General features: G+C 44.3%; 2 protein-coding genes across 3 annotated transcripts; both read left to right on the top strand.

Annotated features, from left to right (window-relative positions):
* Window positions 1-25,526: 25,526 nt before the first annotated feature.
* Window positions 25,527-27,515, top strand: ANKRD34C (ankyrin repeat domain 34C). Its single transcript, XM_086365007.1, has one exon. The coding sequence runs from the start codon at window positions 25,744-25,746 to the stop codon at window positions 27,349-27,351; it is 1,608 nt and encodes a 535-aa protein (XP_086221133.1). The 5' UTR covers window positions 25,527-25,743; the 3' UTR covers window positions 27,352-27,515.
* Window positions 27,516-42,842: 15,327 nt separating this feature from the next.
* TMED3 (transmembrane p24 trafficking protein 3) lies at window positions 42,843-53,729 on the top strand. Of its 2 annotated transcripts, XM_086365327.1 has the most exons (3): window positions 42,843-43,147; window positions 45,343-45,591; window positions 52,888-53,729. In XM_086365327.1, exons 1-3 carry the CDS (start codon window positions 42,977-42,979, stop codon window positions 53,122-53,124), a joined length of 657 nt encoding a protein of 218 aa, XP_086221453.1. In that variant the 5' UTR covers window positions 42,843-42,976; the 3' UTR covers window positions 53,125-53,729. The 2 variants fall into 2 exon arrangements, with proteins under 2 accessions (XP_086221453.1, XP_086221454.1); XM_086365328.1 differs by lacking the exon at window positions 45,343-45,591.
* The last annotated feature ends 18,108 nt before the right edge of the window (window positions 53,730-71,837 follow it).

The raw sequence follows: 71,837 nt of genomic DNA, 5'->3' as shown, positions 1-71,837 counted from the left end.
ACATATATTTGTCCTTTATCACAGGTTCTTGAGTGATAGGAGTGTTTTTTTGTCCATAATAATCTCTTCTGATCACACTGGAGTTTATACTAATTAGTTGACTTAGGGTGGGCCTCCTTCAAAGTCTCAGGATGGGGCTGATCCCCAGAAAGACCAAGTGATTAGAAGTGGGAACTTTCAGCCCTGCCCTCCAACCTGAGGGCCTGGAGAGTGAGCTCTATAAAAGCCTTCAAACAATGAGATTCAAAGCGTTTCTGGGTTGGTGAACACACAGAAGTGCTGGGAGGTGGGGCATGGATGCCCCCTGCCCTCTCCCATACCTTACCTCTTCCACTTGGCTCTTCCTGAGCTGCATCTTTTACAACAAACATAAAGAAAGTTGGTTCCAGAGTTTGGTGAGTCATTCTGGCCAATTATCAAATGTGAGAAGAACTTTCTGGCAAACTCCCCATTTTCCACTGATTGGTCAGAAGTCCCGGTGGCGATGGACTGGTAACAAGCATCTGAAATTGTGGTGTCATCTTCTGAGACTGAGCCCCAAAACTGTAAAGTCTATGCTGACTCTGGGAGTGAGCATCAGAATGGAATGTGGTCTTCTGACATCCAGTTGGTGTCTGGAGAATCAGAGAATGAATTGTTAATACTGGGGAAAATAACCCACAATGTGCGTTCATTCTTTTTGTTCTTTCTTCTTCTTCTTGTTCAGTTGCTAAGTCGTGTTCAACTCTTTGTGACCCCATGGACTGCAGCATATCAGGCTTCCCTGCCCTTCACTATCTCCCGGGGTTTGGTCAAACTCATGTCTGTTGAGTTGGTGATGCTATGTAACCACTTCATCCTCTGCCACCCCCTTCTCCTTTTGTCTTCAGTCTTTCCCAGCATCAGGGTTTCTTCTAATGAGTTGGTTCTTTGCATCAGGTGGCTAAAGTATTGGAGAGTTTTAGGATCAATTCTTCCAATGAATATTCAGAGTTGATGTCCTCTAGGATTGACTGGTTTGACCTCCTAATATCTAGCTAAATAAAAATGCATATATCCTCTGACTCAGAAATAATTTCACTCCTAAATATACACTTTATATCATTGTACATTTAAATGAAATATATCAAAGGTCATTATGTATTTTAACACAGATTGTAATAGCAAAAGATTGGAAACAAAAACTTAAATGTCTATCAACAAGGGAATTGCTAAAAATAATATTGCATATGTTACATGTATTCAAACAAGGGAAAGCTATGAAAATTATGCAACCATATGAAGAATGACAATGTTCTTTCCTTTAATAAGAAAATAAATTAAATATTAAATATAATATTAATATATGAAAATATTACAAGACATCTGGTTAAGTGAAAAAGACATGGTAGAAAATTGTGTGCATATCATGCTAAAATTTTATGGGGGAGAAAAAGAAAACATAAAAGTATAGGGACTTCCCTGGTGGTCCAGTAGTTAAGATTCTGTGCTTCCACTGCAGCGAGCATGGGTTGGATCCTTGGTTGGAGAAACTAAGATTCCATACGCTATGTGATGCAGCCAGGAAAAAAAAAAAGTGTAGATGGCTTCTGGAAGGATATATGAACAACTTGTAAAACAGGATGGATTTGGGGAGAAGGATTTGGGCAGCTAGGAGGAGGAAAGGGGAATATACTTAATTTGTATTCTATACCCTCTTGTAATTTCTTTACATTTATAATAAAGCATTACTTCTTTTAAATTTAGATTTTCTAAGAATATTTAATGACATGGGGAAGCATTTTTCTCAACACCATCCCTGATTCTTCCACTTGAATAGCTCAGAACAATCCAAAACTCAACATGTCAAAATCTACACTCCAGATTCTGCCCAGAATCTGCTACAGCCACTGTCTGCCTCACGTCAGTTGACGGCAACTCTATTCCTGAAGCTGTTCAGGCTGGAAGTCACAGATTTATCTATGGCTTCTCTCTCTCACATCCTGCATCAGATTCTGGCCACACTGATTTCTTGCTAGTTCTAGGAAATGCCAAGCGCAATCCAGTCTTTGGGCTGTTGCCCTGGCTGTGCTGCCCGCCCTGGAACGGTCCTCCCTGAAACTTGCATGCTTCACCCCATCTCTTTGCTCAAGTCTGTGTCCATAAATCCATAAATGTGTGTTCCTCCCTGAGAAGGAACTAGATCTCTACCCAGCACTCCTGACCCCCTTTGCATAAAAAAAAATTACATGGGGAAATCCCTGGTGGTCTAGTACTTAGGACTCTGTGCTTTTACTGCTGAGGGCCCGAGTTCCAACTGTGATTGAGGAACTAAGATCCTGCCAAGCACGTGGTGTGGCCAAAAAATTTTAAAAAGCTGGTTTTAAGACAAAAACATACAGGTTATCCATGACTTTTTAGCATAATGTCAAATGTCCTTTTTATATTTGTTGTCTATCTCTTCCTACCTGACTAAGCTTCTTGAGGGCATTAACTTTGGCTCATTTTGTTCATTGATGTTGCCTTCATGACAATGTCTAGCATATAATAAGCCCACAATACTCTTTGGCTGAATGAATGAATTTATTAATCTAAAGTTTACAGAGCACAATATAAATTGCACCTATAGTATAATAAGAGTTTTGTAACAAAAATATATTTAAAATATTTAAAGTTTTTTTAAAAGATGTTGCATTGTAGATATTTGCATATTTTGCAGGATATTTTCCTCTTTTTGCCCATAAAAGACTATTCTGTCATTGATCGCTCAGCTTCTTCTCCTTCTCCAACTTCTCAGGGAAAGAATGTATCTGCTTAGTTCAGATTTTTCCAGGAAGAACTGGGAAATGGGCAAAAAGAAAAGATGAACTGAAGGAAGTAAAACAAGTCTAATTAATTTAACACTGTGGGGACTTCCTTGGTGGTCCAGTGGTTAAGACTTCACCTTCCAATGCAGGGGGTGTGGGTTCGACCCCTGATCAGGGAGCTACGATCTCACATGTCCATGGTCAAAACCCCAAAATGGAAAATAGTAGCAATACTGTAACAAATTCAATAAAGACTTTAAAAATGGTCCACATCAAAAAAAATCTTTTAAAAAATTAATATTGAGAATGGAAGCAGAGTCTCTGAGAGGAAGAAGAGAAACTTGAAAAAGGTGAGGAAGAGAAAGAGGGAAGAGAAACACCTTGACTTTGGGCTTTACGAGAGACTTTTGGTGGTAGTTTGGTGGTAGTTTTGGTGGAGAGATTTTCATGGTAGAAGTTTTGGGGAAGTTGCAGGGAGTGGAAGGTGATGAGAGGATAGGAATGGGAAAGAAAATTTTAAGAAGTCTTTTTTACTGATTATGAATGAGATTCCCCTTTGATTTTCTTTAAGAATCTCTGGTGAAGTTCTTAATGGCTTTTGATTACTCACTGGACTGGACCAAATGAATTCTTGGTATTTTTAGGAAGAACAAAATGTATGGCAATATTACAAATGGCTTGTTCAGGGTGATGAGTTTCTGTGTTATTTTAATTGCTTTCTTTTTTAAATTTATATTTTATTTTCACTGTTGGCTATACCATGCGGCATGCAGGATGGTAGTTCCTCGATCAGGGATGGAACCCTTGTATTGGGAGCACAGTCTTAACCACTGTGGATCTCCAGGGAAGTCCACCAATTGTCTCCTTTATAGGTGTCTGTACTTTTCACATTTTTCTCCATTATGAATGCATTCCTTTTATAGTAAGGAAGGACATGCTTTAACATTTTCCTTTACCCTTCACCCTTCAAAGCATCTCCCTGAAGCAGTCAGTAGCTGCCTGAGGCACCTGTCCTTTGCCTCCCTATTTTAGGCAGCCTCCTGGACCAGGAAAGTGAGCCTGGAGTGCTGCAGCCCAGGTCTTCTGACCACTGCTCGGGATCTCTTCCCTCAGACTCTCACTCTGGCTGGCTCTGCTCTGTGCTCACCTCAACTCCCAGCTTCCTCAGCAGCTGGCTGCTTGGGGTGGGGTCTCTTGTTTCACCTCGGCCCTTTGGATTGGAAACCAAAGTTGATCTACCTTGGTGCGTGCGTGCTAAGATGCTTCAGTGGTGTCGAACTCTTTGCGACCCTGTGGACTATAGCCTGCCAGGCTTCTCTGTCCATCCAAGGCAGGAATACTCGAGTGGGTTGCCATGCTCTCCTCCAGGGTATCTTCCCGACCCAGAGATCAGACTCATGTCTCTTATGTCTCCTGCATTTTCAGGCAGGTTCTTTACCACCAGCACCACCTGGGAAGCCCAGTCTACCTTCATCTCCCCCTAAAGCGGGGGTTTGGTGAATAGCTATACCCATCTGACTCTTGTACATGAAATCTTTATTTTTTTAATTTAATCTTTTCCATGTATGTGTGTTTATTGACTTCTGTAGAGAGCTTTTTCTACAATACACAATCACTTTAAAAATATTATTCCTTATGGTTAAACACCCAGAAGATTTTTGTTTCATATGAAATGGAAAACAAAACAAAACCTCAATGTTACTGGGCATTATTACCATGCTTTCAAATCGTTACTCTTACTTAATACTAAATAACTCATAACTAATCCCTTTGTGGAAAAGAGCAAGTTTTGAAATGCTTACTTAAATTTTGTTGAGAAGATTGTTTTTATGTTATGGAAATATATTTTTATTCAGTGATTGGTTGGTTCAAGCTAAAATTTAATATTTCTGCTGTATAGAGACAGATAACTATCATGAATATAACACTGACAAGGGTCTTGATAACAGACTATAAATCAGGATAGTTTGAATTTTATTTTTTATTGTTCTAATAATTTTATTTATTTATTTATGACTGCGCTGGGTCTTCATTGCTGCATTAAGGCTTTCTCTAGTTTCAGCAGTTGGGGGGTTACTCTCTAGCTGTGGTGTGAGGGCTTCTCAGTGTGGTGTCTTCTCTTGTTACGGAGCCCAGGCTCTGGAGCACAAGCTCATTAGTTGCGGTGCATGGGCTTGGTTGCCTGGTGGCATGTGGGATCTTCCTGGACCAGAGATTGAAACTGTGTCCCCTGCATTGGCAGGTGGATTCTCAACCACTGGACCACCAGGGAAGACCTGTCCTATGTATAATTTCAAATTTTATAAAATTTCATCATGATACCCAGCAGGGGTTACTGCTCCAGATCCTAAGAGTGGTGGCTTTGGGCTGCTATCCAGGGTCACCAGTTGTTCTGTTTGCCTAGGACTGAGTGGGTTCTTGGGACGTTGGTGTTTTTAGGGCTGAAACCAGGCAAGTCCTGGACAAATCAGGATAAGCTGGTCACTCCTGTCATCACAGGCACCAATAAGCTTTATGGCCACTGTCTTAGTCAAATTTTGAGTTTAGCCATGTCCTCCCTCTGACATAAGTATGTTCTATCCATAACAGGTGATGAGCACACCCACTTCTCTCCTCAGTCATTGCAGGAATCAGATTAAAATGCAGGAATTCTCCTCCACATCTGATGCTCTAAAGGGACTGACAAAGATATCAGAGCAGGTAGTGCCCACACCACCAGCAGAGAAACACAGCCCAAAGGAAACATGATAGAGGAGATCCAAAGGGTCTTCTGCTTAAATATGGTTCCTGGTACAAACCATACAGTGCTATCCTAGGGGTCTGCAAACGAGAGCGGTATCTCCACAAACAGGTCAGCTCCACGCTCCCAGTTCTGGGAAATTTGCATATCAAGAATCTCCTTTGAGAGATGAAAAGGGTTTTTAGACAAAATTATTTTAAAAACACAAGGCTCTCACAGGACCCAAAAGCACAAGCTCACAGCTTCTAACTAGGTTAGCTAAACAAGGACACTCCTTGGAGGGAACTGCTAGCACGGACTCTATTTTGGGCATTTCAGAGGAACACTGGTGATCATGACTTATACTGGATAGAGTGGCTATTTGGGGACATTTATTTTTGCTAAAATATTTGCTTGAGTATTTTTATAAAGTACTTCAAATCTGAAAAGATAAAAACAATTTCCGTAGGAGCCTTTAGAAGAGGGTGGGAAAGAAGACAGTGATCATGATACTGTAGCATTTATGTTGCCACGACACTTTCTGATATATTCTATACCATCTCTTTAGAGAGAAGTTATAAAAGAACTGAGGCAGAGATAACAGCACACATTTGGTGTGAAACAAACATTGTGAGCTGGTTGCCCCTGCTGGTTTCCCTACAACTTTCATTTCCCCGAAAGGACAGGATAATAACTAAAGAAGTTTCATGGGGCAATGACTCTTTCTATAGGGAGAAACAGAGAAATTCCAGATGTTCAAGCTGAATTTAGAAAAGGCAGAGGAACCAGAGATCAAATAGCCAACATCCGTTGGGTCATTGAAAAAGCAAGAGAGTTCCAGAAAAACATCTACTTCTGCTTTACTGAACATGCCAAAGCCTTTGACTGTGTGGATCACAACAAACTGTGGAAAATTATTAGAGATGGGAATACCAGACCACCTTGCCTGTCTCCTGAGAAATCTGTATGCAGGTCAAGAAGCAACAGTTAGAACCGGACATGGAACAATGGACTGGTTCAAATTGGGAAAGGAGTATGTCAAGGCTGTATATAGTCACCCTGCTTATTTAACTTACATGCAGAGTACATCATGTGAAACGCCAGGCTGGATGAAGCACAAGCTGGAATCAAGATCGCTGGAAGAAATATTAATAACCTCAGATATACAGATGACACCACCCTTCTTGCAGAAAGTGAAGAGGAACTGAAGAGCCTCTTGATAAAATTGAAAGAAGAGAGTGAAAAAGCTGGCTTAAAACTCAACATTCAAAAAACTAAAATCACGGCATCCAGTCACATCATTTCATGGCAAATAGATGTGGAAACCATGGAAACAGTGACAGACTTTATTTTCTTGGGCTCCAAAATCACTTCAGATGGTGAGTGCAGCCATAAAATTAAAAGACGCTTGCTCCTTGGAAGAAAAGCTATGGCTAACCCCGACAGCATATTAAAAAGCAGAGACATTACTTTGCTGACAAAGGTCTGTCTAGTTAAAGCTATGGTTTTTCCAGTGGTCATGTATGGACATGAGAGTTGGACCATAAAGAAATCTAAGTGCTAAAGAACTGATGCTTTTGAACTGTGGTGTTGGAGAAGACTCTTGAGAGTCCCTTGGACTACAAAGAGATCAAACCAGTCAATCCTGAAGGAAATCAACCTTGGATATTCACTGGAAGGACTGATGGTGAAGCTGAAGCTCCAATACTTTGGCCAACTGACTCAATGGAAAAGACCCTGATGCTGGGAAAGATTGAAGGCAGAAGGAGAAAGGGACAACAGAAGATGAGATGGTTGGATGGCATCACTGGCTCAATGGACATGAGTTTGAGCAAGCTCTGGGAGTTGGTGATAGACAAGGAATCCTGGCGTGCTGCAGTTCATGGGGTCACAAAGAGTCAGGCACGACTGAGCTACTGAACTAAACTGAACTGACTGGGAGGAAAAGGGTGTTTGGGAATTGTGGATGCATTCAGTTTTGCAGGCAGCTTGCTGGGGGCAGGTTCCAGTCACCCTAACCATTGTCACTGTGCCACCCCTGGGTGCAGTCACTTTCACCCCTGCTTCTCAGAAACAGTAGGTCTCAGCATCATCGGGCATCGACAGGGACATCCTGATTAGGGAGTCTGGGACAAAATAAGGTACATCTGAGAGCCTTGGCCCTGCCTCCACATTACTATCTTTTGGAGATCTTCCAAAATCATCCATGCATGGGATCTCCTCCATTCAAGGAGAATCAACTACTTTTTTTTTTTTAATATATCAAGTAATTTCTAATGGACTGTCTGCATCAGAATAGCTGCTGAAATTCAATGATATTCAAACTTTGATGAAATAATCACAAGATAGGTAGGTGGACAGATAGATTGAATGAGAAATAGTTGGATAGATAGGAGATGAAAGAGGGAGAGAGAGAAATAAATAGATAACCCATATGAAAAATAGATGAACAATAGTGATTATCTGTAAAGTGAAGTTGCTCAGTCGTGTCCGACTCTTTGTGACCCCATGGGCAGTAGCCTGCACCAGGCTCCTCCGTCCATGGGATTTTCTAGGCAAGAGTACTGGAGTGGGTTGCCATTTCCTTCTCCAGGGAATCTTCCTGACCCAAGGATCGAACCCAGGTCTCCTGCATTGTAGACAGATGCTTTACCATCTGAGCCACTGGGGAAGTCCTGTGATTATCTGTGGATCAGGAAATTATGAACAATTTTATTTACTTTATGCCTATTTTCTAATCAACTCTGAATCACCGGCACCAACAGAAAAGTGACTAGAAGATATAATCAGTAATTATACAGAAAGATAGGCAATAAACATTAAAAAACTCAACCTGACTGTGGGACTTCCCTGGCGGTCCAATGGTTAAGACTCTGTACTTCCAATGCAGGGGTTTGATCCCTGGTTGAGGAAAATCTCAGATGCCACATGGCATGGCCAAAAAAAAAAAAAAAAAAATCAACCTGACTAGTAATACAAAAAAAAAAAAAAATTGAAACAATGACCTGATACATTTTTAAAAGATCATACTGGTGCATTTCTTTAATAATGAGGTCCAGTGTGATTGAGGATGCATTTTATAATGAGCAAGGGGTAATGAAAACTGGTACAATCTTTCTGGAAGACACATTTAAAATCTGTATCAAAAATATTAAAATTTTGCATACTGTTTTGTCTAAAACCTCAAATATTTTGCTCTAAGGAAATAATTCTGAAATCTGAAAAAGACTAACTAAAAGATCTTCCTTGCAATGTTATTTACAACAGAGAAAAACTACGTAAAACCTTCACATCCTTAGCAGAATTGTGTAAAGAAATTATGGTTCATGTCTGCACTAAAATACAATGTAACCATTGACAATGAGAAAAATAGCATGCAATTATGTGAAGATAAGCTCTCAGAGTTTTTTATGTATAGCTTTATAGCCTGAATTTTGAGGAAGAAAAGAAAGGACACGGTATAAATACAATATACTCAATTGTTGAACTCTCATTTTGTAAAATTATACTTATATTACATATTTAAATGTATATGGCCTCTTTTTCCTGCTCACCTGCATTTTGCAAGTTTTCAGTGACAAACACTGTGGTAGCCACATTATGCGTTTCCTATTTATTTTCTTAGTAACAGAATTCTATTTTCACTGCGGTAGCATTAAACCAAACCAAGGAAAGGAGTCATTTCTTGCTGTAATACAAACCATAACAATCTTGCTTTCTGTATCCCCAACATCTCTTGCATATGACTGATATCTTCTAAAATTTATTTTAATTTATTTTTATTTTTGACTGAGCTGGGTCTTTGTTGCTGTGCGAGGGCTTTCTCTAGTTGTAACAAGTGGGGGCAATTCTCTAGTTTCGGTGCATGGGCTTTTCATTGCCATGGTTTCTCCTGCTGTGGGGCATGGGTTCTACAGTGTGTGGGCTCAGTAGTTGTGGCATACGGACTTGGTTGCCCCACCACATGTGGGATCTTTCTGGACCAGGGACTGAACCCATTTCCCTTGCATCAGCAGGTGGATTCCCAACCACAGGGAATTCCTGCATATGACTGATTTCTAACGCAAAGTATCAAGGAGAAGGCAGCTGTGAGATGTACTACTGGGGAAGGTGTGTTCTTCTGATAAAAGGGACGCATGTGTCCGGCTCTACGACATTGCAGTTTTCCTGTCTGGAATGTGCATGTTCTGGAGCTATATAATGAGCAAGGGATAATGAACACTGGTACAATCTTTCTGGAGGACACATTTAAAATCTGCGTTAAATTTCTTTTCTTTCTCAAAATTCAGGCTCTAAAGCTATTGATTTAAATTATGTATTTTTTCCTGTCTGGAATGTAAATGTCCTGTCTGCAGCTGCCAGCAGCCTTCTAGTGCACTGCTGGTCCTGAGAGTTTTGAGCCTCTGAACCAACAGTAGCAACTGCCCATCTTCAGACATTCTGTTATATAAGAAAACAAGTCCCTCTGTTTAGATGGAGCTTTCTATTATTTGCATCAAAAAGCATCTCTTGCTGATTTAAGGGTGCCATAAAAACACTTGAAACAATTTTTTTTTTTTTTAGAATTAAGAGGTGTAACAAAAAGACTAGGAGAACAAGTCTGTATCTTATCTAGAATATACCTGCAACACATTTGTAATGTAATGTATTTTATGTGTACATTATATTTGTGTACATGTGTTACAATTTACTATAACACAACCCAGTAAAAGCTATTTCAAATTTTATAACAGTCTAGAACACATCCAGTCTGCCAGTACTGGTCTCCTAAGACCTGGTAGTCCCGGTGTTAATTTGCTGTAAGATCTTGGGAAAGCACCTCATCATTCTATAACTCAGATTCCCAAATGGTATAAGACACTGAATCAAATGATTCTTAAGGCTCCTTGCTAAGAGCTTCAGCTAAAGAGCTCTGTGCTCATCTCTGAGTCTGTCATTCTCTTCCCTGTGGACAATGACTTAACCAAAAAGATACTCTGTGTAGGGAAACTGCTCAAGAATGGGAAATAAATACTATTGTTCCTTGGCTTAAAAACAGAGGCATACTCATGGATACAGAGACCAGACTGGTGGTTACCAGAGGTGGGGAGGTCATCGGGGTGGGTGAAATGGGAGAAGGGGGTTAAAGAGTCCAAACTTCCAGCTATAAAATAAATAAGTCCTGGAGGTGTAATGTACAGCATGGAAATCATAGTTAATAATACTAGGGACTTCCCTGGTGGCCCAGGGGCTAAGGCTCCTTGCTCCCAATACAGGGGATCTGGGTTCAGTCCCTGGTCAGGGAACTAGATCCCACATGCTACATCTAAGAGTTGGCATGCTGGAACTAAAAAAATGAAAAAAAAAGAAAGAAAAAGATCCCATATGCTGCCAAGAGATCTTAGTTGGGCATCCTGAGTGCCCCCAACTAAGATCCTGGTGCAGGCAAATAAATAATTTAAATAATACCAATACCATGCTGTATACTTGAAAGCTGCTAAGAAAGTAAATCTTAAAAGTTTTCACCACATACACAGAAAATTTTGTAACTATGTATGGTGATGATGTTAACCAGATTCATTATGGTGATTATTTCACAATTTAAACAAATATTGAACCATTATGTTATAAACTTGAAACTAATATAATGCTATATGTCAATTATATCTCAATGAAAAACAAACAACACCAAACACAGAGGGCATAGGGAGCCAAGGCACCAAGGATCACTTTATAATTTTCTTTGTGGTGTCAGAATACCATCTAATGTGATTTTCTTCTGTTAAGAACAGAGTGAACTCTCCCCAAATCTCCCAACCAAGTCAAAATCCTAGAACACATTCTTTCTAACACCTTTCTACTGAGATGCTCCATGCTTCCCCATGGTGTGCATGGCCCCTTGCTGCACAAGTAATAAATCCAACATATTCAACTACAGGTGTGTTCCTGGAGGACTTTGACTAGAGAACATTGACAATAGTAAGCATTCAAAAATGTTTGTTGCTACTATTAGCAATGATTATTTTTTAAAATAATTATTGTTGCTATTAAACAAGTGGCTCCAACATAAAAGATGCATCTCTGGGGAAGCAGCTGATATTCTACCCAGAAGGCAGATTTGGGATAGGTTGCAAAAGGCTTTTGTCTCATATTCTCTTGTATGAAACAGCAGCAACTGAAACACACACATGCAAACACACACACACACATACACACACACACACACACACACACAAATGCTGACAAATCTTAATCTTCAGAAAGTTCCTCCACAAAGGGAGAAAACATGTCTTTCTTGATCACAGCCGAATCTCTAGCAATAAAGGAACGCAGATCACATCACATAGCCCCAGTTCAGGAAGTTTTTTCTGAATGAATGAATTTGAGCATACTGGGAGACTTCAACAGTTTAATTTAAACATTAACAGATCAGGTACACAAATGTGGTGAAGACATATATACTTACACCCTACCAGAAACTGCACTAAACATTTAACATGGATTAACTCAGCTGCCTCTGATCGCCAGCCTATGAAGTAGATCCTATTATGAACTCAGTTTTATGGAGGTGGAAACTGAAGCACAGGGTGGTTTAGTGCTTCACCAGGGATCCCATGGCTGGTAGGTGGCTGAGTTAGGATTTAAATCCAGGTAGTCTGATTTCAAAGTCTGTGCTCTTAACCAATACGCTCCACTGACTTGCAGTACAAAATAAAGTTCTAAAGAGTGATAGTGTGCAACCAACTTTACAGGCAGATTTGTTATGACCAACCTGTTGCTGCTGCTGCTGCTAAGCCGCTTCAGTCGTGTCCGACTCTGTGTGACCCCATAGACTGCAGCCCACCAGGCTCCCCCGTCCCTGGGATTCTCCAGGCAAGAACACTGGAATGGGTTGCCATTTCCTTCCCCAATGCATGAAAGTGAAAAGTGAAAGTGAAGTCGCTCAGTCGTGTCCGACTCCCAGCGACCCCATGGACTGCAGCCTACTAGGCTCCTCTGTCCATGGGATTTTCCAGGCAAGAGTACTGGAGTGGGGTGCCATTGCCTTCTCCATATGACCAACCTAGACAGCATATTAAGAAGCAGAGATATTACTTTGCCAACAAAGCTCTGTCTAGTCAAACTATGATTTTTCCAGTAGTCATGTATGGATATGAGAGTTGGACTATAAAGAAAGCTGAACACTGAAGAATTGATGCTTTTGAACTGTGGTGTTGGAGAAGACCCTTGAGAGTCCCTTGGACTGCAAGGAGATCCAACCAGTCCATCCTAAAGGAAATCAGTCCTGAATATTCATTTGAAGGACTGATGCTGAAGCTGAAGCTCCAATATTTTGGCCACCTGATGCAAAGAGCTGACTCTTTTGAAAAGACCCTGATGCTGGGAAAGACTGAAGGTGGGAGGAGAAAGGGACAGCAGAGGATGAGATGGTTGGATGGGATCACAAACTCAATGGATATGAGTTTGAGTAAACTCCAGGAGTAGGTGATGGACAGGGAGGCCTGGTGTGCTGCAGTCCATGGGGTCGAAAAGAGTTGGACACGACTGAGGAACTGAACTGAACGTGTGTTGTTTGTATCAAAAAACACGGAAAGTAGATTATTTTCTCCATTGAGGAAAAATGCTCTTTGAGTATTTTTAAATTGGTCATTTAATAAGCCACAAAGTGGAAATTACATAGATCCTACAATTTGACCACAGCAAAATAATATTCGCTATAGACACCAAGAATAATAGGGGGAAAGCAGGGATGAAATATCAGGAATGAAAAAAGGAATATCAGTACAGATTCAGGGACTTTCCTGGTAGTCCAGTTGTTAGGACTTTGCCTTCCAATGCAGGGGGTGCAGGTTTGAACCCTGGTTGGGGATAAGATCCCACATGCCTTGAGGCCAAAACACCAAAACATAAAACCAAAGCAATATTGTAACAAATTCAATAGGGACTTCAAAAATGGTCCACATCAAAAGAATTTTTAATCAAAAATAAATAAATGTTGATACTTTAAAGAAGAACAGATTCAGAGGAGATGAAAAATTCTGAGGTTGTCTATTAGTTCATGCCAATAAATTTGAAAATGTAAATGAGATGGACTTTTCTAAGCAAATATAAATCACCCAAAATTGACTCAAGAGGAATCAGAAAATGAATACTCTATTACTTACCAATAAGTTTGGAAAGAATAATTAAAGATCTACCCTTCCAATCCATCAAGCCCAGCTTGATTTATAGATGCATTCTTTAAATCAGCAATGAGCAGATAGATATAATTTAAAAACACCAATGTGTAGGAAAAACCAGTATGCTTTCAAAATCATCCTAGAAAGTTAGCATAATCTAGTGTCAAATCTGATGAGAACCCTACCATTGCCTGAAAAGGAAAAAAATAATTTTATTTATCAGTATAGATGCCCCATAAAAGCCCTAAGAAAAATTAGTAATTTTAATTCAACTGTATTTTTATAAAAGAACATATATCGACCAGATAAATTTGTTGGGGAAATATATGCATGGTATAATTAAGGATGGCATTTTGAATCAGTAAGCAGAGGATGGACTAATCAGGTTTGGTGTTAGGACAGTTGACTTCCAGCCTTCATCAAATCCTTGCCCTACCCTATATATAGGTACAATTTCCAGATGAAGAGATAACCTAAGGAACAACATCATCGTCATCAACAACAACAATAACAGCAAAGTTCTAAGCTGCTAGAACTCTTAAGTAATTCCTCTTGTGATTCTGGGTCTCCTTAAGCTAGACAGGACATCTAGAAGCCATGAAAGATAAGACTTATAGATTTGAGGTCACACAATCTTGAAATGGCTTTGCAGACAACCCAGCCAAATATTATTCAGTGCTTAACAAGTAATGGGTGCCACATGAAAACATTTCCAATAGTAACACCATGAAAATACTAAGTGACAAAGGCAAATGACAGAATAGTTATATTTTTGAGATCAATAAAATTGATAACCCTTTGGCAAGTTTGATTAAAAAAAAAACTGGTTATGGGAGGGAGAAGACACACACAAGCAATATTAAGAATGAAAAGGGGGTATAGTTTCAGAGAAAAGCAAACACTATAAGGTAATACCAGTTGTAACTTCGTGCCTGTGAACTTGAAATTGAAAATGAGATGGACAATTTTCTAGGAAAATGTAAACGACTAAAACTGACTCAAGAAGATGTGGGACTTTTTTTTTTTTTTTTAAGGAAAAATAGAACTCTGGATGTATTAATAGATATAGGTCCACAGATTAATATAGATAGATAGATGATGGATAGATATAGATAAATGATAGACAAATAGATGATACATATCAACAGGTTTGTGGTTTAAAAATGTAGGTTACCTCTGGGAAATGGGACTAACAGAGGCAAGGCTAGGTGGAGGGGGGCAGCTGCTTTCTAAATACAAACCGTGTGCTTTGAATCCTGTAAAAGTCACGAATTACTTTTGTGATAAAGGAAGCAAAAATTGTTGGTGAGTGGCTCTCCGGGAAGTCCCAGGAACAAGCCAGAGGTGGGCTAAAGGATGGAGCTGGAATGGAATCCAACCGCTCCTCTGTGATAATCAGATTCTCCCCAGTCTCACCGTCACACCTGCCCCCCCGCCCCCCTCCTTCCCACTCTGTGGACAGACATCCTGAGATTGGAAGGCGTTGATGAAACAAGGCAGAGCCGCGGAAAGAGGAAAGAAGAGTTCAAATCCCTCCTCCAGTCTGGGGTTTGCAGTGTCAGACTTTGGGGAGAGTACCTTCACTTTCTCCAGATCCAAGGGTCGTCGCGCCCCATCCGCACCCACCACCCTCTGGGGTTCCTAGAGACTCAAGCTAAATTGTTGAGCGAGTCTAATCCCGCAAGAGCTGGCGATGAGGGGGTGGGGTGGACGGCGCCTCCGCCCGAGGCTGCAGGTAGGAGCATCCCCGCCCCCGCTGCCCCCTTCTTCCCCCTGCCTCCCTAACACACACACCCACACAAGCCGCGCGCCTCCCGGCTAGAGAGATGCACTGAGGAGCCAGCGGGCAGCGGCTCCTCCTTAGCCAGCCGAACCGAAGAAGCAGCTGAAGGGCTGGGGTTGCGCCGGAGACCTAAGCCAGAACTGGGGACAATTTTTATCTTTCTTTCACGCTTCTTTCTTTCGCTCAAAAAACAAACAAACCAAAAACTCCCCTGTTCCCACTGCAACTTGGAGGAGCATGGAATGACTGGAAGGAACTGACGCAGAAGCTTTATTTATAAACCCTAAAGAAGTTCTGGGCAAGTCACTCCACGGGACCCGCGAGGCCCCAGGTAACCCCAGCTCCAGGCGCCGGCTTAGTATGGCGAGCCAGCCCACAGCCTCAGGCAGGGGTGCGGGGCGCTCCCTGACTTTGCTTCTGGAGCAATGACACTCCCCGTGGCCCGGAGCCAGGTGGCCTCGCTTGGTGAGTGTCCCCACCAGGTAAGCGCACCCCGGGGGGTCTCCACTGGTCACCTGAATGGGACCTTCAGCTCCTAAGAAGTAAGTCCACACAGTTTAGCCACAGGCATGAGTGGGAGGTTTGTAAGAAAGAGTCTGTTTTTATCACAGGAAATTGTGGGAGATAGGAGTGGAAGATGGTTTTAAATATTTTATTTTTGTATTGACGCGTGGGGATGAGATGCGTAGGGGGATGAATTTTTGTCGGAAATGCTTGTGGATCGGGCCTGGAGATAGGCGCCTGAATTTGTGCATGGACTGAAGGGGGAGCGAAGCCCTCAGATTTTGCAGAAACCTGTGATGAACGGGAGGTGAGAGGTGATGATCCTGAAAATGTGCCAGATATTGTGTAGAGTATGAATCTAAGCATTTTAGAGAAATGATGGGAGAATCACTTACCGCCCTGGCTTCACCTGACCCCCACACTCGGTCATCTCCACGAAGATGCTCACATGTACTGGCAACAATGGACACCCGCGCTCACTGCCTGCGCGCCCCGAGCCCGCGGCGTTCAGCACCTCGGACAGAGCCCGCGGGGTCCGCGCGCGGCGCCCGGAGAACACCCGGCATCCCGTCTCCGCCCCAGGCACCGAGGCTCCTGGCTGAGGGCGACTACCCAACGCCGCCCCCGAGAGAGGATTCTCGAATCGCAAAGGCAAACGTGGAACTCAATGTCTGATCCGCTTCTAACTGCTTCCCGTGACTGCGGAAGGAAGAGGTGGAGTATAAACACATAGCCCCTAGCTTCCGCAAATACTACAGCTGACAGGCGTGGCCTCCTGGATTTTGAAAGGTGGACCCAACCTTCTTCAAATTTTAACAATTACTGAGAGCTTTCTATGTGCCAAGGCCCTGTGCAAAGCGCTCTCTACATGAGTTACTTTATTGTTAGAGCCCGCCACAAATGGGTCTATGATCCCCATTTTACAGATGAGAACACTGAGGCAAGAGAACTTGAGTAACTTGCCCCAGTTTATACAAACACCAAATGGCAGAGCAGCGTTCTTAAACTCCAATCTGGGCTGCAATAGTCGGGAGATATGTCAGGCAGAATTCTGTCAAAGAGCTCTGAACTTGGGATCAGAGGAACAGAGTTTAAATCAAAGCTGTACTACTTACAGACGTGTGCTCTTGGGCAAGATTACCTAATGCGTCTGAACTTCAGGCTCTATCTGTAAAGTTAGGATAATTAAGCTTCCCCTGCAGAAGTACTAGGGGAGGAAGTGTCCGAGAGATCTTGTATGTGGCAAGATTCAGGTAACTTTGAATTGTGGTTGCGTGGTAGTGGGGGAAGGAAGGAGGGAGCAGGTGATTTAAAGAGGAAGAGGATTGGCAAGGAACCCTAGTGGCCTTCTACAGGGTGCTGGGCACAACTGAGGGCAGGGCTTAATCCATCTTAAAACATTCCCATTAAAAAATGTTAAAGCACTATTCCAGTCAAGCAATACAGAACTGTGTACCACATTTAGTCCCCAGCCCAGTACTATGCAACCTTGTTCTACACTAATCAGGCTAAAGGTCTGGGAACACCTGGCAGTGAAAGAGCCTAGATTCAACGAGATTAAAGACTCAATCTCTGTCTTTAAACTTCCCACTTATAAATGGGGAAAGGTTGAACAAGATGGCTCCTCTCATCTTCAAAAGTCTAAGACTTCCATAGTTTGTGGATAATGAAATAATCCAAGGGTTTCTGGGCTTCCCCATTCACTCAGATGGTAAAGATTCTGTCTAAATACAGGAGACCTGAGTTTGATCCTGGGGTTGGGAAGATGCCCTGGAGAAGGGAATCACTACCCACTCCAGTATTCTTGCAAGAGAATCCCATGGACAGAGGAGCCGGGCTACAGTTCATAGGGTCGCAGAATTGGACACAACTGAGCGACTAACACTTCTGGACAAAAAAGGCAAACAATTCCACCCATTCATCTCCTCCATCAAAAAGATATTTTGAGTGTGTGTGTTAGTGATGTTTTAGTTTTCAGCATTTCTTTTACACTCCATGTGCCTCTGAAATTATGTTAGTCACCATTATAGTGGAGTTTAGTTAAACACAAAACAGCCCTGCTTCAAAGAAGGCAGTTGGTATCAGCCTGGGGCAAAAACATGCAGACGCTTTACCGTCTGAGCCACCAGGGAAGTCTATACATATGAGCACTTTATGGTAAGTCCCTACAAATGAGCCTCAAGTTTTGAACTTTCGAAGACACAAATGTGCATTCACCAATCATGTAAGTCAGTTCACGTATCTGGCATATGGGTGTATCCTCTACATGTGGTTGTGCTTTTGTTTTCTCTACAGTGCTATTTTTTTGGTATTTGTTTTTATGCATTATCTGTGTGAAAAGTATTATAAATCTATTACAGTACAGTCGTTGTTTAGTCTCTCAGTCATGTTTGACTTTTTACCACCCCATGGACTGTAGCACACCAGGCTTCCCTGTCCTTCACCATCTACTGGAGTTTGCTCAGACTCATGTCCATCGAGTTGGTGATGCCATCCAGTCATCTCATCCTCTGTCACCCACTTCTCCTCTTGCCTTCAATCTTTCCCAGCATCAGGGTCTTTTCCAATGAGTCGGCTCTTCAAATCAGGTGGCCAAAGTATTGGAGCTTCAGCTTCAGCATCAGTCCTTCCAATGAATATTCAGGGTTGATTTGGTCCAGGATTGACTGGTTTAATCTCAGTACATTACAGTACAGTATTATAGAGCAAATATGTTAGTTGGGTGCCTATGCTAACTTTGTCGGACTTAGCAACAAAGTGGACTTACAAATGCACTCTTGGAATGGAACTCATCCATATGCAGGGGACTTACTGTATTGGGTTATAAAACCTTGGGAAGTAGGAATAAGGGAAACTAAACACAAGGCAAGGAAAGAGGAAAAGTAAATACATTACTGAGCTCTTCATGGCTTGGCAACCAGTGCAGTGATTACTCAGTCTTTTGGAAATTGTATAATCCACTGGATCTCACCCAGACCCAAACTAGGCTATTAGAAGAAAGGGAAAAGAATTTACCTGACATCTACCACCCATCTCCCATCAGTCAACATTTGTCCTACAAAAGGCCAATCCTCGCCACCAACTTCTGAGCAGAGTAACTTGATCTCTCCAGGCAGCTGATGGAGAAACAGTTTCTCCAATAGTCAGTTTCTCCTGGTCGGTGGCACCCAGGTGTGGGGCTCAGCCATCTGTAGCAGTGACAGCAAGGGTGACCTGACTCTAAGACCAAGGTATAGACCTTTCGAAGGCCACTTGGGCAAGAGAGCAAGGTGAGCAGCCAACACCCAGACAGGAGAGGCGGACATACATCTGGGATGATACATAAAGCAAGTTTGGCATTATCTGCAAGGCTCTTGTCAATGAGCCATGTGACCTGCAATCTCTTCAACTCACTTTTCTTGATGTGAAAAGTGTAAGGTGGATGCAGCACTCCAACAGTTAACATTAAGGCAGCACACTTTATCTGGGCTACAGGGATGAGGTAAGGATCTGATTCTGTTCTTGCATGGAGCTCCTGCATTTTCATCATTTAAGGAATTTAAGTGGGGAGGACCACAGTGAAAAAAATGGCTAGAGACAACCTGAAAAGTAGCTCACTGGGGATAGAGAAAGTTCCCTCTATCGATGGGCTAGACAACCCAGACCTCAGAGAGCAACTGGGATGTTGAGCCTCCATCTTGCTCTCTCCTTAGGGGCTGGGGGAAGAGTAGATGGGGGACAAGCCTGAGCTCAGAGGAGGAGGTAGCCACTGATGCAAAGTGAAGGGAGAGATGCACCTCCCAGATATTCTATCTTCTCCCTCCTTTTCTTTCTTCTTTTTCTCCCTACCTGCCTCCTTCCACCCCAGTCTTCGAGGTTGTCCAGAGCTATGTGACTGGCACTACACGCAACACAGAGAGAGACCACCCAATGGTCCACCCATATCCCCTTTCCATCTTCCTTTCCTTATTGTCTTCCTCCCTTCCTCCATCTTTCCCTTTATCCAACTTTCAAATTATTGCACAGCTGATGAGGGACAAAAGACAGTTTCCCTGCCTCGAAGGGCTCAGAGATACAGGGAGGAGGCTGACCCAGATGGTTAACCAGATCAATACTCCAAGTGAGGAAGGTGACCCCAGGGAATGCAGTACCCACATTTTTTCTTTTGTGTATGTTGTGTATGTTGTGTGTTTGAGAGACAGAGAATGCAAAGATGATGTATAGTATTCCAGTGTATGAATACACTACCATTTCTTTATTTTCTTTTTTTAAAATATTTTTATTTAGATATGTATTTATTTATTTGGCTGTACCTGGTCTTAGCTGTGGCACGAGTGATCTTCAGTTGTGGCATGTGGGATCTAGTTCCTTGATCAGGGATAGAACCTGGGCCACCTGCATTGGGAGCCCAGTGTCTTAGCCACTGGAACACCAGGGAAGTCCCTCTGTTTTCATCTTGAGGGATTGTTTCTAGTTTTGGCTTTTTTTATGAATAGGGCTCCTGGGATCATTTTTGCACGTGTTTTGCTACGCATATTTATCAGTAATCTATTCCCGAGAACAAAACATCCCCAAAATGAGTGGCTTAAGTGAAGGATCACTTCTTTGCCAATAGCTCTGGAATTGGAACATCTGCTGGCCTCCCCCGAGCTCCCTTATGCAGTTGCCATCTTCTGGGGCTTTGGCTGCTCTGAGATGGCCTCATGGAGACTCCAGTGTTCGCTGAGGCTGTCAGCTGAAATGCCTTGTGTCCTTTCTGGCAGGATACTCCGGCTTCTGTCCATGGCAGTCAAATTCCAAGAGAGCAAATCCTGAAGCTACAAGGTCCCCTGAGGCCTTGCCTTGAAAGCCACACAAAGTTAGTTCTGCTGCATCTTATTGGGTGGCTCAGAAAGTAAAGTGTCTGCCTGCAATGAGGGAGACCTGGGTTTGATCCCTGGGTCGGGAAGATCCCCTGGAGAAGGAAATGGCAACCCACTCCAGTACTCTTGCCTGGAAAATCCCATGGACGGAGAAGCCTGGTAGGCTACAGTCCATGGGGTTGCAAAGAGTCGGACATGACTGAGCAACTTCAATTTCATTGGTCAAAGCAAATCCCATGCTGACTCCTCCTTTCCATGGGAGGAGAGGGAAGACCTCATCGCAGGTGGTGTGCACACAGGGAAGGGAGGACTTTGTGGTCATGCTTTTCGGTCCACCACACACCTAAACCCAGGCATGAAATTACTGGGTCAGAGCATAGGCATTGGCTCAGTGGAACCAACTGATGCTCCACCAATGTGTGCCTCCTGCTTCCATCTTCCTGCATCCTTGATGCTGTCGGTCTAATTTTAGCCTCGCTGGAGGGGGTAGTGCTATGGCTACACAGCGCTGTAATTTGATTTTCCTTGATTACTAACAAGGCTGAGCACCGTTTTCTGTGCTTATTGGTCATTTGTGTATTCTCTTTTGGAGGAAGTGATTTGTAGGTGTTCTTTATATAGTCTGGATATGAGTCAGTTGTAATTTTATTCCACTCTCTCCCTTCCATCTTGAGTGATTTTTCTCTTGATTAAAAAGGAAGTAACATTGGAGCTGAGATTTGAGAGATGATGAATAATTAAAGAAGAGCAGGGCGGGCTTATAGTTAGAAACATGAACAGGGCTAGAAGGAAGAAAAGGAAAAAGTGGGGCGGTTGAGCAATGGCCAGCTTTCAAGATAGATGGAGCATAAAGAGAACAGGCATAGCAGGCAGGTGCTGAAGATGGGTGGCCAGGAGATGAAGGCCCCTTGGATGGAATGGAAGACAGCTTGTTTTCACTGCACGTTGCCTTTTCTTCCTTTGTGTGTTAGTGGCTCAGTCATGTCCAACTCTTTGCGATCCCATGGACTGTAGTCCACCAGGTTCTTCCATCCAGGGAATTCTCCAGGCAAGAATACTGGAGTGGGTTGCCATTCCCTTCTTCATTTCTTCTTTAGCTCTTTAAAATTCTGCTTTAAATGCCCAGGGTTTAGGGATTAACAAGCTTATCAACTCATGGAACTGTAGTAAAATGATCATATGTAGGACCACAGGAGAGTTAAAACAACAGAATCAGAAGAGAAAGAAAGGCCACATCAGGGAGAGGAGGGAGAGAGAAAGAATCAGTAGGAGAGGACTTCCCTGGTGGCCCAGTGGTTGGGTGTCCACCTGCCAATGCAGGGAACATGGGTTCAATCCCTGGTCCTGTAAGATTCCACATGCCTTAGGGCAACTAAACCCTGGGCACTACAACTGCTGAGCCTGTGCTCCACAAGAGAAGCCACTGCAATGAGAAGTCCTCCCCACAACTAGAGAAAGCCTGCACAGTAAGGAAGACCCAGCACAGTCAGAAAATAAATGAATCAACAAACGGAAGTGGTAGGAGACTGAAGAAAGAAGCATAGAGTTGAAGAGACAGAAACAGAGACTTCTTGTGGATACACTTATTAACATATGGTATCTTTGGATGGTAGTAATTTTACAGAAAAATCTCATAGGAACACATAGACACAATTGCAACAAGATCAGACTGAGATGGAGTTGTTAGAACAGAGCATTGGGAAGAAGCAGAAAACGATCTGAAGTGGAAAGATACATCCTAGACTGTAAATCAAAGTTACTTCTGAAGGGAAAGAGGAGCTTTGAAGAGGGTTGGGAGGGGGTGTAAAGGGTACCTCTTCCTTATATACTTAAGTATGAATTGGACTTTTTTCCCAAAAAAGAAACAAGTATCTATTCATATATTGAATGTTTTAAAAGGCTATATATCCATCTCTCAACTTGAGCCAAGAAAAGTTGTCTTCCTACTTAATTTTTGTGTGCATGTGTTCTCAGTCATGTCCAACTCTTTGCGACTTTAGCTGCTGCTAAGTCGCTTCAGCCATGTCCGACTCTTTGTGACCCTATAAACTTTAGCCAACTTTTTCACTCTCCTCTTTCACTTTCATTAAGAGGCTTTTTAGTTCCTCTTCACTTTCTGCCATAAGGGTGGTGTCATCTGCATATCTGAGGTTATTGATATTTCTCCTGGCAATCTTGATTCCAGCTTGTGCTTCTTCCAGCCCAGCATTTCTCATGATGTACTCTGCATAGAAGTTAAATAAGCAAGATGACAATATACAGCCTTGACGTACTCCTTTTCCTATTTGGAACCAGTCTGTTGTTCCATGTCCAGTTCTAACTATTGCTTCCTGACCTGCATATAGGTTTCTCAAGAGGCAGGTCAGGTGGTCTGGTATTCCCATCTCTTTCAGAATTTTCCACAGTTTATTGTGATCCACACAGTCAAAGGCTTTGGCATAGTCAATAAAGCAGAAATAGATGTTTTTCTGGAATTCTCTTGCTTTTTCCATGATCCAGTGGATGTTGGCAATTTGATCTCTGGTTCCTCTGCCTTTTCTAAAACCAGCTTAAACATCTGGAAGTTCACGGTTCACATACTGCTGAAGCCTGGCTTGGAGAATTTTGAGCATTACTTTAATAGATGGGGAAACAGTGGAAACAGTGTCAGACTTTATTTTGGGGGGCTCCAAAGTCACTACAGATGGTGACTGCAGCCATGAAATTAAAAGACGTTTACTCCTTGGAAAGAAAGTTATGACCAACTTAGATAGCATATTCAAAAGCAGAGACATTACTTTGCCAACAAAGGTCCATCTAGTCAAGGCTATGGTTTTTCCAGTGGTCATGTATGGACGTGAGAGTTGGACTGTGAAGAAGGCTGAGCGCCGAAGAATTGATGCTTTTTAACTGTGGTGTTGGAGAAGACTCTTGAGAGTCCCTTGGACTGCAAGGAGATCCAACCAGTCCATTCTAAAGGAGATCAGTCCTGGGTGCTCTTTGGAAGGATTGATGCTAAAGCTGAAACTCCAATACTTTGGCCACCTTATGTGAAGAGTTGACTCATTGGAAAAGACTCTGATGCTGGGAGGGACTGGGGGCAGAAGGAGACGGGGACGACAGAGGATGAGATGGCTGGATGGCATTACCAACTCGATGGACATGAGTTTGGGAACTTCAGGAGTTGATGAACTCTAGGAGTTGGTGATGGACAGGGAGGCCTGGTGTGCTGCAATTCATGGGGTCAGAAAGAGTCGGACATGACTGACTGAACTGAACTGAAACGTTAGCCCACCAGGCTCCTCTGTCCATGGGATTTCCCAGGCGAGAATGCTAGAGTGGGTTGCCATTTCCTTCTCCAGGAGATCTTTCTGACCCTGAGATTGAACCCGTGGCTCCTGCCATGTCTCATGCATTGCAAGTGGATTCTTTACTACTGAGCCACTGGGGAAGCCCTTTTATACAATAGAGTAATGGAAATTGATCAATAATTTCTCAGAGGAGTGGGACAAAAGGAAGGATGGTGTGCATCAGAGGAGAAGGAAAGCTCAGGCACTGTTACACCTGCTCGGCTGAGCCCAAAGGACAAAAAGTCCACCTGGGGGGGCCTTGTGGGCAGAGTGCAGCCATGAGAGGTCCAGGGCTGGCAGGCATCAATTCTGGGAGGCCACGTCTCCTTATTCCTGGAAGACCTCTTAATCAACACCCACTTTGGAGGCTCTAAGTCCAGGAATTAGGTAATCGACATGAGGAAAACCAACGCAGGAAACCCAGGTTTGACAAACTTTAACAGGGGTAACTCTGGTATGAGCTTTATTTCCTAACACTGGTGAGCAAAGATGCAATCCCTTGTCCATCCTCTGCCTCTGGTCTGCTCAACCAGAGAGAAGGGTGTGGCAGTGCATCATTCCAGTGGGTCTGTTAGTCTGATCGTCAAGGATGAGAACTCTGACATCTGCTGGAGAAGTGGGAACTACAGCCTGGAAAGGGATGGCTGGACAGTTCTTGTTTTTATAATCTTTTCCCCCTGTGATGACTGTGATACATGTTTGGTTTAGGAAGTACAACAAAAAGAACATGAAAACTATTCACAATCCCATCTCCATTGTAGTGCATTTTATTCTGGTCTTTTGGATACATACCTAGAGCAACAGTGCATTAAATCATTATTGACGAGGTAACCTATGACTTACACTATGAAGTGTAAGTCATTGCTAAAGGCTGAGGCTACAGCAGTGAACAAGATAGATACAATCCTTCCTTTGGCAACTTAGATCTTAGTGATGCCAACAGACAAAAAACAAAGGTTCTTAAACTGCAGTGTGATAAATATGTGCAGTCAATGCAGCAAGAGCTTGCATGTTTTCTTGCTTACTCTCTCCTAGACATTACGCCAGCTATTTCACATGTGGTTACTTGTTTAATTAAATTATAGAGTATCCCATTTAATCTTCACAATGACTTTATGGGGTAGCCTGCTACTATCACCACCCCCACCCCTGCCAGGCTACAGTTGAAGAAGAAATTCAAAAAAGTTAAATAACCAAGCTAGAGATTTCCCTGGTCGTCCAGTGGCTAAGACTCCGAGCTCCCAATGCAGGGGATCTGGGTTTGATCCCTGGTTGGGGAACTAAAACCCCACATGCAGCAACTAAAGATCCCATGTGTTGCAACTAAGACCCAGCGTAGCCAATAAATAAACAAAACAAGACCAAGCAAGGTGGCATCACTTGGGATCAGGCTGGGACATGACTGTATACAGACTCTGTAACAGCCGTGCTGCTCAGATCGGCTATAGAATGTGTGCGTGCATGCCCAGTTGTGTCTGATGTAGCCCGCCAGGCTCCTCTGTCTGTGGGATTTTCCAGGCAAGGACACAGGAGTGGGCTTCACTTCTTTCTCCAAAGCTATAGAATATATGACACTTTTCTCTCTTCTTCCCTTGCTAGGTCTGACCATTGCTGTGGCCCAGAGACCCTAAGCTGTAGCCAGGATGATGGATGATGACACGGAACTGAGGACAGACGGAAACTCACTTCTAAAGGCTGTGTGGCTTGGGAGGCTCAGGCTGACAAGGCTCCTCCTGGAAGGTGGCGCATACATCAACGAAAGCAATGACAAAGGGGAGACGGCTCTCATGGTGGCGTGCATCACCAAGCATGTGGACCAGCAGAGCATCAGCAAGTCCAAGATGGTCAAGTACCTGCTGGACAACAGGGCAGACCCCAACATCCAGGATAAATCTGGCAAGACTGCCCTCATCCATGCCTGCATCCGAAGAGCTGGGGGGGACGTGGTCTCCCTGCTGCTGGAGAACGGAGCAGACCCCAGCCTTGAGGACCGCACTGGGGCTTCAGCTCTGGTTTATGCCATAAATGCAGATGACAAGGATGCGTTGAGACATCTTCTGGATGCCTGCAAGGCCAAAGGCAAGGAGGTAATTATCATAACGACAGACAAGTCGTCTTCGGGCACCAAAACCACCAAACAGTATCTGAATGTCCCCCCTTTACCCAAAGAGGAAGACAGACAGTCGCCTCCCCCATGTGCTTCTCCATCTGAGGTTGAACTTAAGGCTCCAGGCCTGGGCTCTCCACCCAGCGAGAAGGAAGTTGGCTTCTTTAGCCTCCAATCAGGGCATCCAAGTAGTTGCAACTCTGCCAAGGCTCTTAATGAACCTGGGTCGCCTACTCGGAAAGTTGGGAATCTCAAAAAGGCCCGCCTGCCTCAGCTGAAGAGGCTCCAGTCTGAGCCCTGGGGCCTGACCGCACCCTCTGTGTTGGCCGCCTCCTGCGTGCGTCAGGACAAGACCCATGGCGTGGGCATGGACGGCGAGGTCAAGAGCATCGGTGATGTATCCTTCCCCAGAAGGGGCCCCCTCTCCAGAACCAGCAGCATTGATGGCAAAGATGCCAGCCTCGTCCACACTGTCACGGAACAGGTTGTGAAGATCCCGGTCTCTTGGGCATCGGCCTCATGGAAGGCAGCCTACGAGAAGACTCAGGCTCCCCATCCACGTCTGGCCAGAAGAGGCACTCTCCCTATCGACCAGGAGAAGGTGGGCATCTGCCCAGTGGGTCCCTCTGCTCTCAAAGACACCATGACCCTCAAACGGCTGGAGAATGACCTCTATGATTTAGAGTTACACCCTGGGGCCGACCTGCCCAACCCTATCTCCCTAGAATCAGGCAAAGGACCACTGGATCGCAAGAAGCTCAACAGCTCCCACCTGTCTCTCTTCCAGGGCTCCAGGGAGTCCCTGGACGCTGTGTCCAGCACGTCACCCAACTCAGCCCGCCGCAGGCCACCCCATCTTCTAGAAAGACGAGGTTCTGGAACCTTGCTCCTGGATCGAATTTCTCAGACCAGGCCCGGCTTCCTCCCACCTTTAAATGTAAACCTGAACCCACCTATCCCGGATATTAGAGTGAGCAGCAAACCTTCCTCTCCACTTGCTAGTGGCTTAAAATCCATGGTTCCTGTTGCTCCAAGCTCACCAAAGAGAGTTGACTTGAGAAGTAAAAAGAAACTCCTCCGGAGGCATTCTATGCAAGTTGAGCAGATGAAGCAACTGTCTGACTTTGAGGGAACCATGACCTAGACTAAGCTTCTAGGGAGGTTTTTTTTTGGTTTTGTTCTGTTTTAAATCTATGTAGTTTATGAATAGTACTGTAATCTAGACCAGCATAGCCATGCAGGCTCTCTGTATCCTGATCATTCCTTAATGCTGGTGTGTGGCTGCTTCAAAAGAGATGGAAACAGACTGCCACTTCCCTTCTGAAAGTACATCTGCGGTTTTATAGGGCTCCTTGGAAAGAGCTCAGGATAACTGGGTTTTAGAGTTGAAATTGCAAAAAAAAAAAAAATATATATATATATATATATATATATATATCTCCCAAAGAAGAAAACCTTTGGAATTTCAAATTCGCACAGCAGGTACCATGATCTGAGCTGCTGACACCTGTTATTTTATATCAGACAAACAAAAATTTAAATCACAAGGTGGTATTTGGAGTATGTCATGTGTCATAAATTTATAAAGTGCCTAAGAGAAAAACAAGAAGCTTTAACATGTGTTAGAATGGGCAGAGGCTCAACACCAACCTCCAGGCTATGAAATTTGGGGATGTGTGTTACATCCAGGGAAACAGAAGCTGCATTCTCCTATTAGGGAGGTTCTGGTATCCACTTCCTACCTTGAACCATGTCAGGGGGCACTGGCTGGTATAGCGGAGTGGAGCTCTTCCAGAACTTCAGCAACAGATTTTATCCACTAATTTGGGTGTCCTTTGGGCTTCTTCAGTGTTTCGGAGGGTAAAGAATCCGCCTGCAATGCAGGAGACTTGGGTTCAATCCCTGGGTCAGGAAGATCCCCTGGAGAAGGAAATGGCAACCCACTCCAGTATTCTAGCCTGGAGAATCCCATGGACAGAGGAGCTTGGCGGGCTACAGTCTATGGGGTCGCAAAGAATCAGATGCAACAGAGTGACAAACACTTTTGGGTTCCCAAATATCATATCTACATGTCCCCCAAATTCTGTAATGTAATAGTAGCTGGTGCCTCAAAGATGAATCACGTCCAGAAGTGAAACTCACGTTGGCCTCCTGATCTGACTCAGGTTCTGTGTTGAAATCTCATGGAAAAAAAAAGAAGTCAGGGCTAATAGCTACTTTGGAGCTGAATATTATACAACTCATAGAATAGACCCATAAGAAGTCTTTCCTTATTATTCTTTTTAAAAAAACTGGGTGAGATCTTGCCAAACTAGAATAATGTGTGATGCTGAGAGACACTTATATTACAAGGTAGAGCTGATGGGTGGTTCTCAGGTCAGAGGCAGGGGACAGGGGAGACAGTTGGAGCCTGAAAATTTTAAGGGATGCACACTGTCATTTCCCCTTCACTTTTCTGGGAAATTCAAGAACATCTGATTTCTTCTTTGCCTGAATTATCTATGTGATGGGAAATTTGTAGAAATAACCTGTACAACCTTTTAAAGCCACTCTGTTTGAACCCAAGAAGGGAAGCAGATATTTATCATTTTTGGTGTCATGTAGCCACCTTTGAGATGAAGCTATTTCTGGTTATTTCCCATGTATTTTCTCTTTCGTGCTTCTTAGATAGGTTTTCTCTACGGTTAAAAAAAAAATTCAGTAGTCCCTTGGAGGTAGCATCACATCCTAGAAAGAGGAAAGACTTTGAGATTTGGGTTTCTGTCTCTGTTTCATCACTTACCAGCTGCAAGACTTAAAGGAGGTAGCTTTACTTCTCCAAGCCTCCACTCCCTCATCTGTAAAATGGGGTTAGTAATGCCTCACCTGGCAAGTTTGTGGTGAGAATTAAATGAGATAATATATGAAAGTGCCTGTAACTGTGCCTAGCACAGGGAGGAGTAATTGGATAAGATGAAGCTGATTTTGTTTTAATGTTGTTTAGTACTTTATTATGAAGTTAAACCTACACCACTGTATGATCTAGTCTCCACTCTAGGCATTTACCCAAAAGAAATAAAAATTCAAGTTCATACAGAAACTTTTATACATATGCTCATAGAAGCTTTTACTAAATAGTAAAAAAAAAAAAAGAGAGAGAGAGAGACAACCCAAATGTTCATTAACAGGAGAATATTTTTACATAGGTGGATAAATCTCTAAAACATTATGCTATATTAAGGTGCCAGATACAAAAGAGTACAAACCAAAGGATTCCACTTATATAAAGTCCCAGAACAAACAAAACTAATTTGTGGTGAAAAAAAAAAAATCAGAAATTAGCCACCTTTGTGACTGGGACTGAATGGGAAGGCACACAAGGAGAGTTTCTGAGATGGTGAAAAAGTGTTATATCTCACTCTTGGTGGTACATAGGTGCAATTCCATTGATCTGATAATATTTCAGTTTTTACAAAGTTTAAATTCTGTGATATAAAACCCAAAATTAACTTGTATAACAATGAAAATAAGAGGTAGCTGATTTCAAATACTCCTTCAGACCTCTGAAGTCTCAAAATAATACCAAATACCCTACACAGAAGTGAAGCAGACTGTAGGTGAAATATTCAAAGACCCCTTGAGATTCTCATGGGTTCTATAAATACTGAGTCCCAAACTCATTTGTAAAGTGAAAAAATTCTGCCATAGAAGCTATGTAGATCAGACCATTTCTATAAGGGTATTCTCTAGAAATGTATCTGAATATCCCAATCAAAAGTGCTAATGATGGTTATAAATACTCCAAGTATTTGTTTATCAGTAATTCCATTAGGGCAGGCACATACCCAACCTTGGCACTGCTGACCTTTTGGGCTGGGTGATTCTTTTCTGTGGGAGACTGTGTGTGTACTACATGTTGCTGAGCAGCATTCCTGGCCTCTACCCACTAGATAACAGCAACCTCCCCCCATACTGTGACAACCCACAGTGCTTTCAGACATGGCCAGACATCTCCTGGAGGCAATACTGCCTCAGATGATCAGCATTGCTCTAGGAGAACAATTGCATACGTGGTAGGAGTATGTCAAGAACAACCGAACTGCACAGGGTGAGGGGCTGGCTGGCCGGCGAGGCTGTCCCACTAACTGAAAGGCAGGAAGGTGACTAACATACAATGTGGGCCTGTAGGATTCTTGACATGAGTGCCAATGGCCTCTTGTGCTTTGCAGCGAGGAAAGAAAATGAGAAGCATTGCACATAAGCTAGTGAAACCCAGGGCTCATGAACTTGGTTGAATGTGGACATCCCATAGGCTTCTCAGCACCATTTAGATAGGAATGTTGTTGTTTAGTTGCTAAATTGTATCTGACTCTTTGAGATCCTGTGGAATGTAGTCTTCCAGGCTCCTCTGTCCATGGGATTTTCCAGGCAAGAATACTGGAGTAGGTAGCCATTTCCTTCTCCAGAGAATCCTCCCGACCCAGGGATTGAACCTGCATCTCCTGCATTGGCAGGCAGATTCTTTTACCTCTGAGCCACCTGGGAAATCCTCAGATGAGAATAGTTCTTACCAAGTGGACATGATTACAGGCAAGCAACACCACTCTGATACATTAAAGAGAGAACCAGACAGACAACCATTGATCTTAGCAGCTCATTAAAGATACACATACACACACACACACACACACACACACTGCACACTTTAAGTACTTTTCTAGTAGTTGTTAGTGTCAGTTAAAACTAACCTCTGCTAGTAATATCTAACTGTGGGGATAGCGAGACTGCGTAAGAGAATTTTTCTAAACCTTTAGCTAAGACTTGAAAGCCTAGTTTATCCAAAATAGTGACTGTGGCACATTCATAGCAATTAGCTTAGGCAAAACACTACCCACAATGAGTTGCCCATTCGGAATAGCCTGTCCATTGCACAGGTGGGTAATAGCAGGTATGCTCATGCCACTTACTGCCTGCATCCATCAGTTGGGACTTTCCCATTAGCCTTTAGACAGTCATTACAATAGTACTGTTTATCACTATCTGATGACGCGGTAGTTGAATTAGACTATTCCAAACTAGTAGAACCACTGCAATACTTGATTATGGTTAATGCATAAATGGGAAGTTTTCTTTGTGTTAACAAACCTCACAGGAATGCTTTTTAAAAGCATATTTAGATTCAAACATGCTTTCTAGATCAGAGATTTGGGGGAACCTAGATCACTACAGAAGTTAGTTGCAAACTGTAGTTTCAATAACTCACCTATGTAAGATTCTCTGAAATGTTTATCAAAATATATCATAGAATGTGAGTCTAAAGTCTCATGTCTGGGGTTTGCATTCAATTTCTAAACATTCCAAAGCATTTGTTTGTTGGTTTAAGTCCATTGTCCATTCTCTTAGAATTTCATCAAGTAAATGCAGGTGTTGTCTGACCTTCTTCTTTGATGTGTCTTGGTACTTTAGACGTACCATTCTGAACTGGTTCTCTACAATGTTTTATCCTAGTCTCAAGCTGACAATGTGCTCAAGGATGTACCAAAATCCATATAATGGAACTATTTAGATACTTCCGATATGTCAATAAAAGATAAATTGCAATCCTTCAGGAGCATTTCCCATTTTTCTTAGTGAGATCTCAATCATAAGTATTACCTTTTCTTTAAGATGGGCTTGACATGACTGCCTGGTAACACTGAACTGAGCAAACACTGTTTTATGTATGCATGATTTAAAAAATTAATTTTTAAAGATTTTTTTGATGTGTACCATTTTCAAAGTCTTTATTGAATGTGTTACAATGTTGCTTCTGCTGTTTATGTTCTGGTTTTTGGCGGGCATGTGGGATCTTAGCTCCCTGACCAGGGATCGAACCAGCTACCCCTGCACTGGAAGATGAAGTCCTAACCTCTGGGAAAGTCCTCCGAAATTAATTTTTAATTACACAAGGATTATAGTTTCTATTCTGGTTACAAAAAAGGCTAAGAATTAGAAGCCATGGTCTCGAGGGAAGTGAGTTCCTTTATGAAGGCTCTGCTGCTTGGTTCCCCCACAGGGATGCACCTGCCATCTGCTACTGGCAGGGACTTAAAGGTTCCTGGACAGCCCTCCTTGGGCCGGATTTCTAATCCTGATGATCATTAATAGAAGCTGATTTCTCCTAGCTCTTACTTGGGTAGTAAGGTAGGTAGGTAGTAGGTAGTAAGTATCAAATGAACCAGCTGGATGGTCTCTCTTATCTCTTATACTCCAGCATTCTGTGATTCAGATTTCATCCAGACTTCCTTTTTCCCTGGAGAGTTCCAAACCTTACCCAGAGGTTCTTCCCTAGATGGTTGAAATAAACACTATTATTTCATGCCCATCTCAGCCTAAACCAATGTTATGACAAGACCAGCCCTTGTGGTTCTCATTGTGGCTGCAAGAAGTCATCTACAATAATCATTAGGAAACTTTGGGGAAAAAGAAGTTTGCTGCTTTTTTTGAAAAGGTTCTGAAAATTACATGGCATACCTGGAGTCATACAGTGAGGCTGTGGGTAGTCAGAGGGCCCAGGCCTTGAGGTCTGCTTTTATTGGGGTCCAAGCTGAGGACCTAAGGTTTCGCAGGCTCGCTCTTTATTAGTGAATTTGAAATGTAAGAGTGAGGGACTCCCGTGGCTGCCCAGTGGTTAAGACTCTGAGCTTCCACTGCAGGAGGCACGGGTTCAATCCCTGGTTGAGGAACTAAGATCCCACATGCTGAAAAGCACAGCCAAAAAACCTCCAACACCCCCCCAATAATCCTCCCGCACCTACTCCCAAAAACAAACAAACAAAAGACTTGTAACAGCAGGAATTTAAAGTGTGAAAAGAGAGAAAAAAAAGGGAGGCCCAAATAGTCAGTCAACAGAGATCTCTAAAACAAAGTTGGGGGGAGCATGACCAGGTCCTTTATTCAGTCCTGTGTGGCTGGCAATGTATCTAGGGAGAAAGCCATCTTTGAGATAGAGGCCCTCAACCATCAAAAACAAAGTCAGGCACTTGCATTACAGAAGAAAAGCCAGCTGTCAGGCTTATACTACATTTAACCAAAAAAGGGGGGCTTCCCTGGGGGTCCAGTGGTTAAGACTCTGCCTTTTAATGCAGGAGGTGTGGGGGTGATCCCTGGTCAGGAAGCTAAGATCCCACATGCTTCACAGCCAAAAAACCAAAACATAAAAAATACTGTAACAAATTCAATAGACTTTAAAAATGGTCCTCATTTTTAAATTTTAAAAATCTTAAGATTTTTAAGAAAAAAAAACCTTGAAGAAAAGGACTCTTTTCAGCATGTCTTTGTCCCCCTTCTATCTGCAGGAAAGGCAAGCCAATATTGTTTCCAGCTCCTTCAAGAAGAGATTAGGAGGGATTTCCATGGTGGAGAAGAAAAAGAAGTGGTGAGGGACGGGGGCATGATGAGACACAAGGCCTGCCTTGAGGGAGGAAGTGCATTCCCAGGATTGATAGGGGGCTCAGAAGGTTGGAGTCCCTCGAGTGGAACTTGCAAGAGCTTAGTTTCTGGCACATTGGCTCTCTAGTTGCGGAGTGTGGGCTTAGCTGCCCCTCAGCACGTGGGATCTTAGTTCTCCAACCAGGGATCAAACCCGTGTCCCCTGCATTGGAAGGTGGATTCTTAACCATTGGCCCACCAGGGATGTCCCTGTTTCTTCTGTTTTACAAAGTTTCATACCTTTTTGTTTTAAATTTAAGTATACAATTCAATTATTTTGGTATTTGGTATGAAATATGGATCCAAGTTCTTTAAAACAAGTATTTTTTTTTTTGCATATGAATATCTAATTTTTCCAGCATCATTTGTTGGAAAAGCTGTCATTTCTCCACTACATTGCCTTTGTACCTTTGTAAAAAATCAGCTGCCCATGTATGTGGTTAAAGCTAACTTCTGCAGACATTTTTATAGAAATTAAAAAACTGATTCTAAAATTCAGTTGGAGGGACTACTTAACAGTCCAGCGGTTAAGACTCTGAGCTTCCACTGCGGTGGCCCAGGTTTGATCCCTGCTCAGGGAACTAAGATCTCGCATGCTGCTCGGCAAAAAAAAAAAAAAAAGGTCAGTTGATAAGTACCTATACTTCTATTGGCAACCTTAATGATTCTTTGCACTGTAACAAAATATAAAAAATAAAACAAAATTCACTTGGAAATGCAAAGGACCTCCAAGAGCCAATACAATTTTGAAAAAGAACAACAGAGTTGGAGAGAACCGATTAGAGAGATCAGAAATAAACCCTTGGATATGTGGACTAGAATACTGCTCAGTAATAAAGAGGAATGAACTACTGACATACATTGCTTCCCTGGAAGCTCAGTGGTAAAGAATCCGCCTGCCAATTCAGGAGACACTGGAGAATCCCTGGGTCGGGAAGATCCCCTGGAGAGGGCAATGGCAACCCACTCCAGTATTCTTGCCTGAGAAATTCCATGGACAGAGAAGCCTGGTGGGCTATATAGGAGTTCATGGGGTCACAAGAGAGTTGGACACGACTTATCGACTAAATAACTGACATACACAACGGCATGAATGCATCCTAAGATAACTGTGCTGAGTTTGAGAAGCTCTACTAAAAACAGTGCTTTTGTATGATTTCAGCTGTATAAAATTCTAGAATATGCTAATGAATGTAGAGACAGAAAGCAAATCAGTGGTTATGGGAATGAATGGGAAGGTTGGGGAGGCATGGAGGGAGGGATCACAAAGGGAAGGAGGCAACTATGGGGGAGGTGGATTCACTGTCGTGATTACGTCGATTTCACAGGCGTGTACATGTGAAAACTCATCAAACTGTACACTTTAAACAGATGCGGGTTGTCATATATCAATTACACCTCAATTTTTAGCCAAGACCCATAAGGAGCTCCCCTGATACAGGAGAATTAAAGAATGACTATATAAAGTGAGACAGTAAGACAACACAGACTGTGATTAGTTGGGTTCTCCAGAGGAGAACCAATAGGATATTATACACACATACACATGGAATTATATATACTATATATAGTATACAGGTATGGAATAAATAGGATATATATGATGTGTGTGTGTGTGCTCAGTCGTGTGGGACTCTTTGCGACCCCTTGGACTCTGCGACTTTGCGACCCTGCCAGGCTCCTCTGTTCATGGGATTCCCCAGGCAAGAATACTGAAGCGAGCTGCTATTTCCTTCTCCAGGGGATCTTCCCAACCCAGGGATTCTCCAGTGTCTCCTGCACTGGTAGGCAGATTCTTTACCACTGTGCCACCTGGGAGGCCCATATATGATATACATGAAGTATATATATGAACTGTCTCTCTATCTAAAGCCTTATTATAAGCAATTGAATTGTGAAAGCTTGGGTCAAGTCCAAAACCTGCAGGGTGGGCTGGCAGGCTGGACAAACAGCAGAGCTGATGCTCCAATTCACGTCCTAGAGCAATCTGATGGAAAATGCCTCTCATGCAGGGGAAGGTCAGCCATTTGGTCTATTCAGGCCTTTGACTGACTCAACAAGGTCGACTCACATTCTGGAGGGCAACTGGCTCTATTCAAACTGCAGCGACCTTAGGATTAATTTCATCCAAACACCTGTTACAGAAATACCTGGAATGATGTCTGACCAAATAGCTGGGCACCTTGTGGCTCAGCCACATGGACTCATCATAAGACAGTAGATGCTTTGTGGATGGTGTGAGCAGCAAGGTCCCTAAAGGGAGCTGGCAGAGCCTCCCAGGCATATGAACAACACAAGCAAAGTCAGAATGGGAAATGACTGTCAGAGCACGTGGGCTCCAAATAGAGACTAGAACAGAGGTGATGCGCAGGACCCACTGGGATAATCAGGATCAAGAGGGACTGTGATATTTCTGTGAAGCCAACTGCATGTGGTTGGTGTGGGTAATACCCTGCAGTTTCTAAGCTAGAAAGTGACATCATGTGCCCCCAACACCCTCCTTCAGGCTCTGTTTTCTGTCCACTCTCCCGGTGTGACTGTAAATATTCAAATTAAACATTTTCAGAACTGGCAAAGGCCCTCATGGGAAAAGCAGCATTTGGGACCACTTCCCTCTCCAATGGGCTGTTGTCCCTTGATAATTCTTTCCAATTTTGTCAGTTCTTTGATGCTTTCTAGAAAACATTTAAAGCTGTTGTCTTCAGGGGGAACTTAAGTTCAAATTATCTAACCCACCTTAACTAAAAACTGTAAGTCTTTGTTGTGTTTTTTTTATTATCATTATTGACTGTAATGCAACAGCTATGAATAGTATTCACCTATATTCAGTCCTCCTCTCCTTCTGGACACATGGGGGACATATCTTCCCATTCACTTTGTCATTGGGTAGGGCCATGATATTAACTGAGGAAAACGAGCTGGGAGTGGGATCAGTGTATGTGTCTCTTCTGTACTATAAACACAAAGAAATTTGACAAAAGCTATTTCAAAGCATTCTCCTGATTCTATGTTTCCACAGCACATAATTTCAGAGTGGTCTATTGATAATCATATAGAGATTATTTTACTCTAAGTGTTGCCTTCATAAATACTTTGTAGAATTTCCCTTTCCCATTCCTCTTTTTTATAAAAAGATTATTTATTTTCGACTGCTCTAGGTCTGTTTTGTTACTTGCTGGCTTTCTCTAGCTGTGGCAAGACTGTGGGCTTCTTGTTGCAGTGGCTTTTATTGTTGTGCGACTAAACCAAATTGCTGTGCAACTAAACTAAACTTCATTTAGTTGCAGCATGTGGGCTCAGCTGTTGCAGCTCCCCAGCTCTAGAACACAGGCTCAGTAGTTGTGGTGAACGGGCTTAGTTACCCCTTGGCATGTGGCATCTTCACTAACCAGGGATCGAACCCTTTTCCCCTGAATTGGCAGGCGGATTCTTAACCACAGGACCATCAGGAAAGTCCCCTTCCTATTCTGTCTTAACCTTTTAGTTGAATCCTATAGCTTTCTAGCTGCCCAAAGGTAATGAAAAATCTGGTCCCATTCCACTTCAGTTTTGTAAAGTTTAAAAATAAAATAAAATTTAAAAAAATTAAAAAAAAATCTCAAACTCTATAGAAACAATGAGAAGAGTGGAAATTGACTCACAAAAGGGGTTAAGACTTAAGAAAGGCTAAGTGGCCAAATGCACCGCCAAAATTATGCCATGGTAAGCTTCCTCTCAGGGTGAACTTCTGCTCCTGGGCACTTGTTCTCACTCCCCAGGAGTCTCCATCCTACCACTGCCATCAATAACCTATGCCTTTAGACACCCCCTCACATCGGATGCAAGACTGGCTGGCTGGCAGAGCCTGGATCACATGCCCACATGTCTTGGGACCTACAAGCAGAAAGAGGGGGAATACCCAGCCCTCCGGGTGCTGTGATGGGAGGCAGGCTGGCCTCTCACGGAGGGCAGTGTGTGTCACCTTCTCTGGTTTGTCTGCGGAAAGCCTGGTATGGTCACAGCTCCACGGCAGCGCATGTGGTTTGCAAACTTTCTATTTGCCTCAGTCAGTCCATAGCGACTATATCGCTTTCTTTCCTCACCATCAATTACATATATGAGGCATGGATAAAAACTGATTTTCTTTCAAAATCCTAAGAGCAAGTTGTGGAGTGTGCTCCTGTGGCATGGAACAAATAAAAATCCTGCTTCAGACATAGGGAAGAGACCTGTGGACACAGTGGGGAAGGAGAAGGTGGGATGAATTGAGAGTAGCATTGAAATATATAAATCACCATGTGTAAAACAGATAACTAGTGAGAAGTTGCTGTATAAAACAGGGAGCCTAACCTGATGCTCTGTGATAGTCTGGAGGGTGGAATGGGACGGAGGGTGGGAGGAAGGTTCAAGAGGGCGGGGACATACATATACTTATGGCTGATGGACTTTAGTGTACAGCAGAAAGCAACACAACATTGTAAAGCAACTACCCTCCAATTAAAAACAAAATAAAAAGCCTGCTTCAGGGCACAGACGGATTCACTTTATAAAGCCTATATCTTTATAGGACACTTTTAAAACCTTTTAAATTGTGAAATAAAATTCACGTACAGAACACAAGTGTGCAATTCAACAAAGAGTCACAGTGGTAACATTCCCGAGTTCCCCTTGGGTGCCCCTCATGTTCTGACTTTCATATTTCCTATTCTGATCCTTTTATTTCCTTATCTTGCCTTATTTTACTGTCAAGAATTTCTGGAACAATATTGAATAGCAGTGGTGATAGTTTATGTTTTATTGCCAGTTTCAAAGGGAAAGATTTTAATGTTTACTTGTTAACCATGAGGTGGGCTCTCATTTTTTAATAGACATTTTATGACATTAAGGAATTATCAATTATTTTTGATCTGCTGTGCTGTCCTTAGTCACTCAGTTGTGTCTGACTCTTTGTGACCCCATGGACTATAGCCCCCCACGTTCCTCTGTCCATGTGGATTCTTCAGGCAAGAATACTGGAGTAGGTTGCCATGCCCTCCTCTAGAGGATCTTCCCAACCCAGGGATCGAACCCAGGTCTCCCACATTGCAGGCGGATTCTTCACCATCTGAGCCACCAGGGAAGCCCCAAAATACTGGAGTGGGTAGACTATCCCTTCTCCAGGGGAACGTCCTTCCCGACCCAGGAATCAAATTGGGGTCTCCTGCGTTGCAGGTGGATTCTTTACCAGCTGAGCTACCAGGGCTCCTTTTTTTTTTTTTAAATCATGAATGGACACTGCACTTTATCATGCTTTTTCTGAGTATTAAGATACCCATTTTTAACTTTCTGTTTTTAGGGGCCTTTAGAAAAGTCAGCTGTGAAAGTGGACAGGTAATAGTTTTGCTTTTGTTTTCCAAGTTATCCTATTTTGGAACCTTCTACCACACATCATGGAACACAAGCACTGAAAGAGGCTTGGAGGTCCTCAGCCATTACACTCCATCACTCAGTTCATGAATCTTCTCTACAACATCCCAGGCTATTTATACAGTCTCTGCTTGAATATTTTAAGCAATGAAAAAAATCCATTATCTCTACTCATCAATTTATGGAAAGCTCTAGTTGTCAGGAAGTCATTTCTTATATTGAGTTGAAATATACCTCAATGTCAGATTGATGGTTTGCCCAAGTTTCAGCAGATGCAACATGCAAGACAGATGTACCCCCAAGGAATGGGTAGAGTTGTGTGTGTGTGTTTGTGTGGTGAAAAGCATGTGGCCTTTAGAATCAGGCAGACCTAGTTTCAATTACTGGCTTAGCCATTAACAAGTTGAGTGAATTTGAGTACTATGGTAGATTGTGTCATGACCACAGATTCCTGCCAACCTAGTATGCTCCTCCTTTGAATGTGACTCTGCAGCTCCTCCAATCCAGAGACGGATGGAGTTGAGAAATGGAACATTTCCTGCAGTATCAGTAAACAAGGATGTCATAGTCACCAGCCAATGCAGCCACCACCAATGGTGGGCTGGTCAGCCCTGACAGGACTTAAGAAGGAGAGAATACCTGCAATATAGCAGCCATCAGACTGCAGCCATGCCCCATGATGAGCCCTGAGGAAGCTCATGATGAGAAAACACAGGATACTGGCTCTAGATAGCTAAGGTACACACAAACGAATGATTTCAGTGAGCCCAGATTCCTGCATCTTCTCATATACAGAAAAGCACTAAACTCCTTCCCTTGGAATATCTGATCTTTCTTTCCTCTGATGTTCTGAGTACCTTCCCTTTGTTGCAAATCTTCTGTATAACCTGGCTCCCCACCTGGTCTCCTTGGAGCTGTTCTCTCAGAATTTCTTGCAATGCTGCCTCCAGGCTTGAAGTCCTAAAAATTCCCACCAAATAAAACACAGCTCGAATATTCTTTTTAAGTCTACAGAGTCCATTTCTTCACCTTGAATCTGGGCTGGCCCTGGGACTTGCTTTGATCACCAGAATGTGTTAAAAGTGATACTGGGCAAATTCTGGAATGTAGTGGGGGTGGGTGGGGATGGCAGAGGGAGAAGGGCCAAGTTGTCTCTGACTTGGCTCTCTTGGGAGGCTGCCCTGAGCCTGCCATATCATCTAGGAAATCATCAAGCCTACAGGGGGCTTCCTCTGTGCCTCAGTGGTAAAGAACCCACCTGCCAATGCAGGAGATGTGGGTTTGATCCCTGGGTTGGGAAGATCCCCTGGAGGAGGAAATGGCAACCCACTCCAGTACTCTTGCTAGAGGAGCCTGGTGGGCTACAGTCCATGGAATCAAAAAAGAGCTGGACGCAACTTAGTGACCAAACAAACAACACAGTATATGGGCTCTTAGTTCCCTGACCGTGGGATTGAACCCATGCCCCCTGCAGCGTGGAATCTTAACCACTGGACCGCTATTATGCAAACTTTTAAAGCTAATACTCTCTTCCTTCTTACTTTCTACTCTTCCAGGTTAAATCCTGTTTCCTTTGATTTTACCTCATTTGAGAAGCCTTCCCAGCAATTTATTATACTGCTTCCCTCCTAATTACTTCCTATACTCCCTATTTTATTAATGTCCCTCTTAGAACAATAGCTATGATCTGATCATTGCCTGTTACAGCGCAGGCAGTTCCTTTCAGTAATAGTAACTTCCACACAATAGGTGCTAAAACAATGCTGTTCTTTTAGTCACCCAGCCCAAGACAGGGATTCTTTTTTAGTTCTTCTGTTTCCATTGTCTTATATTCAGCTAACTGTTGATTATCTGTCTTCATATACCCTGACTTGAGCTACTACCAAGCCAAGTTTCTTGCTCCTGAGACTATGCAGGTGTTTTCTTGAATTAATTTAGGATTTAACATTTAACCTGGTGAGATTTCTTTTTGTTAGTCTTGGCTGAATACTCTGAGCTGGCCAAGGTAATCTTGGTCTTATATTTGTCATGTTTCTCGACTTGGTGCCTCTAAATCTGATGATTACTACGTCCACATTTTCTACCAGTTACTAAAAAATAATGTTTAACAGGACAGGACAGGAGCCTCAAAGCACACTATACACTTTGCCAAGTCCAGTACAGAGCCAGTAAATATTAACAATTACATCATGCATGCACATTATTTCAGTCAACAGACTGCTTTCACATATTGATATGTTAGCATCCTAAAAAGTAGTGTTAGTCACTTAGTCATGTCTGACTCTTTGCGACCTCATGCACTATAGCCTGCCAGACTCCTCTGTCCATGGGAATTTCCCAGGTAAGAATAATGGAGTGGATAGCCATTCCCTTCTCCAGGGGATCTTCCCAACCCAGGGATCGAACCCATGTCTCCATCACTGCAGGCAGATTCTTTACTGTCTGAGCCACCAGGGAAGTCCAAATATGTCCAGTGACAGGACAGCTGGTCTTATCTACGTGGAGACCTATATGGGCAGTAAAAGTCTTTGCTAAAATTAAGATACAGGTCAACCAACAATCTTCTGAAAAAAATTCTTTACTGAGTGTGTACTCAGTTGCTTTAGTCGTATCCAACTCTTTTTGACCCTATGGACTGTAGCCTGCCAGGCCCTTCTGTCCATGGGATTCTCTAGGCAAGAATGCTGGAATGGGTTGACATGACCTCCTCCGGAGAATCTTCCTGACCCAGGGATCAAACCCGAGTCTTCTGCATTACAGGCGGATTCTTTACCACGGAGCCACCTGGGAAGCCCCCTTTCACTGAGTAGTGAAACTAAAATCAGTGGGTTTTCTCTTTGTCTTACCTGATTATACTGAGTATACTATAAAACGCTATAGTGATCATTATACAAAATAGCTTCTCAGGTCAATGGTAATAGATAAGGCAGTAAATTAATTTAACTGCTTCCAGCGCTTTTGAGAAGTCAAAAGGAAAGAAAACAATGATTGTTTTGTCCCAGCAGAACCTTCCACTTATCCTGACAACCAAAGTGAACCTGAAACCCCTGAGCAAGAGACTTGTGTTCCCATGTTCACGAAGCTTCGTGAAGCTTTGAGTATGAGCACGCCTGTCGGTTTTCCCCGGAGTAGATGTAATTGTGGGGTTTCTACTTACTCTCACCATCCATCTCCTGACCCAAGGCACACTTTTTCACCTTGGGAAGAGGGTGGGAATGAAAAAGAGGGGTGTTAATTGGGTTCTCAGGAAATGGCAACCCACTCCAGTATTCTTGCCTGGAGAATCCCAGGGACGCGGGAGCCTGGTGGGCTGCCGTCTCTGGGGTTGCACAGAGTCGGACACGACTGAAGCGACTTAGCAGAGTTTCCATCTTTTCTTTCATCTAGCCTTCCTAACTACTGCGTTATAGCAAGTTTGGGTACACCCATTTGTAGACCAGGAGACTTTCTCCAGAACCAGTCAAAAACTGAGTGTACCCTGTAAAACCTCACGGGCTTCGTGTTCCTGCAGCCAGACAGTATGGACTGCGTGCACCTGGGCCGACTCCGGGAAACACTCAACCCTGCAGGACCCAGAGGGTGCAGAACCATGCCTACTGGGGATGTAAGTACAGTGTGCTTTGAGGAGATGCGCGCTGGCGGTGGGGACCTCGCCTCCCCTTCGCTGAGATGCTCCAGCAGAAAAGCGGGGCGGGGCAGCGAAGGGGGAGTGTCCCCTTCCCCAGCCCAGCCAGCGCGCAGGCGCAGTGGTGCTCCCTGGCTCGCGTCCCGGGCCCACCCCCGAGCGCGCGGCTGCGCTCTGAACCGCGGGCCCGGAAGCGCGGCGCCGGCTCGCGCCACGTCTGTGCTGCACCTTCTCTGGGTCCAGCAGCTGCCGCCCTGCCCGTGCAGACCGTAGCCCGAGCCGCGACCTGCCGGACTGGTCCGGGAGCATCATGGGTGGCGTGGTCCCGCGCTCCGTCTCCGCGCTGCCGCTGCTGCTGCTGCTGCTGCTCCAGGCGGAGCGGCCGCGCGGCGCCGAGCTCACCTTCGAGCTGCCGGACAACGCCAAGCAGTGCTTCCACGAGGAGGTGGAGCAGGGCGTGAAGTTCTCCCTAGACTACCAGGTGAGACCTGGCGCCTCCTCTCTCTCCCGCTTCCAGGTCTTCAGTGGTCACTTGTGCGCCCCCGGCTGTAGTGGCTGGAATTAGCCAAAGAGGCTGCAGAGGGAGGCGGGAATGACCAGAGACAAGGAAGTCAGAGCCCACCCGAGACGGACCGACTAGCCAGGGAGGTAGCACCGCAGGTGCATGCCCAGGATGGGGATGCCCGGGCGGCTCCGGCTTCCTGGGGAGTTGATCTGAATGACCTGAGAGCGCGTTGACTCTACAGAACGCCATCTATGGCACCAGGCTGTCTGTCCCAACGTTTTTTGGACAGCTTTGTGCCCGCCTGTACTGGAAAATGGCAGCGAGATGAAATGGGTTCGTGGTTTTATTTTTCCGCCTCTCTCCAGCGTTTGAAGTCATAGTTAGGGGGAGCGAGGGTGCTTTGGAAAGGAGTCCGCTCGGGCTTTCAGCCTGGCAGTTTTTACAAGGAGTGGTGTTGTGGCTACTGCCATATGGCTCAGAAAAGCTCCAAGCTCCTGCACTCTTGGCTGCTGTGAGAGTTCTCATGGCTCGCTGTTGGGGTGTGGCGGGGGCGGGGGGGGGGGGCGGGGGGGGGGCGGGGCGGGGGAAGGGGGGAGGGTGGCGGTTGGGAACAGGTAGGTCTTGAGTTAGAGAGGTGCAGATCTGAGTTTAGGCAATCCTACCCAGATATCCGGACAGGCGTCTGATCGTGGACACATACTGGCAGGCATTACAGAAGGGAAGTGGCACGGGTAGCAAAAGGGAGGGTAGGCAGTGTGATGGGCCCTCTCTGACCAAAACCACTAAAAGAGGCTGTGCATGGGGACAGCATCCTGTGTCCTGGCCTCTGAGTCATTCATCTCGTTACTTTCACATTTGTGGACAGTGTGCAAACTGCAACTGGGTAAACAGGGGTCACCCAGATACAGTTGTCAAAAAAAAATGATCCTTGTGGGACTTCCCTGGTGGTCCAGGGGTTAAGAATCTGCCTTGCAGTGTAGGGGACATGGGTTCAATCCCTGGTCAGGAAAGTAAGATCCTACATGCCGCAGAACAACTAATCCTGTGTGCCACAATGAAAGATCCTGTGGGATGCAATGAAGACACAATGCAGGGCAATAAATAAATACATAAATAAGTATTTGAAAACAGAAAGACTGTTGTGAGGCTGGAGGGCCCTGAGAGGTCATCAGGTCCGTGCTAGGTCAGAAACTGCTGTTATGGGCTCAGCATAAGTCTATACATGTCCAGCATTAGGAATCTCACTGATCACAAAGCAATTTCTTCCATCTGTACAAAAGGAAATATTAACGTCTGGAAGCGGATGGAGGCCTTTGACCGTGTTCTTTGATGGACCCTAGTTCTAGTCATTGGCCATCCCTGTGATTCTGCCTTTAGCAAATCTTATCTTTCCTATGGTACAGTTTGAACAAATGACTCCCCTGGTAGTCACTGATTCTGTGAAGGCTTCGATCTGTATTTGCCTTCCTCTTGCATTTCATCTGCAATAATATAAACCTCCAGAGCCTCAGTTTCCTCTTCTGTAAAGTGGAGAGGATTAAGCTCTTTGCACCCTTTTTTTCTTTTAAGATTTTTTTTTGTTTTTTTGATGTGGACCATTTTTAAAGTCTATTGAATTTGTTACAATGTTGCTTCTGTTTTGTGTTTTGGTTGTTTGGCTGTTAGGCATGTGGTATCTTAGCTCCCTCACCATGGATCGAACCTGCACTCCCTGCATTGGAAAGCAAAGTCTTTTTAAAAAAACTTTTTATTTTATATTAGAGTATAGCCAATTAACAATGTTGTGGTAGTTTCAGGTGAACAGTGAAGGGACTCAGCTATACATATACATGTATCCAGGAAGGCAAAATCTTAACCACTGGACCACCAGGGAAATCCCATGGCTCTTTGCACTCTTGCAGAGCAAAACTTTTGGAGTCAGTCAGACATGGATCCAAGTCTTAGCCTTGTTACTTTCACGCTGTGTGACGTGAACAGTTCACTTCAACTCTCTCAGCCTCAGACTCATCCTCTGTGAATTGGGGAGTGTCATGGCACCTGCTTTAGAAGGTTGTGAAGACTAAATGAAAACAATGTTTGTGACATCTAATCACAGTGCCCAGTTGGCATTTGGTAAGTGGTGGTTGCCCCCTGGTAAAAAACGGCCTGTGGGTCTCTTTTATGGTTGTCAGGTCATCACTGGAGGCCACTACGATGTTGACTGCTTTATGAAAGACCCTCTGGGGAACACCATCTACAGTGAAACCAAGAAACAGTATGACAGCTTCACGCACAAGGCCGAGGTCAAGGGCGTGTATCAGTTTTGCTTCAGCAATGAGTTCTCCACCTTCTCTCACAAAACTGTCTACTTTGACTTTCAAGTGGGCGACGAGCCCCCCATTCTCCCAGACATGGGGAACAGAGTCACAGCTCTCACCCAGGTGAGTGGACATCAGCACCAACAGTCTGAGATGAACCCCCTCCTCCACCCTGCCCCCACAAGCCTATTCCTCCCGGTCTTGGCTGATGAACAGTCACCAGCCACCCACCTCCTTGTCTGAAGCCACAGTATTTGCTCTGCCCGTGTGTTCACAGCTAGTCCTAGAAGACGTTATGGTTCTTCTTTCTGGTTCCCCTTCTGGTCTTCCTCTCCATTCTTTAACTGTGTCCCTGCAGTACTTTCTTCGGTATTCCCATGTTCCCATTCAGTCTGACACAGCACCGCTGTCAAAGCACACACAATACGTGCCTCTCTGCTCCTTCAATGCATCTGCGTCAGAAAGACAAAGTCCTGCTTTCTGTGGTGTATCAGTTAAGGTAACACAAGCTGCTATCACAAGTAAACCCCAACTATCAATGGCTTAACACAATGGGAGTTTTGATTCTCACTCAAATAATAATCTGGAGAGTGGGGAAGTGGGTGGAGGACTCTCCTCCATGGAGTGACTTGGGAAACCAGGCTCCTTTTTGGTCATCTTGCCACCAAAAAATGGAGAGAATGAGAAAGCCCCGCCTGCTTCTTAAAAGCCCTGGCTCAGAAGTGACACCATTACCCTTGCTCATATCTCATTGTTGAGAAATAGTCGTGTGGACAGTCTAGGTGAATGGAAGGAAGGCTGGCATATACAGTCCTGTTAGGCAGTTGACCCCTAGTGACAGCTCCACATCCTAACAGAAATAGTGACAGTTTTGGAGGACAGATAGTCATCCGTGTCACCCGTGGCTCACGGTTAACTATAATCAACCTCAGCCTCCTCCATCAGTCTCTCCTCCTACTGTTCAAGCTCCTCCCTCCCAGACACAGACTCAGGCTGGAATTGTTGTGTTATTTACCCCTGGGCCCTCAGCACCCCAGTGCATGGAGTGTGGCACAGAATAGGAGCTCGCCAAATATTTGTCAAGCGACTGAGTGGCAGGACCCAGGAAAGCTCCCAAGACGGGAATGACCATCTGTGGCTGCACCTGTCCCAGAACTGAAGCCAGAGCATCTGAGTGTCTGGTGAGACCAGGTCACCTTCTGGGCTGCCCTCCAAAGTGACCACAGGCTCCATTCCTCTGTGGCTTTGATGATGGGTTTATTCTCTGAGCAGCTGGAGGTTAGTACTGCACTGTGCAGTCAGTAACACTATCTGCTTAGGGCTATTGACATATTAATATTAAAATTAAAATTCACCTCCTTGTTTGCTCTGTAGCAACACATCTGTCTAGTGCTCAGTAGTCCCAAGTGGCTGGTGCCCACGCGTGGAGAGTTCTGCTGGACATCATTGTGTTTGAACTTGGCAACGTGAGTGCTGATAGACAGTCCAGCCCAGGGTGTGTCTTTATGTGTAAGAGCTTTCACAACCTATCCTCTCAAGAGTTCTGTTGGTCGTTGATGAAATAGCTTCTGTACTGAAGATTTTGTAAGTTTCCAGGAGCTGTGTGTGTGCTCAGTTGCTCAGTCGTGTCCGACTCTTTGCCACCACATGGACTGTAGCCCACTAGGCTCTGTCCATGGGATTCTCCAGGCAAGAATACTGGAGCAGGTTGCCAGTTCCTCCTCCAGGGAACCTTTCCAACCCAGGATCAAACCCACGTCTCCTCCTTTGACTGCACTGGCAGGTAGATTCTTCATCACTGTCACCACCTGAGCTGAGAGATTTGCCTCTTGAAACAGTGGAAAAGAAACCAGTAGAGGAAAGGCTTTGTGGGTTAGTGCAGTTGTTGTTCAGTTGCTCAGTCGTGTCTGACTCTTTGCAACCCTGTAGACTGCATATGCCAGGCTCCCCTGTCCTTCACCGTCTCCCGGAGTTTGCTCATTGAGCAAACGTCCATTGAGTCAGTGGTGCATCCAACCATCTCATCGTCTGTCGCTCCTTTCTCCTCCTGCCCTCAGTCTTTCCCAGCATCAGGGTCTTTTCCTGTGAGTTGGCTCTTTGCATCAGGTGGCCAAAGGATTGGAGCTTCAGCTTTAGCATCAGTCCTTGCAGTGAATATTCAGGGTTGATTTCCTTTAGGATTGACTGAGCACAAGCTCTCCAAGGGTCTCAAGAGTCTTCTCCAGCACCACAATTCGAAAGCATCAATTCTTTGGCGTTCAGCCTTCTTTATGATCCAACTCTCACATCTGTACATCACTATTGGAAGAACCATAGCTTTGACTGTATGGCCCTTTAGTCAGTAGAGAATAGGCTTTGTGGGTTAGGGCACTAGAGACATTCTTTCCTGGAGCCTCAGGGTTGCGTTTTGTTGCAGGAGAGATTGCACTTGCTGCTTCTGCATCTGGGGACCTCATCCTTCCTTCTGCCCAGACGCAGAAGAGACATTTCCTTCTACTTCTGTACCTGTGTCCCCTCTCCCTGATTGAGTGGGGTTGTATCTGTATCTGCCTCCGACAAAGCTCACTTGCTAATGCTGGGCATGTGCTCCGTCTGCATTTGTGCCCGGAGGATGCTGTGATCAGAGCTGTGTTTTTTCTTTTTAATAATTCTGTTTATTTATTTATTTTTGGTTGTGCTGTGTCTTACTTGCTGCTCGGACTTTTCTCTAGTTGCAGCAAGCAGGAGGCTACTCTCTAGGTGTGGTACACAAGCTTCTCAATGCAGTGGCTTCTCTTGTCGCAGAACCTGGGCTCTAGGGCAAGTGGGCTTCAGTAGTTGCAGCTCCCGGGCCCTAGAGCACAGGCTCAATAGTTGTGGCACACAGGCTTAGTTTGCCCCATGGCATGTGGGATCTTCCCAGACTAGGGATTGAACCCGCATCTCCTGCATTGGCAGGCGGCTTCTTTACCACTAAGCCACAAGGGAAGTCCCAGAGCTGTGATTTAAGGGTGAGGGTTCTCAGGGAAGGGACCAACTGACTCTTCAGGAGGTTTGGGAAAGTCTTCACAGGGAGTCTTAGCTCACAGGCGACAGTGTGAGTGCTTGTCCAGGAGCGTGTCTGGCACGGGGGACGGAGGGCCCCCCAGGTGGCGAGAACAGCAGATGCAGGTATCAGGGCATCACTTTCCTCCTGGGCCCTGCTCTTAACTTTGCTCTCACTTTGCTCGGCACAGATTCCCTCTCTGCCTGCAGCTGTCGTGTCTCTTCCCATGAGGCTTCGTCCAGGTCAGCACTACGCCAGAGGCCGTGTGCTGTGGGACTAGTATCAGCCTCAGGGGAAAAGACCAGGATTCAGAGTGACCGAGTCCCAGGCTGGAGGGACTGTCTTCACCCTGAGTTCCAGAACGACCGGGCTCCTAGCAGAGGACACGGGCCAGGGTTCCTGCTGAGGGAGGCCAAGCTTGAAGCGCTCCCAGCATCCCTAGAGTCTGGGCAGGTCCTAGGGGAGGCTGGAGGCTTCTGACAGAGGTCCAAGGTCCGGGGCTGCCTCAGTGGTGGTCGAGGGAAGATTAAAGTTTCCCTGACTCTACTCTGAGGCCAGCTCACACGACTCTCCCTTTGAGTTCTTCAAGAATTTAAAGAACTGAGTACAGTAAGTCTCCTATGTACAAACAAGTTTTGTTCCGAGAATGCATTCATAAGTCCAGTTTGTTCCTAAGTCCAACAAAGTATCCAACTAACACAGTCATCTATATAGGTTTATAATACTCTTTACACAAATAATACATAAAACACAAACAAAAAATAAAGGAAACATTTTTAATCCTACAGTACAGTACCTTGAAAAGTACAGGAGTACAGTACAGCAGCTGGCACACAGGGGCTGGCATCGAGTCAACAGGCAAGAAGAGTCACTGACTGGAGGAGGGAGAGGAGGTGGGAGATGGTAGAGCTGAAGGGTTGTCAGCATAGGAGATGGAGGGTAAGCTGCACTGTCACGCCTGATGTTGATGGCATGCACATTTACACCTTTGAAAGTTTGCAACTTGAAGGATCATACATAGGGAACTTGCTTTTATCTTTGGAGGCTCTGAAGAGGTGAGGCTGAGTGAATTTCCTGACAGTTACAGAGTGAAGACCTGGGCACCAGCAGGTGGTGGAGATAGGATGGGAGTGGGCATGGAATGCAGGAAAGGGATGGTCCTGGGGGCAGAAGGATTGGTCAGTGTCTCCAGAGACCACCTGTCAGGATGGAGTAGTGCCCGCCGTCCCCGTGAGGCTCCAGGACACTGGGAATTAGCAGGGCTGGAGGTCTCAGCAGGGTGAAAGTCAGGCTCTGGGAGAGCTGGGGACCCCTGGCCCTGGGCAAACAGAGCTGTTTGCCAAAAAAAGGGCCTCTGCTGGCTTCCTGCTGGGCAGGAAGCAGGCTGTCCAACTGAAACTTTGTGGAAACAAGCGGAATTGGTGTCTTAGGCAAACAGACAGGTTGTTTTAGGCAACGTCTTAGGCAATGGCAGGTCCCTGAGAAAGGGGAGGAGGGATGTTTCTCCGGTAAGGGGCTGCTCCCAGTGTCTGTGGATCTTGGTGTCATGTTGCTCTTGGTCTCTGGGGGCCCATGCTAAGTTTCTGAAGGGGTTTGCTGGTTCCAGATGCCAGGAAGACTGTAGAGCACCACCTCTTGCTCTGTTACCTCTGAGGACTGACCTCCTTCCCATCACTGATCAGGTCTGAGGTTGTTGCTGTAAAGGTCTCGGGCCTTCTTCAGAGACTCTCAGTGCTGGTCTCTGGCCGGGGACATGTGAGCCAAGCCTCTGAAACGATGCCTTCCACGGCAACGTGACATGTCTTCTGCCCGGGGTGTCTGCACCTGTGATTTCTGTGTCCTTCTCGGCCTCTCTTCCTCCCTGCCAACCCCGACCTCACTCCTTCTCCAGTGACCCTGGACTTTGGGAGGAGGGTGGAGGTATCAACCTGTACTGCTGAATGCTCAGGCCAGGGCCCAGGGGTCCCAGGAGCACCCAGTTCAAGTGAATGAAATGTACACCTTGAGTTTCTGAATGAGTGTGCGGTGGAGGTAAACACAGGATGGAACTCCAGCCTGGAAAGCCAAGGAACCCTTCCCTTGTATTTAAAAAGCAAAGTGTGGATTTATACATATTGAACGTGTGTGTACATATATGTACACATGCATCTGTATGCATATACACACGGCCATTCATATGCAGATATACACATATATGTATATCTCTGTCCATCCCACTGATTTCATCCCACTGATTTTTAGAGACCTGTTACCAAGTCTCTAAATGGCTCCCAGATCCACTCGTCTTAAAAAAAAAAAAAAATTATTTCTTCGACTGTGCTGGTTCTTAGTTACAGCAAATAGGATCTTTAGTTTCAGCCTGTGGGATCTAGTTCCCTGACCAGGGATAGAATCCAGGCCCCCTGCGTTGTAAGCACAAAGTCTTAACCACTGGACCACCAGGGAAGCCTTAGCTTCTAGCTTCTTACATTGAACTTTATGAATGGTTCACCTTTCCAGTATGGGAAGCAGTTGTCTGTCTGGTGCTTATGAACTTCTGTAGCACAGGAACCCATTGTCCATAGAGTTTTCTAGGTTTTGAATGTTCTAGAGGTTGCCAATGAGTAAGGACATGTTCTTTCACAGGCATAATGTCTTAGTTTTCCATTGCTGAGTCAGTAATTACTGCAAATGGCTGAAAATAATAACAATTTATTATCTCACAGTTCTAGAGGCTTTGCTCAAGTTCTCGGGGCTGAAATCAAGATCCTGGTGGGGTCAGGCTGTCCTCTGGAGGCTCTGGGGCGTCTCACACTCACTTAGGTCCTTGGCGGAATTGAGTTCCTTGCAGTTGGTGGTCATGCTCTCTGCTCTTAGAGTTCTTTCTCTGCTCCTTGCATGTGACCTTCTCCATCTTCAGAGCCAGCATCAGCGTGCTGAATCCTCCTGTGTCCAGCCTCTCTGACTTCTCCTTCCACTGTCAAGTCGAGAAAGCTCCCTGTTTTGAGGGGCTCTCAGGCTCCCTGGACAGTCTCAGGTGTGACATATAATCGTCATAGTCACAGCTTGTGTGCACAGCTTCCTGGGGTTGGTAGTGGTGGGACCTTGGTAGTGGTGGGACCCTGGTAGTGGTGGTGGGGACATAGTCAAAGATCTGCCTGCTATGCATGGTAGTGTAGCAAGTAAAGGAAGTTGTGAAGTAGCACGTGTTACATGTGAGTATATGCATGTGTATGTGCTGACAGGCACACGTGTCTGTGTCTTTGCCCTTGTTTGTATGCTGGTGTGGGTCTATGTACATGAGAAATGTATGTTTTCATGTATTTGTATGTATGCCTAGAAGTGTAGGCAGCAGTTTTGTAATAGAATGAGCAGTAGATTCAGAAATAAAGTGAAGGTGTCAGTCTCCCAATCGTGTACGACTCTTTTGTGACTCCATGGCCTATAGCCTGCCAGGCTCCTCTGTCCAAGGCAAGAATAGTGGAGTGGGTAGCCATTCCCTTCTTCAGGGGATCTTCCTGACCCAGGAATTGAACCCTAGTCTTCTGCATTGCAGGCAGATTCTTTACCATCTGGGCCACCAGGGTAGATTCACAGTCTAGTGCAGTTGGAATTTACGCCACGCCCTGCCATTAATTTGCTGTGTGACCTTGGGCAAGTCACATAGCCTCTCTAAGACTCAATTTCCTCTTTAATATATGCAGTAAGCAATCAGTCAGCCCTCCTTAGCACCGGGGGTAATGATCCTTGCCTGTCAGGGATATGGTAAGTATTAAATAAGAGCTCAGGGAAAAAAAAAAAGAACTCAGGGCAGTGTTTGAAAGCAAAGTCTCAGGACTCGAACAGTTGAGTTTAAATATTATTTATTTATTTATTTGCCTGCACCAGATCTTAGTTGTGGCATGTGGGACCTAGTTCCCTGACCAGAGATTCAGCCCAGGTCCTCTGCATTGGGAGCAGCCCTGACAGTTGAGTTTACATCCGGGTTCCCTGGTGGCTCAGATGATAAAGAATCTGCCTACAATGCAGAAGACCCAGGTTTGATCCCTGGGTTGGGAAGATCACCAGGAGAAGAAAATGGCAACCCACTCCAATATTCTTGCCTGGAGAATCCCATGGACAGAGAAGCCTGGAGGGCCACAGTCCATGGGTCGCAAAGAGTCGGACATGACGGAGATGCGACTGACACTTTCACACTTCTGCCATCTCCTAGCTCTGTGACTCTGGACAAGTTACTTGACCTTTCTGAACCTCAGTTAGGCTTATTATGAATAAAACCGTGTCAGACCCTTAGCTCAGAAACATTGTTAGCACTTAGTAGTACGTAGGATGTTGATGGCAGAGTTTGCTTTGTGTGTGCCAGTTTCCATTCTTTTCTGAGGGTCAGCAGCGACTACTTTTCTCTTCTTGCCCAGATGGAGTCCGCCTGTGTGACCATCCATGAGGCTCTGAAGACGGTGATCGACTCGCAGAAGCATTACCGGCTCCGGGAGGCACAGGACCGGGCCCGCGCAGAAGACCTCAACAGCCGAGTCTCTTACTGGTCCATTGGCGAGACCATCGCCCTGTTTGTGGTCAGCTTCAGCCAGGTGCTACTGCTAAAAAGCTTCTTCACAGAGAAACGGCCTATTGGCAGGACGGTCCACTCCTAGTTGGGGTGCTCTGCTCCCAAGCCCCTTGCACCCTGGGACAGAGCAGCCCCCTTGGGCCTCAGGCTCCTGCGGGCTGGTGGGTGTACCCCAGGGTGGATGCCCTGTCACCTCACCTTCTAATCAGATGCTTGGTCCTTGTCCTCCAGCAGCTGGAGCTCATAGAGCCCAGTTAGCAGGAGACATTGAGCTGCCTTATATGTGCAACAGTGAACGCAGAAAGGGTCTGACCAGGCAGGGACTGCCTGCTGTGGGGGGCAGGCAGGCCGCCATCCAGTGGCCTGGCCAGCAGGAGGAACCCCAAGTGCCCTGGCCTCCAGGGCACAGCTCAGGGCTCTCTCTCTTTGCTCCATGACGCACAGCTCATTTGGCTTCTGTGTCCTCTCCCCTGTGGAGAAGACTGGGCCCTGAGTCTGGGCTTCCCTCCCTTGAGCTCTCTGTACCTGTGGAAACCAGGCCCTGAAGCGGCTTTGCAGAAACCCCACCCCAGGGGAGCCCTGGAATCGGCCCTGGAAGCAAGAACAGGATGGTAGCTGGGTGCCTTGGCTGGCTGTGTATCTCCTCGGAGGTGGGACTCCGGCTAATAAAATCAGAGTGTGAGCACCATAGAGACTTGCGTCTTTCTTTCTTTTTTTTTAAATTAATTTTTTAGGTGGTGTTGTTCAGTTATTAAGTCATCTCCGACTCTTTGTGACCCCATGAACTGTAGCCTGCCAGGCTCCTCTGTCCCACACTATCTCCTGGAGTTTGCTCAAACTCATGTCCATTGAGTCAGTGATGCCATCCAAACATCTCATGCTCTGCCTCACCCTTCTCCTTTTGCCCTAAGTCTTTCCCAGCACCAGAGCCTTTTCCCAGCATCAGGGTCTTTTTTTAGGGGTAATACTTTATTATTTTTAATTGGAGGATAATTGTTTTACAATGTTGTATTTGTTTCTGCTGTACAATAATGTGAATCAGCTGTAAAGTGTACATATATCCCAACCTTCTTGGACCTCCCTTCCCCGCCATCTCACCCCTCTAGGTGATCACAGAGCACTGAACTGAGCTCCTTGTCTACACAGCAGCTTCCCATCAGCTGCCTGTTTTACCCATGGCAATGTATATGTATCAGTGCTACTCTCCCAGTCTGTCCCATTCTCTCCTTCCCCTGTTGTGTCCACAAGTCTCTTCTCTAAGTCTGCTTCTCTGTTCCTGCCCTGCAAACAGGTTCACCTGTACCATTTTTCTAGATTCCACATATATGTGTTAATATATAATACTTGCTTTTCTCTTTCTGACTTCACTCTGTGTAACAGGCTCTAAGGTCATTTTTTTAATTCATTTTTTATTGGTGTATAATTGCGTTACAACGTTGTGTTAGTTCCTCCTGTGCAGCAAAGTGAATCAGTTGTACATATACATATATCCACTCTTTGTGTCCCTAAAGGAGCTCACAGCTTAGGGGGGGAACACTGGCATGCATATAAATAATTGGAGTGTGACAGAGCAAGTGATGCTTCAGAGATGGGTCTGTGTAGATGTTTGTGGAGGGGGCAGTAAGTTACTCTCCTCTCAGCTGAATGAAAACAGTGAAGTAGGGAGCTGGAGACTTTGTGGTCTCAGACTCTAGTGGTTACTCTGAATGACTGAGTCATCATATCATTTAAATATAGGGGCTCAAAACAGAAAATGCAAAGACTGAGCAATACTGAGTGGCTGTCTCAGGGTCATGGCTGCAGCAGCCACAGTGGTCTCCTTAAAATGTAAGTCAGATCCTTCACTTCTGGTCAGAACCTTCCCCGTGTCGTGCATGTTGCTCTCAGTTCATGGCTAAGTCCCCACCGTGGTGGTGAAGTCCTGAAGCACCTGGTGCCTCCGCCCCTGGCCCTGGGAAGCCCCTACCGTATGCCATCCACTCTCTCCTTTCATGTCCTCCTGGCTTGCTATTCCCATCACACCAGGCCATGCCCCTACCCCGGGACCTTTGCACAGGCTGTTTCCTCCACAAGAACACCCTCTCCCTGTTGCCTGCATGAGCTCCTGACCAGTGTCATGTTAGCTATGAGGTCTCCCCTAATGACTTTATTTAACATGGCATCATCTCACCTGGCTGTGCATGTCTGTCTTGGCTTTACTTCTCTGTTATATCATGTATCGCCACCCACAGATGTGTTTACTTGTCTGGTTACTTTCCTGCTTACCTCATAAAGATGGAAACTCCATGAAGGCAGGGCCTTTGTTTACTGCTGTATTCCTAGTGTGTAGAATAACGCCTGATAGATGCTAAGCTCTTAATATGTGTTAGTTGTTAGATGAACAGCCTTTCCCATTAGTAAGAAACAGATGCATACTGATCAAATATCTAAATAGTAGGTCTTGAGGGCAGATATCATGTCTTTCATAAAAAAAAAAAAAACCCACAAATCTGAAATCCTAAGTTGTTTTAAGTGTTAATAGTGCCCTGTGCTACTGCTAAGTTGCTAAGTCGCTTCAGTCGTGTCCTACTCTGTGCAACCCCAGAGACGGCAGCCCACCAGGCTCCCCCGTCCCTGGGATTCTCCAGGCAAGAACACTGGAGTGGGTTGCCATTTTCTTCTCCAATGCATGAAATTGAAAAGTGAAAGTGAAGTCGCTCAGTCGTTCCTGACACTTAGCGACCCCATGGACTGCAGCCTACCAGGCTCCTCTGTCCATGGATTTTCCAGGCAAGAGTACTGGAGTGGGGTGCCATTGCCTTCTCCGAATAGTGCCCCGTAGGGAACAAAATAAATAGTCCCCCTAGAAAGAAACTCTGTAAGCCTTACTTAGCTTGCTGCTGCTGCTGCTGCTAAGTTGCTTCAGTCGTGTCCGACCGACTCTGTGATCCCATAGATGACAGCCCACCAGGCTCCCGCGTCCCTGGGATTCTCCAGGCAAGAACACTGGAGTGGGTTGCCATTTCCTCCTCCAGGGCATCTTCCCGAACCAGGGATCAAACCTGTGTCTCCTGCACTGACAGGTGGATTCTTTACCACTGAACCGCCATGGACTTTCCCCATGTTTGGAGTATAGTGATAAACAGTGTAACACATTCTATGTTCCACTACCTGGATTAACCAATATAATGTGACTGGTTCCTCTTAGAAGCTCCCTGATGCTCTGTGCCCACCTCTCTTGCATTTTGCCTTGAGGCTCCCTTGCTCCCCACCCACCCTTTAACATGATTTCAATGGCAGCAGCCAGGCCACAGGTACTTTGTGTAGGGCATGATCAGGGCAGATTGGAGGCCCTGCCTCAGGATGCAGAGTGATGGTTGACCAGCTGCCCTAGGGCACCTCCTCTTCCCTGTCCTCCCCTCCTAAGACCTCTGGGTGATGGTTTAGAAATTAAGGCTGCTCTCATCCCCAGACTGTTCTTTCTGAGAGTTTAAAGTGAACATTGAGGGCTTCCCTGCAGGTCCAGTGGTTAAGAATCTGCCTGCCAATGCAGAGGACACAGGTTCCGTCTCTGGCCCAGGAAGATCCCTGTGCCGTGGGACAACTAAGCCCATGCTCCACAACAGGAGAAGCAACCACAATGAAACGCCCATGCACCGCAACTAGAGAGTAGCTGCCCCCATTCGCCATAACGCTGAAAGCTCGAATTCAGCAACAAAGACCCAGTGCGGCCAAAAATAAATTTTAAATAAAAGTGAACAGTGAACAAGCTGCCAAGTATTGGGTTGGCCAAAAATTCATTTGGATTTTTCCGTAAGATGTTTTGAAAACTCAAAAAAACTTTTTGGCCAACCCAGTATCAGATAATGAGAGTTACTCATTGTGATACTCCATCCTGGGGAATATCCTTCCCCCAACACCTCCTTAACTTCTCTAGGGAGACACCAACCAGAGCCTGGTCTCTAGCACTTGCTCATAAAACATCCCAGACCCCAGCAGAACATGCATACCCAGGCAGAAACAACCAGACTCCCAAGATGAACGAAGAAGAGACACAGCCCCTTGAGTACCATCCAAACTATTGTTTGAAGCAAAATTGTTGGAACATGTGGAGCCAATTTGTTTTTTACACATTTTCTTCTGATTATACCTTTTTCTGTTTTAATTTTTTAATTTTTAATTAGAGGATAATTACAATATTGTGATGGTTTCTGCCATACATCAACATGAATCAGCCATAAGTATACACATGTCCCCTCCCTCTTGAACCTCCCTCCTACCTCCCACCCCATCCCACCCCTCTAGGTTGTCACAGAGCTCCATTTTAAGTAACATAGTAAATATACTCTAAAAGAGAAAGTGTTAGTCACTCAGTCATATCCAACTCTTTGCGACCCCATGGATTGTAGCCTGTTGGGCTCCTCAGTCCATAGGATTCTCCAGGCAAGAATACTGGAGTGGGTTGCCATTTCCTCCTCCAGGAGATCTTCCCAATGAAGAGGAAAAGTTAAAATTTTACATAACCTCCTTCTCCTTCTGCCTCTGTAACTCAGCTTGCCCCTTGCAAAGTCTAGATCACGTAGGTCACATAGTCTCAAAAAGTGGGGATTTGCAATACTACGAACTAAATTTTATCTCACTCACCCTTGTCCTGCTTTTTGCAATTGCCCAGCCCCTGCAAACCTGCTTAATCATGCCTGCCCAGGTCAGGCATCCCCCTCCGCATTTTGACCACTGTTCCTGCGCGCATGAAACCCCTTAGTTTAAACCAGCCTGTTAACAGCTAGTGTTGCCCGCTTACAGTCTGTCTATAAAAATTCTGCTATCCCTTTGTTCGGGACTCAGAGCTTGGAGTGTTAACTCCTCTGGGCCCACTGGTGTAATAAACTTGAGTTCTCCAACTCTCCGAGTGTGGGGTGCTTGGTTTCTCAAGTACTGGTTTATGCATCGCTAACCCAGGAATCAAACCCAGGTCTTCTGCACTGCAGGCAGACTCTTTACTGTCTGATCCACCAGGGAAGCAAGCTAAAAGAGAAAATGTTGGTAATGTTCAGCTGCAGCACGGAGTTGTAATAAAGAACAAGTGGAAATGTTACAGAGGAGAAATAAAAAGTAGAAACGAAGGCCACCCTCAGAGAGGACAAAAGCATGAAATAGAGCTGATGTGTATGAAAACCCTTCTAGAAGGCAAAAAGAATGGGGGAAAAAGCTAAGAGATATGAAAAGTAAAAATGGTAGGAGATGGATAAGAGGTGAACCTGAAGCAGAAAAAATATACTAGAAGAAATAATAAAAATATGTTTATCAGAATTAAAGAAAGATGAAGGATCTCAGAGCAAAAGGCTCATGGAGTGACATGACAAACAGGGTTGAGGACTGAGAAGGTGAACCCCCACATGGACATGGACATGTAAGAATTCCAAAGGCAAAGAGGAGATTCTGAATGCCTCCAGAGAGAAAGAACAACTCCTCCATCAATCAGAGTGAAATTAGATTTCACAATAGCACCAACGCATGCAAGAAGAAGATGAGGTCATATTTTTAAAATAGGAAAGGCAAGAACAAAATAACCCCTGAATTTGGACACTGATGTCTAACCAAATTGTAAACATGAAATTCCACTGAAGATCTCAGGCACGTGGGACCACAGCAGAGAAGAGAACTAAACCTCAGAGACAGCTGTAACGTGTATGAGAACTGATGTTAATTGTCGTATAAAAATCTAGGGCAGGGACTTCCCTGGTGGTCCAGTGGTTAAGGCTCCACACTTTCACTGCCAAAAAAGGAAAATCTGTAGATAGAGAAAAGAGGAAAGAAAATACACACATACATACCAACCAAGTTCTACCATTTTGAACAAGGTTGGAAAAATTTAAAATGCATGCGGAGAGACAGAAGAGCATGAGGATGGTGAGTTTAAGAAATCAATAGACATAAGTAGATATAAGTTTGGGCCTTAAGTTAAAAGCAAGCAGCCACCATAAAAACAAAATTTGAAAAAATAATTTTGGAATCAGTGAAAGAAAACTTGATCTATCGAAGGAAAAATGGAAAGGAGGCAGAAAAAATTAGCATCAGTCAGTCAGTCAGTTCAGTCGCTCAGTCGTGTCTGACTTTTTGCGACCCCATGAATCGCAACACGCCAGGCCTCCCTGTCCATCACCAACTCCTGGAGTTCACCCAGACTCATGTCCATCGAGTCAGTGATGCCATCCAGCCATCTCATCCTCTGTCATCCCCTTCTTCTCCTGCCCCCAATCTCTCCCAGCATCAGAGTCTTTTCCAATGAGTCAACTCTTCACATGAGATGGACAAAGTACTGGAGTTTCAGCTTTAGTATCATTCCTTCCAAAGAACACCCAGGACTGATCTCCCTCAGAATGGACTGGTTGGATCTCCTTGCAGTCCAAGGGACTCTCAAGAGTCTTCTCCAACACCACAGTTCAAAAGCATCAAGTCTTCGGCGCTCAGCCTTCTTCACAGTCCAACTCTCACATCCATACATGACCACTGGAAAAACCATAGCCTTGACTAGACAGACCTTTGTTGGCAAAGTAATGTCTCTGCTTTTCAATATGCTATCTAGGTTGGTCATAACTTTCCTTCCAAGGAGTAAGCATCTTTTAATTTCATGGCTGCAATGCTCAAAATTCTCCAAGCCAGGCTTCAGCAATACGTGATCTGTGAACTTCCAGATGTTCAAGCTGATTTTAGAAAAGGCAGAGGAACCAGAGATCAAATTGCCAACATCTTCTGGATCATGGAAAAAGGAAGAGAGTTCCAGAAAAACATCTATTTCTGCTTTATTGACTATGCCAAAGCCTTTGACTGTGTGGATCACAATAAACTGTGGGAAAAAGTAGCATAGTAAGTGAAAATAGGGAGAAAAAGAAGTACCTTTGTATATTTCTAATGAAAGAATGATTATAATAAATGTAGTTAATTAAATGGGAAACTGTGATTAGATAAAAATATAAGATCCAATAATATGTTTTGAGACATGCATTAAAAGACATAGGAATGTTAAAAATAAAACGATGAAGACTTGCCAGGAAAACAACTAAATTAAATCAAGGTAATTATCTCAGTATCTAACAAAACAGAATTGAAGGCCAATTATTGTAAGAATGATTATTATTGTAAGAATGCAGGTAGAACCTGCCTGACCAAACTCACAACTGAGTGCAGGCTAACACAGTTGGATGATTGTTCCTGGAACAAAGTTTGGGGATAACCTGTTTTTCCAGCTTTGTGGCAGTAGCAGGCTGTAGTTACAACCTTCCTGGATGTGTGTGCTCCGTCACTAAGTTGTGTCCAACTCTTAGCGACCCCATGGATGGTAGCCCACCAGGCTCCTCTGTCCATGGGATCATCTAGGCAAGAATACTGGAGTGGGTTGCCATTCCCTTCTCCAAGGATCTTCCTAACCCAGGGATTGAAACTGTCCCCATGTTTGGGCTTTTCTTAAAGAAGGAATATTGTATTGAATGGTCCAGCAGCAGCGCTTGGAATGGTGGCACCTCAGAGCCACGTAGAGTGGCAGGGGTGACTCCCACTCTCTTGCCCATCTCAGCGTGGTCGGGGAGGGGGTTGGAGGGGAAGCTTGTCAGACAGATGGACAGGAGATGTGACAACTGGATGAGGGGTGTGGGGGACAGTCAGCTTTTTGATCCTGATGACACCAGATCTTACCCCCGACAGGCCTGCGGCTGGCGGGGTATTGCTGAAAACTGCTGTCTGCTTGATCACCTTGAAGGCTGCTGAGCAGAAGCCTGTTCCCAGCGTGTGCCCAAGAAAACTGATGGAAAAGCTTTTGGAGATGCCTTGCTCCAAGCCCCCACTGTCCCGAATCCTGCAAATCAGTGACCTGGATGACAAAAGGAGAGGCAACAAACAGGACCAGAAATAACAGCACAGTAACAATTAGAAGAGTGCGTTTCAGGAGGATTACTCCAGGAAGCAGGACAGTGCAAACAGAGTTTTCCCCCAGTTCTTTATATTTTTTGTTAGTAGTTTTAAAATTAATTTTTATTGGAGTATATAGTTCCTTTGCAATGTTGTGATATTTTCTGCTGTATAGTAAAATGAATCAGCCATATACACACATATGTCTCCTCCCTTTTGGACTTTCTTCCCGTTCAGGTCACCACAGAGCCTGAAGTAGAGTTCCTTGTGGTATACAATAAGTTCTCATTAGTTACCTATTTTATACATAGTATCAACAGTGCATGTAACAAATCTGTACATTTGTTCTCTACATCTGCCTCTCTATTTCTGTTTTGCAAATAAAATCATCTGTATCATTTTTCTAGATTCCATATATATACTTTAATATTTGTTTTTCTCTTTCTGACTTACTTCCCTCATATTTTCTTTTAAAAGGCACTAAGACTTCAGAAAAAGGTTACAAATAATTATAGAAGAGGTCATAATACAGCAGAAGAGATGAAAAAAAATTGTCAAATCTCAGGGAAGATGTGGAAGAAGAAAAAAAATGTTATGAAATGACTGTCAATTTGAAGATGCCAAAAAGAGAATAGATACACCTGAAATCACAGGTATGAACACTAAAGAAAGGCTTGGGGAAACCATCCAAATAAAATGGAAAAAGAACAAAGAACCCGAAGTTATCACGGAAAAGCTGAGAGATTTTTACAACAAAGGATATTCGTCATGCCGATAATTGGTGCCACTGAAGAAGAAAACAGAACCACCACAACAAATCTAAAGGCATAAAAAAGAGAAAGCTTTAATAAAAATTAAAGGAAGACCCAAATCCTCAGTTTTAAAGGGTACCTTGCAGTTCAGGAAAGACTGAAGCAGAATAGTCAACACAGACATATCCTAGTGAAGCTACTGAGTTTCAAAAAAAAAAAAAAAAAAAATGAAGACGTCATCAGCATCTATGTTACATTAAAAACAAAGACAAAAAAGCAAGTTATCTGCAAGAAGAAATCATGTGATCTCCAACTTTTCTATGACATTTACTGTGAGAAAGATAGCAGAGTAATGTCTCTAAGGAACTTAGGTAAAGGGAGTACAGACCAAAGATTATAAACTGTGAGCCTGTCATTCAAATACAAAGGCAGGAGGTGACCACTCTAAAGCTGGAAGGAACTCGGGTCAGAGCACTCACAAACCATTACCGAACACAGTTAAGTCCTCTACATATGAATTCCAAGTTTCAAACTTCCAAAGATATGAACAATTGAATCTAGCAAGGAACCAGAACCCATGCCATCAACATCAGGCATGAGTGACAGCTCAGCTTGTCCTCCGTCTCCTATCGCTGACGACCCTTCGGCTCTACCATCTCCCACCTCTTCTCCTTCCTCCAGTCAATAATTCTTGCCTGTTCACTCGAGGCCAGCCTGGTGTGCCTGCTGTTGTACTGTAACTAGTGTATTTCTCAAGGTACTGTACTGTAAGATTAAAAATGTTTTATTTTGGGGGTTTGTTATGTATTATTTGTGCAAAAAGTATTCTAAATATAGCCGATTGTGTTAGTTGAGTACCTAGGATAACTTTGTTGGACTTAGGAACAAATTGGACTTACAGACATGCTCTCAGAATGGAACTCGTTTGTGTGTAAGGGGCTTACTCCAAGCTACCTCCAGAAAGACCTCTAGAGAGCAAGGAAAGAGAGAAGCCATCATATTAATAAAAAAGGCAGAAGTATTTCATCCACTAAGGTATACGCCTGAGATGAACCACTATGGAAACTCTAGCTAGAATAAATCTCATAAACTCTAATGATTTAAAAATAACAATACAATAAACGAGGAAGATAGGAGAAAGTGTAAGTTCTAATGTCTAATTGTCTTCTGGGCTTTTCTAAAAGAAAAGTCTCCAGTATATATGACAAAATATTAGCATTTGTTAATTCTGGGTGGCACATATGCGGATGTGTGTTATATTACCTTTTGCACTTTTCTGTATTAAAATTTTCAAGAGCAAAGTAAATACAAGGATGGCAATTGTACTTACTTCAATTCTTAAGACTGTTGCAAGGTTTCAGTGAGTATTTGTGAACGTTCTTTGCAAAATGAAAAGCTCTGGACAAACATGAGGTTTTATAGCTAATCTGCTCCGTTTGCTGTTGATTCTGTTAACTTCCGTTTCAAAAGTCCACGTGATCTGACAGTTTCCGCCTTTGGGTGGTGTTGGCGGTGGTGGTGCTGGGCATGATGCAGATGACAGAGATGGTGGTGACGGTGGTGGTGAGCGTGGTGCGTGTAAGGAGTGAAGTCAGACCTGTGATCCAGCTCTGTGACAGTACGTGCTGCTACAGAATACACTTCTGGGCTGAGTGTCTTACTTCTAAAGAAAGAGTGAACTCCACAGAGAAGAATGGCATGAAGGTGTATCTCCCACTGGGCTTTCCAGGTGGCGCTTGTGGTAAAGAACCCGCCTGCCAATGCAAGAGATGCAAGAGACGTGGGTTGGATCCCTGGGTTGGGAAGATTCCCCTGGAGAAGGAAATGGTAACTTACGCCAGTAGTCCTGCCTGGAGAATTCCCATGGACAGAGGAGCTTGGTGGGCTACAGTCTATAGGGTCAAAGAGTCAGACACAACTAAAGTGACTTAGCACACATGCACATATCTCCCACTGTAGTGAAGTGAAGTGTTAGTTGCTCAGTCCTACCCAACTGTTTGCAATCCCATGGACTGCAGCCCACCAGGTTCCAAGAATAGTGGAGTGGGTTGCCATCTTCTTCTCCAGGGGATCTTCCCAACCTAGGGATCAAACCCGGGTCTCCTGCACTGCAAACAGATTCTTTACCAACTGAGCTACAAGGGAAGCCCCTACTCCTAGTAAACCCAGTTTAAAGTAATTAACACAACAAGAGATGGCAAGAGTGAATGTTGACATTCTAGGAATCAGCAAACTGAAATGGACTGGAATGGGTGAATTTAACTCAGATGACCATTATATCTACTACTGCAGGCAGGAATCCCTCAGAAGAAATGGAGTGGCCATCATGGTCAACAAAAGAGTCCGAAATGCAGTACTTGGATGCAATCTCAAAAACGACAGAATGATCTCTGTTCGTTTCCAAGGCAAACCATTCAATATCACAGTAATCCAAGTCTATGCCCCAACCAGTAATGCTGAAGAAGCTGAAGTTGAACAGTTCTATGAAGAACTACAAGACCTTTTAGAACTAACACCCAAAAAAGATGTCCTTTTCATTATAGGGGACTGGAATGCAAAAGTAGGAAGTCAAGAAACACCTGGAGTAACAGGCAAATTTGGCCTTGGAATACGGAATGAAGCAGGGCAAAGACTAACAGAGTTTTGCCAAGAAAATGCACTGGTCATAACAAACACCCTCTTCCAACAACACAAGAGAAGACTCTATACATGGACATCACCAGATGGTCAACACCGAAATCAGATTGATTATATTCTTTGCAGCCAAAGATGGAGAAGCTCTATACAGTCAGCAAAAACAAGACCAGGAGCTGACTGTGGCTCAGACCATGAACTCCGTATTGCCAAATTCAGACTTAAATTGAAGAAAGTAGGGAAAACCACTAGACCATTCAGGTATGACCTAAATCAAATCACTTATGATTATACAGTGGAAGTGAGAAATAGATTTAAGGGCCTATATCTGATAGATAGAGTTCCTGATGAACTATGGAATGAGGTTCGTGACATTGTACAGGAGACAGGGATCAAGACCATTCCCATAGAAAAGAAATGCAAAAAAGCAAAATGGCTGTCTGGGGAGGCCTTACAGATAGCTGTGAAAAGAAGCGAAGTGAAAAGCAAAGGAGAAAAGGAAAGATACAAACATCTGAATGCAGAGTTCCAAAGAATAGCGAGAAGAGATAAAAAAGCCTTCCTCAGCGATCAATGCAAAGAAATAGAGGAAAACAGCAGAATGAGAAAGACTAGGGATCTCTTCAAGAAAATCAGAGACACCAAAGGAACATTTCATGCAAAGGTGGGCTCGATAAAGGACAGAAATGGTATGGACCTAACAGAAGCAGAAGATATTAAGAAGAGATGGCAAGAATACACAGAAGAACTGTACAAAAAAGATCTTCACGACCCAGATAATCACGATGGTGTGATCACTGACCTAGAGCCAGACATCCTGGAATGTGAAGTCAAGTGGGCCTTAGAAAGCATCACTATGAACAAAGCTAGTGGAGGTGATGGAATTCCAGTTGAGCTATTCCAAATCTTGAAAGATGATGCTGTGAAAGTGCTGCACTCAATATGCCAGCAAATGTGGAAAACTCAGCAGTGGCCACAGGACTGGAAAAGGTCAGTTTTCATTCCAATCCCAAAGAAAGGCAATTTCAAAGAATGCTCAAACTACCGCACAATTGTACTCATCTCACACGCCAGTGAAGTAATGCTCAAAATTCTCCAAGCCAGGCTTCAGCAATATGTGAACCGTGAACTTCCTGATGTTCAAGCTGGTTTTAGAAAAGGCAGAGGAACCAGAGATCAAATTGCCAACATCCGTTGGATCATGGAAAAAGCAAGAGAGTTCCAGAAAAACATCTATTTCTGCTTTATTGACTATGCCAAAGCCTTTCACTGTGTGGATCAAAATAAACTGTGGAAAATTCTGAAAGAGATAGGAATACCAGACCACCTGATCTGCCTCTTGAGAAATTTGTATGCAGGTCAGGAAGCAACAGTTAGAACTGGACATGGAACGACAGACTGGTTCCAAATAGGAAAAGGAGTTCGTCAAGGCTGTATATTGTCACCCTGTTTATTTAACTTATATGCAGAATACATCATGAGAAACACTGGACTGGAAGAAACACAAGCTGGAATCAAGATTGCCGGGAGGGATCCGGCCCCGGGCGCTGTGGGCAGCGCACGCGCCGCCGGGCGCCTCGGATTTCTCGCTGGTCCCCCGCCGGGTCTGGGAGACTGCCTCCTTCCCGGGCCGCCGCTGAGCCGCGCTACCGTCCTCCGGTTTCCGCCGGCTCGATGCTGCGGCTGCCGCGGGAGAGGCAGCACCCGGCTGGAGAGAGCGGCTGCGGGCGAGCTCCCGGCCCCGGAGCCCCGCGCGCCTCTGCGGTCTTCGCGCCTGGGCCTCGCACTTGGAAGTGAAGAAGCAGCACAACCTCTTATCTTGGATAATTTCTAGTGGACAGTATAGCAGCAGCCTTCTGGGCCTCCGGCGCCCTTACCACATTCTACACCCTCACAAACAAAGAGGACCTCTGGGAAACAGATTCCTAAAAGTGCAGTTTTTTCCTGTGAGCAAGCAGAAGAACTCGACATGCTTATCACACGGATATCCTGGCTGTCCCCAGTTTGCTTCGCAGCTTGAGAAGGGGAAGAAATATTAAAAAAAAAAAAAAAAGATTGCCGGGAGAAATATCAGTAACCTCAGATATGCAGATGACGCCACCCTTATGGCAGAAAGTGAAGAGGAACTCAAAAGCCTCTCGATGAAAGTGAAAGAGGAGAGTGAAAAAGTTGGCTTAAAGCTCCACATTCAGAAAACGAAGATCATGGCATCCGGTCCCACCACTTCATGGGAAATAGATGGGGAAACAGTGGAAACAGTGTCAGACTTTATTTTTCTGGGCTCCAAAATCACTACAGATGGTGACTGCAGCCATGAAATTAAAAGACGTTTACTCCTTGGAAGGAAAGTTATCACCAACCTAGATAGCATATTCTTTTTTTTTTTTTTCTTTTTTCTTTTTTTTTTACAAAGGTCCGTCTAGTCAAGGCTATGGTTTTTCCAGTCTATATATGGATGTGAGAGTTGGACTGTGAAGAAAGCTGAGCGCTGAAGAATGGATGTTTTTCAATTGTGGTGTTGGAGAAGACTCTTGAGAGTCCCTTGGACTGCAAGGAGATCCAACAGTCCATTCTGAAGGAGACCAGTCCTGGGTGTTCATTGGAAGGATTGATGCTAAAGCTGAAACTCCAGTACTTTGGCCACCTCATGTGAAGAGTTGACTCATTGGAAAAGACTCTGATGCTGGGAGGGATTGGGAGCAGGAGGAGAAGGGGACGACAGAGGATGAGATGGCTGGATGGCATCACCCACTCGATGGACATGAGTTTGAGTCAAATCCGGGAATTGATGATGGACAGGAAGGTCTGGTGTGCTGCGATTCATGTGGTCGCAAAGAGTCGGACATGACTGAGTGACTGAACTAAACTGAACTGAATTTTGTAACTAGAGCTAACTGATACATGTTTATCACCAACTTCTTTCTCTTTTTTGTCCCTTCACCTAGGGACCTACAGCTGTATATTCTTCCCGTTGTCTATATATACAAAAGAAGAGCTTTATTCAAAGAATCTTGTGACACTGTGATATGACCCCTTTAAAAGCAGATGGGAGAGGAAAAACGCAAATGATTGAAAGGTTGTTGTTGAATCACGCGAAGACACTGGGATTCTTGACCCTGGGAGGAGAAGAATTCAATCCAGGGCCAGAGACAAGGCTTGATTGCTCAGAGCTTTTGTGTAATAAAGTTTTATTAAAGTATAAAGGAGATAGAGAAAGCTTCTGACATAGGCATCAGAAGGGGGCAGAAAGAGTACCCTAGATAGCATATTCAAAAGCAGAGACATTACTTTGCCAACAAAGGTCCGTCTAGTCAAGGCTATGGTTTTTCCTGTGGTCATGTATGGATGTGAGAGTTGGACTGTGAAGAAGGCTGAGCACCGAAGAATTGATGCTTTTGAACTGTGGTGTTGAAGAAGACTCTTGAGAGTCCCTTGGACTGCAAGGAGATCCAACCAGTCCATTCTGAAGGAGATCAGCCCTGGGATTTCTTTGGAAGGAATGATGCTAAAGCTGAAACTCCAGTACTTTGTCCACCTCATGGGAAGAGTTGACTCATTGGAAAAGACTCTGATGCTGGGAGGGATTGGGGGCAGGAGGAGAAGGGGACGACAGAGGATGAGATGGCTGGATGGCATCACTGACTCGATGGACGTGAGTCTGAGTGAACTCCGGGAGTTGGTGATGGACAGGGAGGCCTGGCGTGCTGCGATTCATGGGGTCGCAAAGAGTCGGACACGACTGAGCGACTGATCTGATACCCAATGAATTCCTTCTTAGAACTGCAGCAATATGGGGAATGACCACAAGAGGGCAGTTGAGGAACATCAATAAAGCTTACTTTTTGCCTGGAGGGTTGTGCTAGTCATTGCTTGTGAGCAGAGAAAACCGTCCTGCAGGGGATCTCAGGTTGGGGGTTAATTATTTAGGGCTATTCAACGCACCATAGAATGTCATGGAATTTAAAAATTGTTGAGAACCACCTAGTTCAACATTCTCAGCTCAACCAACATCTTGCCTACAACTTGATCAGACTCATCCAAGGAGATGAGGAGCTGTAGGCAGGTAGATAATGTTTTAAAAGGGTTTTGCTTTAAGGCTTTGCTGTGTTTGAGCTGTAACCAGATGGAGAAGTGGGGTGGACTGTTTTTAAAGAGGGTGGGTAGTGCAACACCATGGAAAAGCTAGAGTAGAGGGAGAAAAGGAGGAGATATTAAAGAGAGAGGGAGACTTCCCTGGTGGTCCAGTGGTTGAGACTTTGGCTTTCAATGCAGAGGGTGTGGGTTCGATCCCTGGTCTGGCAGTTTAGATCCCACCTGGCTCTTGGCCAAAAAACGGAAACACAAAACAGAAGCAATATTGTAACAGTTTCAATTAAAACTCCAAAATAGTCTACACCAAAAGAAAAAATATATAGAGAGCTACAAATCAAGAAGAAAAACACTACCAACTCCATAGAAAAAAATGGGTCAAGCATCTAGAAAAAAATTAATTACTAGTGCTTCAAAACAGACTCCATCTCCACTCTTTCTGAATAAAATACTTCATAAAATTAAATGGGGAAATCAGGCTTTAAAAATCCTCTTTGACACATATTCATGTGGCACAGACCACTGGTTCCATTTCTGGACAATTAATAGCCATTCCCTTGACCCAGTCTCACCCCACGGTCAGCTCTCCAGAAAGCACAGGTCAGCATTCTGATTAGCTCTGGTGCCTGGTGAACATTCAAGCCGCTGCGCTAACCTGCCACAAGACTAGGGTCATTTTTTGGAGACAAACTCCAGTCCCAGAATGTAGGGTATCCTGTGGTCAACCCCGAACAGGGCTGTTGATTTGATCTCATTTACAGCAAGACAGCGGAATGCTTATGATGTTTATTTATGTGCCATGTTCCTTTGAGAATTGAGTTTTCTTTATGTGCTTAGGCCTTCAAAATATAATAAAAGTCATAATTTACAAATAACCTTTATTTGTAGCCAAGATGATTCTAACTGTAGGAATCCCAAGGTAATTAACTAAAAATCTGTTAGGACTAACAAGGGTACAGTAAGAAGGCTGGTTAAAAATATATACAAAATCAATATTTTCTTGCAAACCAAGAGCTGGCTAGAAAATTTAATGGAAAAAAAAGATCCCATTTGCTGTAATGGCAAAATTATATATATTTTACTGCTAGCGGAAAGAGCTTTCTTAAATGTGCAGGAATTTTATTAAGAATATAACTTCCTTGAGTTATAAAACATTATCTGTAGTATGGCCCCAGTGGGAGTTAAAATATGCAAACACACACACACACACACACAACATGCACACACATTTTTGCTTTGATTAAAACCCCAGAAAGAATATTGTCAAAATTTCACCATGTATTTTTTTCTTAATGGCACATCAAGTGTGATATGTAGGTTTTTTAAATACTTAAATTTTACTGAAATGTAGTTGATTTACAATATTGTGTTAGTTTTAGGTGTACAACAAAGTAATTCAGTTATACATATACATATATTCATGCTTTTTAAGATTCTTTTCTCATATAGTTTTTCACAGAATATTGAGCAAAGTTCTCTGTGCTATACAGTTGGTCCTTGTTGATTATCTATCTTATATATAGTGGTGTATGTCTGTTAATCTCAAGTTTCTGATTTACTCCCCCCTCCATGTTTCTCCTTTGGAAACAATAAGTTTGTTTTTGACATTTATACATCTGCTATTTTTTTTGTGAATAAGCTTATTTGTATCTTTAAAAAAAAATTAGATTCTGTATATAAGTGATATCATATGATATTTGTCTTTCTCTGTGTGACTTACTTCACTCAGTATGATTATCTCTAGTTGCATCCTTGTTACTGCAGATGGCATTATTTCATTCTTTTTTTATAGCTGAGTAATATTCTATTGTATATATGGATCAAATCTTTATCCATTCATCTGTCAGTGGATGTTTAGAATTGCTTCCATACCTTGGCTGTTGTAAATAGTGCTGCAATGTGATACGTAGATTTTGTTTTGGTTTTTGCCTATCCCTGTTTTCTTCTTTAAAAAAAAAAAAATATATATATATATGATATATTCTATAATAAAACATCTAAAAATGAAAGAAATAAGCCACAGCACCTTCAGCAAAATGGTGCTATTCTTTCATTTTTGCCTGTCCTCAAATATACACATTGATCCTTCCCACTGCTGACCTCTTGTCGGGGTCTGAGTGACCCCAGCTTTCCCATCAAGAGAGTCCTGGAGGTGGCTGGAGTTTCAAACCAGACCTCCAGCATAGCCAGTTATCTGACATGGCTGGACCACTCTCAGCATCCTTGCCTGGCTTGGGGCACACACTGTGCCTCTCCCCAAAGGGACAGCAGCAGATCAGACAGTGGGAGGAGAACAGGCTTCAGTCTTGGCCCCTCGTTCAGGCTTGGCTCAGTGTCTGGGGGACATGCTGGGGGAACCTCCAAGAAATCCAACTTCAAGAAGTCAGCCTTGACCTTCCCTTGCCTGGCTGGTCCTCCTTCTCTGAGCCCAGCGTCTTCCTTTTCCAGTGGTGATTTTCTGGGCATCATTGGCTGTCCACTTTTATAGCTATTTTTTTAATGGATTAACTGATGAAATGTTCAAGAAAATGCAGTTTACTTCTAAATTTTTATGTGAGAGGATTTCATTTGAAATGTTTTGGCCCAAGCGAACATCCTTGTTTGAAATTAAATGTCAGAGACATCAGTAAAAGAACAGTCTCCTCGTCCAGCGCTTTGTCATTATTGGGTAGTCCAGCCCTATTGGAACACTCTGTTGATCAGTATGCTAACCCCCCAGCACATGTCTGGTAGGCAAGTACACGGGAAGAGACCACCTCTGGACCCAGAATCAATGTGGGTCTGTGTCATGCTTTCCTGCAGGGATGCAGCAGTTCAACAGAGGAGAGGAAAAACAGCCTCCTTTGAAGACTTCAAAGTGTTCTCCAGCTCTACAAACTCCCCAACTAAAACAAGCCCTGCATTTGTTGAATATAGGGTGGGATTTTTGTTCACTTTCTGTTTTTAAATTTAATTAACTTATTTATTTGTTTATCTTGGTTGCGCCGGGTCTTTGTTCCTTCTTGCGGGCTTTCTCTAGTTGCAGCAGAGGGGGCTACCCTCTAGCTGTGGTGCTCAGGCTTCTCATTGCTGTGGCGTCCCGTGCTGTGGAGCACAGGCTCTAGGACGCAAAGACTTCAGGAGCTGCGGCACATGGGCTTCATAGCTGTGCTTCCCAGGTTCTAGGGAGCGGGTTCAGGAGTTGTGGTGCACGGGCTTATTTGCCCCATGGCATGTGGAATCTTCCCAGACCAGGGAAGACACAGGGACCGAACCTGGGTCCCCTGCATTGACAGGTAGATTCTTAACCACAAGACCACCAGGGAAGTCCGTGTCCACTTTCATTAGTGATGTATTCCCAGTGCTTAGAACAGTGTTGGCATGTAATAGGTGCTCAATATACATTTATGAAGGAATGAAGGGACAAATGAATAAAAAATTATCTAACACCTATTATGTG

This window comes from Bos grunniens, chromosome 21 (assembly GCF_055505025.1).
Source record: "Bos grunniens cultivar Pamir isolate PY7600 chromosome 21, Bosgru_T2T1.0, whole genome shotgun sequence".
In the NCBI taxonomy this organism is placed as follows: Eukaryota; Metazoa; Chordata; class Mammalia; order Artiodactyla; family Bovidae; genus Bos; species Bos grunniens.
The sequence above is the reverse complement of the archived record's forward strand: the minus strand, read 5'-3'. Positions and strand labels throughout refer to the sequence as shown.

Bases quoted from the DNA above. Each gene is read 5' to 3' on its own strand.
- ANKRD34C (XM_086365007.1), top strand. From the start codon at position 25,744: ATGATGGATGATGACACGGAACTGAGGACAGACGGAAACTCACTTCTA.
- TMED3 (XM_086365327.1), top strand. From the start codon at position 42,977: ATGGGTGGCGTGGTCCCGCGCTCCGTCTCCGCGCTGCCGCTGCTGCTG. The intron at 43,148-45,342 runs GTGAGACCTGGC...TATGGTTGTCAG, and splicing joins AGTTCTCCCTAGACTACCAG to GTCATCACTGGAGGCCACTA. The intron at 45,592-52,887 runs GTGAGTGGACAT...CTTCTTGCCCAG, and splicing joins GAGTCACAGCTCTCACCCAG to ATGGAGTCCGCCTGTGTGAC.